Consider the following 72,089-nt stretch of genomic DNA (forward strand, 5'->3'; position numbering starts at 1 on the left):
TGAAGTTGTCAGGTGATTATTTCTGCAGGCAAAGGTCAAGCAGGGGGCCACTTCCAGTCCTTGTGGGACTCCTCATGTTATGTTCTTCCTTTACTATTACGAATGATCCAGTGCTATTCATCAAAACCCACCCTGGAATTTTTTGTGTGTAAAGAACACAACAAAAGAAATGTACAGTCAAAATTTTAGCTGTTGAGATGCACTGCAAGTATTTTTTTTAAATTGTTGAATTTATTTGTTTTTGTCACATAGTGAAACATGTATGACAGCATTTTGTACAGCCCTTCCTGCATAGTGTGCAATCGACCATGACAAGAACATAGTGCCATGTAGTGCTAATACCTGGAGTGATATAAGTGAACTTGAAGTGCGTAAACAATGAAAAACATCATGTATCATTAATGTTTTAAATAAGAGGCAGTTCATGTTGAGAGTAAAACTGTTGCATATGTGATTCTTACAAAGGTGACTAGCAGAGGAAAATAAATTGAGTCAGTGTTTCATATTACATTATGGAAGACTTCCATAAACTGTGACTTTAATTTAACGAGATGAAATATTTCTTACACAAACATCAGGTAATAACAATTCCTGTAGCACAGTTTTCTTATGATAAGTTTTGAATAATGTATATTTTAGTAACAATGAAACAGTTCTTTGTTTATCCACCATAGACATCGCAACAAATGGAAATGTCATTTTAATGATGAAAATAAAGAATACCCTTACACTAAGCACGCGTGACAAAAGAAAAATTTATTTTTTCAGGCATGTCATATAATTACTAGTTTTGTTTAGACAGAAACGCAGAGGGGTAAAAATGTTGCTGGCTGTTGCTCTGCTTATTGTGTTGTGTACAGAGCATACTTAAAATAATCCATTAAAAATTCCGAAGCAAACTAATAAAGCACAAACGACTGAAATTTAAGACTACTGTTTTCTTGATAAACCTAAAATGTCACAGCTATCGAAAATTATAATGTTTGACAGTTTCCTTAAAAATACTTTTAAAAAAATCTTTATCGAGAATCACATTGATTGTTTCAGGTGGATTCTGAATTATGTTAATAGTCTTTTCATTATCCTCCAGAAAGACAGATGTATCATTATGTCAAGACCAAGAGTCCAACAAAAGCAAAGGATTAACTTTCCCACTGGTTAGAAATTGCTTCAAAAGAAATGTTAAAAATAATTATTTTCTATTTTTCCAGATTTTGATGGGTTGATTATAAGATTTTTGCCACTAAACAGTCCTCCCTTTTTCTATTCTTTGCCCTAATATGGCTTGAGGCCCCTGAAGACAGAAGTAAAGCTGCAGAAACAGTAACCCACTCATACTTATCACTGTCATTTTGTATATGAATGTGTCATAGTTTTAATTGATTGGACAGCAGATTCTGTCTTTTTCACCTTGAAATGATGAACTGCAGTTTGATCAGCATTAGACACAGCAGATGTGGAGATAACAACAAGCTTTGTCCTCATGTCACCTACGAATTAATGGCATCTCCTCTACACTTTCACTTGAAGTACACTTCATCGTTCTGGAATTTACTACAGTGTATGATTTGGATCTGTTTAACCAGGTCAAAGAATGCTTGAAATCAGCAATGTTCATCTCAATTGTGATTTGCAGGGGCCAGTCTTGTAGACCTCCAACAGTAATGGTGCACTATCTCACATGAGCAATGCTACATCTTTCATATCTCAAGAAAACCCTTCTAAGAAACTGTTGTTCCCCATTATTTACTCAAGCTTAGTGGTTTATGTTGGTTATTAATAGGAGCAATGGGATTTTTGGCCACCTTGTACAGTAAATCTTTCAGGTACATTTTCTTTCATAGTTTTGTGAGTTTTATTTTGGCACATATTTATTACTTCATGTAAGTCTGCATCTGCATAGTTCATGGTCAGATGCTATGCAGCAAAACTGGGTTTGCACACTGCTTAACATTAAACACAATGAATATTAATTCAGTTTTATCTCCCTTCTTAACACTTATGCTACCACGAAGGCAATTGGTAATTATTATATATATTAAATGACTTGCAAATTTGAATGAATAGTTACTGCAGACAATTGTTTCACAGAAACTGTCAATGAAAACTGAAATCCGCTATACAAATCATGATCACGCCAAGTCATGTTATCTATTTACTGATGTATTGCAACCAAAGATATGTGCCTGCCATGTTGCACATTTCTCCAGCTGCCTGGAGAGCTGCGAATTTGGTAATTTTTGACATTTCTTTTTCAAATACTTGCAGTATGTTTTAGCACCTAAAATTTTAACAGAGTCCTTCTTTTGGTGTATTTTTCCTGTTTAAAAAACTTAATGACATGTTTTTACATGTTGGATTGGACCATTCCCTTATGAGATTTGTTTCATACCTGTGACTCTGTCAGAGAGCACCTCAGCTTCCTGTTATATTAGATAACACTTCATCCATTCAAAAGGGGTGTCATTAATGCCATATCACTTTAGTTTGCCATGTAGAATTTCGTGGTACACACAATAAAGACTTTACCAAGGTCAAAAAAATATACCAACAAGATAATTTTTCCTGTTTAGCTCTGCCATACTTTATTTTTGAGATCTTGTACTGCTTTCTCTATGAATGGCAGATACCTGCTGGTAGTCACAGCAGAGCCTGATGCTATGGCATGGCCGGGCCTGACAGTGAGACATCAATGACTGAGCCTGCAGCAAGCAGTGTGGTGAATGACACAGTAGTCTATCATTGATCACTTTCTCAAACACTTTTTTTAAAGACTGGAAGGAGTAAAATAGGTCTGCAATTAGATATAACATGCTTATCATCTGTTTTATACATGGGTATTTCTACAATATACGTAAGTCTCTGTGGTATATGCCCAAAGTCTTTGACTGATTACAAAAGTAACTCGAGGCTCATCAAATGAGGCCACGCTGAAATTTTAATATTCTACTAAAAACCTTACCATAGACATCAGAATTACTACTTTTTAGTCACCAGATAAATTTTGTAATCTAATAAAGTATTGTGTTTTTAAACCTATGTCTACTGATGATGTTTGCAATGTCTGCACAAGTAAATCTAATGCATCAATATTTGGCCGTGTATTAGTGGGTGCAATGTTTACTGCTAGTGTCAAAGCATAATCACCATACCTGACAGAGCTATTTCCTGGCAGCTTAATTTCTTGTTGATCACTCTGATTTGATTCTTGTTCAATAATGTTTCAAAATGTTTTTGCCTTATTTTTGGAATATTTTATTTCCGATCATAGTGCAATTATGTTTCAGTTTTTTTAACAGACTGAAGGATATTACAATTTTGAGTAGTAATTGAGTTTTGTCCACCAATTTTTTTCTCTGAATTGGTGCACCCCCCCCCCCCCTCTCTCTCTCTCTCTCTCTCTCTCTCTCTCTCTCTCTCTCTCTCTCTCTCTCTCTCCCCCCCCCCTCCCTCCCCCCCCCCCTTCCTTGCATGAAATACATAAATTTCAGGAGTCATACATGTCATCCTTGCTTCTGTTTCATTTTACCCTTGTTCTTTTTTTTCCCTCCTACTACAAGGCTCAAAGTGATGTAGGAATATGTTTACAAGGGTTGAATTTTCCATCTATTCAGTTCACTTATTAATTTGCCTCTAATATCATGATTAAGCCATTGTTTATTGTGCTTAACTGGTCAATGTATTTTATTGTTATCATTGATCATCGTGGTCAGATAAACTATTGACTGCTGGCTGATTCTAAAAACAAACTAATAATGGCTGTTGCACTATATCCTTCAATATTTGTGTAGAATTTTACAGGACAAATAATTCAAACCTGGACATAAACAACTCTAGATCCCTTTGATCAGTTCTGTCTAACAGAAAATCAACATTGAAGTGTCCACAATCATTTTCCAGTTAAGTCTGCCTAACTGTCTCCAACTGTTTTATTAAGCTCAAGATATTTCCTGCTAATGGTTTTTAAAGCACGTATTAATTACTAGCACTGAGAAACCTTGAGAGGTCAGACCTGTAAACTGTCAGTGCCACGAGATTTTGTGTTTTCTGATCCGCTATTTTTGTACCACATTCAAGGACCTTCTGAACATAACTCTCAAACTTGAAGGGCTTGAGATATAATTCCACTTTTAGCATATATAGTCAGCCCCCCTTTCTTCATACAGTAGTATGATATTACCTTTACCCATCTTGTTTAATTCCAGTGATTTCTATGTAATGCTCCGATATGTACGACAAAACAAGTGATATTCCATCTGTCCTTTCATTTTCCTGTATGGATATGAGAAGTATATCCTTAATTGACTGTGTAAGTGCATTTTATTTACACGGTACATGCATAATCGATGCGACGTGGTGTCTGCCAGAGCCCCAGACGAGTCCATGACGCGCGCACTGTTAATCAATTACTTCGCACCTGAGCAATGTCAGCAAGTCACCACTGGTATGTCCGGTTGCCCATTGTCCGTGACTGACATTGCCGATAAGGAGACCACCCAACAATTGGATTTTTGCATTCTTTTATACAGGGTGTTTCAAAAAAAGACTTCACAAATTTCAAAATTCATATACATTTATTGAAAGAAGATACAGAGCTGTTCAACCTGCAGTATTTTGTATTGCTAGTATCTATTTCTACTGTAACTATATTTATTCTACAGTTATGCCTTTTAGGTGAATATACCCTAAAATGACCAAGGGAACACACTGGAAATCACTAGGTCAGGATGGACACCAGTTTGGTCAGACTGACTGCATCTGGCAGTCAGCTCTGCATGTTACCAGAAGCATTCAGGTTCAAAGGATACTTCAGTCACTTCAAACATAAAGGCCAGTATAGGTTAGTGTATCTGCAACCCTGTTAACAGTTATTTTCAGATCAGCTGCAGTAGTAATATCAGCTTTAAGACTTATTTATTTATTTACTGCTGCACTTGTTAAACCTGTCCCATTGCTACCTAAATAGGGATACCTTCTAAGCAATGTGTTTGAAAAAAAAAAAAATACTTGTTTCAAGTAGTTTCAATATTCCAGTCAATTTACTGCTAACATTGCTTATAACAGAAGAAAATAAAGAATGACAAACTATAATCAGAAACTAAAAATCAAATTTGATAATACGAAATGAACAACCATATGAATAGGAAATACAGAATAATTTCTGAATGTGTAATAATATGGTGTGTGTTTGGAGGGGGGAGGGGGGGGTTGATATATATATATATATATATATATATATATATATATATATATATATATATATAAAACAGAAAGAAACTTCCACATGGGAAAACTCCGGAGATGGGAACTCACCCTTCAGTATATCCTCTCTTCTCGATATCCGCCAGGCCTCAACCTCCGCTAATTTCAAGTTGCCGCCGCTCATACCTCACCTGTCTTTCAACAACTTCTTTGTCTCTGTACTTCCGCCTCGACTGACATCTCTGCCCTTAACTCTTTGCCTTTAAATATGTCTGCTTGTGTCTGTGTATGTGCGGATGGATATGTGTGTGTGTGTGCGAGTGTACACCTGTCCTTTTTCTCCCCTAAGGGAAGTCTTTCCGCTCCCGGGATTGGAATGACTCCTTACCCTCTCCCTTAAAACCCACATCCTTTCATTTTTCCCTCTCCTTCCCTCTTTCCTGACGAAGCAACTGCCAGTTGCGAAAGCTCGTAATTCTGTGTGTGTGTTTGTGTGTTTTGTTCATGTGCCTGTCTGCCGGCGCTTTCCCGCTTGGTAAGTCTTGGAATCTTTGTTTTTTATATATATATATATATATATATATATATATATATATATATATATATATATATATTAGTTATGTAAAAATCACTGTACATCAGGAAAAAGGGTTGTTTAGGACAGAATGAGCCCCACAGCTAATTTCTGTGCTAAGGCTAGCAAACCACCACTTTCCAGCCAGTGACATCCCCATATAGTGAATCAGGGATACAAGTACATGTCTTATATGAAGTCAGTCACATATGTTCTATGTCAGCTATGAGCATAGCTCTTCCAGTTGACCATACATTGCAAAGCTTCATGGAATCCACACAAAGGCACAGCCAAAATGTAATTTGTGCTCTCAAATGTCAGTCTTTACACAGCAGTGGAGCTCATTGTCAACCTCTTCACTTGTGAGACTCAATTATTTTATCAATGGGTATATTCAATTGAGAAATTGTCATATTACAAGTGACTGACCAGTATTTGCTCTCAGGAAGCAAAATTACTTGTCATGTCCATCTCAATTTCAAGATCCAAGTAATCTAACCCTATTTTCCAACATTCTTGAACCACACTCACTCACTCACTCACTCACTCACTCACTCACTCACTCTCTCTCTCTTTCTTTAAGAAGGTTGCAGTAGAATCATACTGATCCAAGCGACATTCTCGTCATTTTGAGGAAACAAAGTAAACATGTTTGTGTTTGTTTTAATGAAACTGGTAATTTGTTGATTAAATTTTTAAATAAATGTTGACTAATATGTTAGAATAAATAAAAATATGTTTTATTGTAATATTTTTATTGAAAGATACACAAAGTTTGATTTCTGCACTAAAGAAATCATGAAGAGCTAAGGAGATAACAAAACTTAACCATTTCCAACTCCATATGATAGCATGTCTTCATTGTCCTGGGCCTCATCACCCCGTCCTCTTCTCGGTACACGTGGAACTGATAGATAGAATGAAGGATGAGCTCATGGAGCAAATTTAAGAACTTTTTATGCCTTGCATCTTTTTGTATGGTATTGGCTTTGCTGCCCTAGCCTCTGAAGGTATGTAACTTTTGAGTGTTATCAGATTTGTCTCCAAATCAGTTTCAGTAGGTTTTAGGTCAATCACTTTGTATTTTTCTGTATTTTCATCTTTGTAATGAATAAGGACTGAGCCCCTGAAGAATTTTATTTTTTGTGTTTGTGATATCTTTGCATCCTCTCCAAAAATTGTTTGGTAATCTTTGTAGTGACATGATAGGCTTTCAAACTCCACAAACTTGTCAGCCATGGCTCAAAGTATGAAAGGTTTATGTTTCTGACAGCCATGCACGAGATCAAACCATTCCTGAGGCATGAAGATGTCTGTCTTCTTCTTTTTGATTCTGTTTTGACTTTACACAAACTCCCAACTACATGTCACCATCATAGTAATATTTTGCACTTTTATCACTTTAGCTTTAACACTAAATTGGAACCATAACTTGGAGCCACAATTATTTAAGTGTAGTTTTCCACTTGCATCAGTATGGAAGGATGTCTTGTTCAAAGTAAGGTCAATTCGAGGGAGATTGAGACATTCTTACACAAGACAGTGGTTTGTGCACTTGGATCAATGAAGCATAAAAATTTACATTTTCTTCCACACATCCATGTGAAAAGGTATAGCAAACAAAAAATGTCACTTGAGTCAGTATTTTTCTACTGTCCCAAAATAAGTTCCACAAACTATGGAAAGTATTTTCTAATTTCAAAGCTTTTTTATTGGCAGTAATAAGAATTTACTTCAGAAATATAAGTAATGGCCAGAACTATTTTTGTTGACTTGAGTGCAGGACAGACAGAAGTCAAGATTTTGGATGTAAAACATGGACAGCCACATGCTTAGTGATGGATGCTTCACTGACAAGCCAGGCCAGGTGCATGGCATTATGCACAAGGCTCTGCTGTGGCTGACAGAAGCAACACAGTGGTCAATATATCAAATCACTACTTTGTATAAGCAGAGATGCAGCCTTGACTGCTGTATAGCTTTGCCCAATTGTATCAAGAACTATCCAGTACATGTACCAAGCAGATAAATCATTCTATATTCTTCAGGACAATCCTTTTCTACTGGCTTACAACTACCTGCAACAACCATTCACACTAGAGCACAGTTTGCAGGTTAGTTTGGGACTTGTCCTTCAGCACTTTATGTTTATTTTAGATGATGACAATTTCTTGTTGATGTTATCAGTAAATTCCTAGTGTGTGGGAGGTGCACTTAGTTTTGTTATTAAGTAACATTGCACTCAGTTTTGTTATCAAGTAACATTGCACTCAGTTTTGTTATCAAGTAACATTGCACTCAGTTTTGTTATCAAGTAACATTGATGACCCAAAACAATATGACCAAATGCTTAATAGCTTGTTTGTCCATCTTTGGAACAAAATACATCACTGATTCTGTATATCAGGGATTTTACAGTTTTTTGGTAGGTTTTTGGAAGTATGTGGCATTACATTACTAAGCACAGGTCATGTAATATATAATGCTCCTCAAACCACTGTTGCATGGTTCTTGCTGTGGGACATGGAGAGTTATGCTGCTGAAAGATGACATTGCTGTCAGGGAAGACATCAAGCATGAAGGATGCTGGTGGTTTGCAGCTGTCAGCATGTCTTAGATTACTACCACAGGTCCCTAGCAAGTGCAGGAGAATATCTCCCATAGCATAATACTGCTCACACAAGCCAGTATCCATAGCACACTGCACGTTTTGAGCTACCATTCACCTTGATGACTGCGTTCGAAAGGATGGCCATCGACCTTGCGTACCAAAAATGTGGTTCATGTGAAAGCCGACCCATTTCCATTGATCGATGCAACTGCAGTCGTAATTGATTATGTCATAGGGCCAACATGTGAACATGTAGGGATGGCCTGCTGCGGAATGCCATGTTCAACAATGTATGATGACCGGTGTACACTGAAACACAGACTGCCATCACCCTACTTTGTAGATCAGACAAGGCTCCAAGCCTCATGTTCTATGAAGAGTCATGGACATCCAACCATTTAGCACTTAGAGGTAGTTGTCTTGTACTTCTTTCCATAGATGCTCACGACAGTAGTGCATGAACATTTGACCAGCTTCACTGTTTTCAAGATACTCATTCACAGGTTCTGCATAATAATCTACATTTTGTCAAAGTTGCTTATCTCAATGGATTTCCCCATTTGATGCCCATATCTTTGCTAGGGTCACCCCCTGTCCATGTCTGCTCCACTTACATGCTTTTGTTATGAAGTCACATGTCACCATGGGCAGAGGTCATAATGTTCTGGCTCACCAGTGTAGTTCAGTCAGTACTTCCCATTTCGAATATTTGACTTTTTTTACACTTTTTTCCTCTACATTTCATACAGCACTTTTTTCTATTTTATCATTTTCATTGTCCTTAGAATGTTTTTATAGTTTAGAATGCTCACTTAACACTTCACTTGAAACATTCTATGTAGGTTTTTGAGGGACAGCTAATGATCATTTTCAAACATGTAACAGTTTTTCAGAATTTCATACCTGAGAGTGAAACTTGTGACTTGCCACACTGCCCTTCTTTGTAACATTTGATATCACTGTTAGTCCTATTTGATATTAGTCAAACATATTTTAGCAATATGGTGCAAAATGTTTCACGTTGGCTGCCTAATCCCAGCATCCTACTAATGAACTAAAGTTATATCAGATGCTTTGCATATGAATATATGTGAACAGTAGTAGGAAAGTTCTAATTGAATGTAAATATTTTAAGAGTAAAGGAGACCATTCACCAAAAAGCAGAAGCATCGACTTCTTGACAAGTGCACGCTAAAAATAAACAAAACTTGCTAGCTTTCAGAATACTTTCTCAAGCTACACTATAAATACACACCGAAACACACACTTGTGCTCGCATATTGTGGCTGCTGGACTCCCATTGCCAGGAGTGTAGATAATCTGGTGGATTATGATGAGCTGGAAGCTATGTCAGGCTGAATGGATTGAGGTATAAAGAGATGGGAGACAGGAAGAGAAGTTAGGGCTGGGTAGCTAGTGATTCAGAGGGCAGCAGCCAGTTTGTTGGTTAGGAATGAAGGAGGGAGGGAATGACAGGTGCACAGACTAGTACATAATGTTATGCATGTGATGGAGCCACTGGAGACCAGCCCATGATAGTAATGTGGAGACATGAACTGGGATGCGGTGATAGGACAGAGGAAGAGGCAATTGTTGGATGGAGGATGAGGGGGTAGTGGATTAATGGAGACAGGAGCCAGAAGTTACGTTAGTGAAGAATGTGTTGCAAGGATAACTCCCATCTGTATAGCTCAGAAAAACTAATGGTAAAGGGAAGGATCCAGATGGTCTACACTATGAAACAGCCAATGAAATGAGCATGTTGTTCCTCTGAGTAGTTGACTGTGTTCTTGGCCATAGATTGGCAGTGGCCATTTATTCTGATGTATAGCTGGCACCTTTTCACACTGACATAAAAAGCTGTTCATTGATTTCTATATAACAAGGATGCTTTAAAGGGTGACACTACCTCTTTTGGGATAGGATAAGCTTGTGACAGGACTGGAGCAGGAAATTCCGATCGAGTGGGCCGGGCAGCAGGTCAGGCAAATGTGTCTTCCACAGGGATGCAATTGGTTTGGGAATGACATAGGGACAGACTCAGGTTTTGTGTAGGTTGGGTGGGTGGGTGATGGAATACCACTTTACGAAAGGTGCGAAGGATCTCGTGCACAGCATGATGATAGAAAATCAAAGCTCTGGTGAAGGATATGGTTCAGTCGTTACAGTCCAAGGTGCTTTAAATGACAAGGGAGCACTCATTTGTAGCTTATTTTTGGGGTACCATGCAAGAATATGGTGTGGGAAAACTGTTTGTGGACTATGTTTATGGCGTAGCACCTGTCTATGAAGATCCTCATGAGACCATCAGCATAGTATCCAAGGGAGTTACTGTCACGGCAAATATGCCATCCATGTTGGCCACTCTGGAGGAGAGGGATTTTTTGGGACAGAAGGCATTACAGCTATCGAAATGCAGGTACTTAGTTGGTTTATTCTGGGCAAAGGTGTGGATGGAACCATCAGAGATGAGGAGAACAATGTCCAGGAAGGTGGGTAGTTGGGCTGAGGAGGACCAGGTGAAGCAGATGGGTGAAAAGGTTTTCAGGTTGTGGAGGAATGAGAATAGAGTGTTATGGTTCTGAGTCCAGGTCATGAAGATTTTGTCAATGAACCTGAACTACACAAGATTTTGGTCGTTTTGGGAGGCTAGGACGATAGATGTTGGACTCAGGGCCAAAGCACCATATCTTTATTCCTCAATTGCCCAAAACTTATCCTCTCACACCAAAAACACTAACCACTTCCTTCACTGACTACACCATTCTCACATCTTTACATCCTGGATCTCTGTTCATCAGTGTTGATGCCATCTGTCTGTAGGCCAAAATATCTCATTTCCATGGACTTTCCACTAACACTACCCCTCTCAACATCCTTCAGACTCTAAACCCACTACATCATGCCTAATACACCGCAACACCTATATCCTGACAACTACTACTTTTAGAGGATGTATGTAAACAAACACATGGCACAGCCACAGCCAGCTGCTAGGCACCCTCCCATGCCAACCTTTTTATAGGCCACCTAAAGGAAATCTTCCTAGCCATGCAAAAACCCAAACCCTTTTCTGGTTCAGGATCATTGATGATATTGCCCTGTATTGGAATCTGGGCCAAGACATCCTGTCCTCATTCCTTCACAACCTTAACGCCTTCTCTCACATCCATTTCACCTGGTTCTCAAATCAAATGTCCAACATTCCTCGATGTTGACCTCCACCTCTGTGATTGTTCCATCCACACCTCTGTCCGTATTAAACCCACTAACCACCAACAGTAACTGCATTTTGACAGCTGTCATCTCTTTCATACCGAAAAATCCCCCCCCCCCCCAACCCCACCCCCAGTGGACAGCATACTTGTGGTGACAAGAAATGCCTTGTCTAGTAGCACATCTCATGAAGGCCTTCATACAAAGTCAATTTCCCACAAACACATTTCCCATGCCATACCCCCACACTCCACTGAACCTCCCATCAACCCAAGAGTCAGCAACAAAGGAGTACCCTCCTGGTAACCCAATATACATCCCTGCAGTGGAACAACTGAACCATATCCTTCACCAGAGTTTTGATTATCTCTATCATCATGCCCTATCCAAGACGCCTACCACTACTCCTAAGGTGGTATTATGGCAACATCTCTACCTACACACCACCCTAGTTAATCCCTATTCCCCTCTCACTCCCAACTCCTTGCCACAGGGATCATATTCCTATGGAAGACCCATGTGCAAGACCTGTCCAATTCACTCACCCTGCACTTCCTACTGCAGCTCTGCCACTAGTGTACTATATCTCATCAGAGGCACACCTGCCGATTGAAACAGCCTCGCCATATACCGATTGTTCTGCAATGAATGCACAGCTCTTAATGTCATATGACGACTAACCAGCCATCCACTAGAATGAATGGCCACTGCCAAACTATGGCCAAGAACAAAGTTGACTACTAAGTGGCAAAACAAGCTCAATTTCAGTGGCTGCTTCATAGCCTAGGCCATATGGATCCTTCCCTCCACCACCAGCATTTCTGATTTATGTAGATGGCAGTTGTTCTTACAACACATCCTTCCCTTCCGTAACCCTCGTGGCCCCACCACCATTAATCCACATCCCCTGCATCCTCCACCCAGCAACTGACCCTTCCTCTCTCTTTCCTATCATGTCTCCATGTTGTTATGTACTGGTCCCCACTGGCTCTGTCACTTCTACATCTCATCAGCACTTACCAGTCTGCACATCTGCCACCCCTCCCTCCTGCATTCTGCGATGTAATCTAAAGGGTATTCTGCTGAGTAGTAGCAGCTTCTCTAACCAGCATCCCATATGAGCAAACAAATTGCAACTTCACTTGACGTTTCTTGCTCCTTAAGTAACTGGGCTGTGTCCTTAAGTAACTGGGCTGTGCACAGCTCTGTTTAAAAGACTAGCTCGATTATATTATAGAGTAGAGCTGCACATCTGCTTTCAAGCCCAGCAGGTTTCATAATCTTTAGCTGTGATCCTGCAGTCAGACAATCTATGAATTAGCTACAATTATGTACTAATAATAGATAAATGAATAATTAATAAAAATGATTCTATTCTAATGACTGTAATTGGTGTAGATGACACCATATAATTGTGTTGACTAATGTTTATTCAAGAAAGTTAATGGCAAATATATGGAAAGTTATTCTATGGTAACCAGTTATAATACAGACAAAAAATAACTTTACTAAATGCAGTGAAGTTGCACTGAGAGCCTCATGAGAATGATAGCAAAATCCTCTAGTTAAATAGCCATCAAAGATGTGCGAAAAACTAAGTCCATTTCGTGATCACAGTGCATGAAATATTAGCCAGCCCTTTTAAAGACATACTTCAGTATGACAACAACACACAAAAGCTAATGAGAGGGAACTCGTACTCTGTATATTCTCAACTCTGTAATGCAAAGACTTCACAAAAGTTAAATTATTATAGTGGCTGTTCAGCACCCAGAATCTGTCACCCACACGACCAAATAACCCACAATACCACAGACAGGTCTGCTTTCCAGCAGATTTCAATATAAAATATTCAGAATCACTTCCTTGAGTGCCCCACTCGAAAAGTGTCTCTCCACTTGACACCAGCAGTGTTCTGCCACTGTGCAATTCTCATTGGCCAAAGGCCATTCCCACCAAAATACATCATTCTTATGCTATACATACATGATTTTGACTCAACTTCATCATTTCCATGCTAAACTAACTATATTTAACAATTAAATGCTGTCAAGGTTCTGTCATGTATAGGCCCTTTACAATAAATTTAAATAAAGATTTGTGCCAGTGTGCTTATGTTAAAAGACAACAAAATATCATCAAATATTGTTTAAACAATTACTTATGTCTGCTTCATAGAAGCATCTTTTAGTATTCTTGAAAAGGTGGTGTCACCACTTTTAAATTGCTAATTAATATCTATTGTAATCATATTTAATCCTCGAGCAGGTATGCAAATTTTCAAAACATGAGCTGCCACATGGCATACTTTAAACAAATGTAAAGGATAGCTTGTTACCAAGGTAAACACGTATGAGCAAAATTACAGTATGAGCATAAAGAAAATACATAGTTAATCAATAAATAAAACAGATATAGATATATGGCTTTTAGGGACAATAGCTATAGTGCTGTGCTACCACCTAAGATATTGTTTGTTCAAACTGCATGGAATGTTTAAAGACTTAAGTCTAAAGTTCATTCTGAAAATACGCTAACGAGTCTGAATGTTATGACCTCTGCCCACTGTGAGATGGTATGCTGCCTGGTGCCACTGAAGGAATGTGATGTGGTTAAGAAGTATATGATTGGAGCAGAGATGAATGAGGAATCATTCTAGCAATGATAAGTGGCACAAATCTACTTAAGTGACTTTGATGTAAGCCAGAGTGTTGTGGTCCAGTGCCTGGGAATGAGCACTCCAGAAACCCAATGCAGTTCAGCACGCACTGTTGAACAAGTGTTCTGGAGCAGAGGAGCCCTACTTGTTCCCTTGTTGACCCAACAACATCGTCAGTTATGATTTCAGTGGACACAGGATCATAGAGATTGGATCGCAGCTCAGTGTAATCATGTCACCTGGTTGGTTGAATCCCATTTATTGTTAACTAGGCCATCATCCAGATGAACAGCTGTGCGAAATAGACAGCATGCCATGGACGCAGGCCTGTGAGAGTAGTATTATGTTATGAGGGACACTCATCTGGGCTTCCATGGGACCTACAGTAGTAATTGAAGGCACCATGACAGTTGTGGACTATGTATCCATGATTAGAGACCACCTCTAACCTCTTATGCCTGATGTCTGCCCCAACAAGTGGCATTTTCCAGCAGGATAGCGGTCCCTGTCACAAGGTCAAAATCGTGCTGCAATATTTTGAGGTGCATGATAGTGAATTCACATTGATGTCTTGGCCATCAGGCTCATCTGAATCTGATGAAACCCAACTGGAACCCAACTGGGCACCAGCTCCATGCCCACAAGTGTGACATAGGTGTCTGGTCCCAGAAACCTCTGGAAAACTGTCTCACACTTCTTCAATCCATGGCATGCAGAATCACTGCTGAACTGTGTTCCACAGGAGGACTGACATGCTTTTAAGTAGGTGGTCATAATGTTTTGGCTCATCTGTGTATTTAGTCACTGTAAAATATTAACTTCTGTAGTTTTTAAGATATTGAGAATATTATTGTTTCATTGGGTGAATCTCATTTTATTTACTTATTTTTAAAATTGCAGAAGTATTCAGATTTTCTCTTCTATTTAAATGATTTATCATCAAATTTCTAAGAGTTGTAAGAAACCGTGTTTCAGACTGCCAAAGTTCACCATTTCTGGCGCACAATCTACTCATTGGCTAAGCAAGCAACCACTGTCCAAATTCCCTGCACTGGATTTCATGCTTTCCCGATCAAGCCACTGACACATTTGTACCTAGGCAGGGCCATACCAGTTGCCTCACTGGGTTGCTAATGGGTACCCTCAGCTCTGGGCCCACCACCTAGCAATCAGCCATAGAAGCAATTTAATCTCCTACCAATTCTAGGCAGAACAACCAGCATTCATACATATAATGTTACAATTCCTAGCCAGCAAACTAGCTGCCTCCCTCTGAGCTGGTAGCTCCCCAGATCCTCTTTCTGCCTTGCCCCCACCAATCCACCCACCCACCCCAACAACACCTAGTCCATCTGCTGAACTGCAATCCTCACATTGTGTGTCCAGCCACAGTTCTGTAGGGGAGCAAGAGTGTGTTTTTAGTGTAACTTGAGAAAGGCTGTATTCCAAAAGCTAACAATTTTTCTTTCATGTGTATGTGCCTGTTGACAACTCCAAATACTTTTTCTTTAGAGTGTGTGGTCTCATTTATTCCTAAAGTATTTATATGTGCTCAAACTCATCAATACCAACAGTGACTTATTAACATTAAGCTTTGGATCACTGATTACAGAATTTAGACCTTAAATTGTTTCTTAACATCTCTGTTCCACCATTCTTAAGCTGAAAAAGTAAGTCTACATACTGTGATTCATTGTGTTGCATTCAGGAATGCTTGTGACAGAGCTGCTCCTGGCTCAGTGGCCACAAAGCACCAATCCAAATGATTTATTCTGACAAGTAAAATAATTTACTGATACCAAGTTTGTGCTGCTGCAATGATAATTTAAAGAACATGAATAATGTATTCTTAGAAGTATTGTGTTTCGGTTATTGATCTCTCACCAAATGAGTCAAGAAAGCATTAACTTCTTAAATATTTATCTTTATTTTGTTCATTATATAAAAATTGGATGGACTGATCACTTTTTCTTATGAAAATAAATAAGACGTATGCTAAAATTTAAACTCCACTCAAATTACATACATATATTTAGTTTTTAGGGCATAAAAACAGTATTTTTAATACCCAATTTGACTTAATTTTTCCGACTGCTTATTTAGTTTCACAACAAATAGTTTGCTTCAATACTGACAATGATCACAGTCAACATATCTTAATTTTCTTCTCACTGAAAGACTGTGGTGGAGTTCCTATACTCCCTCTGTATGGTTTCTATGCATCACCTAAAACAAAACATAATGTATAAGAGCAAACATAGGACTAGTAACATTCATTCAGCAATTAAGAAATTTGTTAATGCACAAAGGTGATGGGGAACGCCTCATATCTGCAAAGCAGTGTAGCAGTGTATGACAGTGGTCTGAAGTGTGTACTAAATTGCATTAAAAAAAACTGTTTGCAAAGAGATTACTCTGAGATAACAGGATGTACGTGCAAACTATGTCAGACACATAATTAATTAAAATGTACTTTTATTACTCAGGATGCACCCTTCATTCTACATTATCTTAAATCAGGTTCCTGCTTCCAGTGTTAAACTTTCAGGCAGCTAAGAGTGTATATGCCACCCTCATGCTCAAAATTAAAAAAAAATTACGTACTTTTAATGTCGTGTTACTAGGGCCTCAGCTGAGAAGCCTTCTTCTGTACCACAGCTCCAGGATCGAGGATATTGTACACAACAGTCTTCTTAGCAGCAATAACTGTGTTCTTCATGAGCATAGCTACAGTCATTGGCCCAACACCACCAGGGACAGGAGTTATGTGCCCGGCAACTTCACTGACGGCTGAAGAAAGTACCATAAAAAATTTGTAAATGAAATACAGAATTTTGTTGTTTGCAAAATTACCACACAATTAACACACTTTTATAGCAGCAATGTAGCACAAGGAAGAGGGAGACAGATTTTACAAATTTGGGGGCCTGTCAATTGAAAATAATTTCTTCATGTATGCGTCCAGGGCCTCAACACATGTAAATGATGGAATCCTTTTAACCACTAAAGGCTGTCTGTTTTATTCCTTTAATGCGCCATGCATATTGATTACCTTACTTATAAATTACATTGCTGGCCAGTGATGGGAGTGTTACATTTAAAAATGTTTGTTTCATGTTTGTGGAGGGAGAGATGTTCCCACACATATAGTCATGCACATACCAGTCAGCTTACAAGAACAACTTTCACAACATGTCATGTAGCAAAAAACCTTACTAACAGTTAGCTTACTAGCCCTTGAGCATTCATTTAGCAGTATACCATGCACTTTTTCCACTCATAAGCTAAGACAGGCCACCCAGGGTTTGCAGAATGAGTACATTTATCACTGTGCAGTTTTTGTTACGTTATAGTGGACAACCTGGTGACATATGCAAGATATTTTTTACATTTATGAATATCGAATAATGACATCTTTTATAGAACCACGTACTTTTCTGTGGCATTGAAAAGAGCCAATGGAGAGAACTTCAACTAACTACATGAAATGTGTGGCATTTTATCATATGACTAAGTAACAGTAATTCAAACCATTGTCCTGCTATCAGGAGAGAAGGTCCCACTTGGCTACCCTACTGTTTCAAATTTAAGCAAAGACATACTACAGGTACAGTTTGTATTTTACTATAAACTTATTCTGGATGACAATACTGCATGTTGAATTGCATTTGGACTCATCGCAGCACAAGCTCTATGTTAAACACTATTTCATGTCCTTGGGAGTCAGTCTTCACAATGTTCAAGAAATAACTATGATTTTTTTTCCATAGTTTGTAAACAGTGCTTCACCCATAAAATCTTACACAAAATGAGGCATTATTGCCTAGACACCATCCTGAGAACTATCTCCAATTTTGAAAGCCATTGCCTTGAGCTGTTTGTGAGGTGAAATATGGAAAGCAAGAGTTGTGTTGAAATGAAGTAGTCACAGAACATTCCACCCAAAATTTGAACCACCTCAGTGACATATGGATTATGTGTTACCACTGTTAAGATGTTAGTTGTATTCATCTCATCAGCTGCAATAATGGAAAATCAAAGATTTCACAAAATAAAAAGTAATCAACTTCAGTCATGACCATGATTTTATTTCAATGCGCGATTCATTTCAAGCTTTGGGGCTTATCTTCAGCTGCTTTGACAGCCTACCTTGGTTTTTTCTCCGATTTAGGTTAACTGTAATCGGTTTCCAATAGTGGATATATTGCTTTGAAGCATAGTGCGAATAAACATGTTTACATACATGTATTTACAAATGTACTGTAGAATTGGAAGTGTATACATGTACATAAAGATGTTTATTCATACTGTGCTTCAAAACAACATATCCACTACTGGAAACACTAGAATTAAGCTAAATCTGAGGGGGAAAAATTGATGTAGACTGTCAGAGCACCTAATGATGAGCTCCCTAGGCTCGAAATGAAATGATGATTGTGACTGAAGACAGTTCTTTATTTTACAAAAGTAATACAGTCATGGAAGAAACAATAGCACCTATGGATAAAATTAAATCCAATAGTTAATGTGAATACATAAAAAAAATATTTGATCCAACTTCATGACATGCATAATTTAGCTTTGTTATTTAATTGGAAACATACTGCAGTACTCTTAACCACATCAATCACTATGTATGGCAACCTGTGTCATGGAGGTAAAGCTGCATACTCAGTGCAGCGTAGTAGAGCGCATGGAGTTTCCAAATGTGAACCTGCTTCAAAGAATCATTTCAGGCTTAGACCATCAGCACAGCTTCATGGCACGAAATTCTGTCACCATGGGAAGCCACCCACTGAACTGGCTTTCACTGAAATGATATCATTCAAACAGTTGCACTATTTTGAGACAATAAACATTGTGGGCCTGCCTTTTAGTGGTTATTCACAAGCAACACCACCAGCTGATTATTGCTACCTTCAAATTATGGCTCATAGAGACATCAAGAAGAATACGACAAGAACTGTAAATGGGATTTCTGGAGGTTACTGGATGGGCTGTATTGACCCATAGTTTGCCATCATCTCTGAACGATCAATCTGCTTACTAAGCACAAATTACACACAGAAACCCCCCCTCCACTATGACATTTGAAGAACAAAGATAAGGGAACACCTGGCACAGAACCCAAATCAACGGCGTCAGGTTATCTCCACTAATGGTACAAGATTTGTCTGATACTTTAAGACCATCACAGAAGGATGCGAGGGGTGGAGGGTGACCAGCAAGCCACGCATTTCTTAGGCATTGCAGTCCATTATTTTCAGGATGAAAGTATATCAGTCATGTTTAGGACTGGTTTCAAGTGTAGAAATGCTTACCATACATCCATGATTAGCCCAGACAGTCCTAGTTCTTTTAGTGCCATCTGGGATCGCTAAAAACTTTTGTAGTTTGAGAGTTTTATTACAGGCAAGGATTTTTTAAATTTTAAACGTACCTTTTCAACATCACTTTTTTAAACATTTCCTTATGCCTGTGCCTCTCTCAGCTGACCTTTAAGCAAGCACTAATTTCGATGGGGAGCTACAGTTACCTGTTTAGCCACAATGTTTCACCTTAGTTACTTGACAACACCACAGGGGCTGTATGTTTATGTTTTTCTCAGGTGTGAAGTAACTTGTCTACACGTTTTTAACCATTTTATCTCTCTTTTTTTGCCTCATTGTTTAGGAGTGGGCAAAATAAAGTGTGTGTTTAGCTTTAACCTGCAACAGGAGTACAAATTTTTGAAACTGTGTAATGAGAGTAATAACACATGTTACCGCACACTATGTACTGTGGTACTTTGTGTTGGACATAAAGGATCAGTGATAATGAAGACTACATGATAACAGTTAAGCAAAGAAGTGCTATGAATGCCACTGCTTCATCAAACATACGAGTTTTCTTTAAAGCAGGAAATAACAATTTTGATAAAGTTAGTCAGTTTTAGTAGATACATTTAGTAACTGAAATTGCCTGGTCTTATGTAGAAGATAGTGCACAAGGTATTAATGAAATTATAAAAGCTTCCATAAATACCAATGACATACACTACATGATCAAAACTATCCGCACACCCCAAAAACATACGTTTTCATATTAGCTGCTTTGTGCTGCCACATACTCCATATCAGTGACCTCAGTAGACATTAGACATTGTGAGAGAGCAGAATGGGGTGCTCCGTGGAACTCATGGACTTCAAATGTGGTCAGGTGACGGTGTCACTTGTGTCATATGCCTGTACACGAGATTTCCACACTCCTAAACATCCTACATCCAATGCTTCCGATGCGATAGTGAAGTGGAAATGTGAAGGGGCACATACAACACTAAAGCATAGAGGCTGACCTTGTCTGTTGACTGACAGACTGTCGACAGTTGAAGGTCGTAATGAGTGACAGGCAGACATCTACCCACACCATCACACAGGAATTCTAAACTGCATCAGGATGCACTGCAAGTACTATGACAGATAGGCGAGAGATGAGAAAACTTTGATTTCATGGTTGAGTGGCTGCTCATAAGCCACACGTGCTGGTAAATACCAAACAACATCTTGCTTTGTGTAAGGAGCGTAAACGTTAGATGATTGAACAGTGGGAAAATGTGTGGAGTGATGAGCACACAATGTGGCGTTCTGATGGCAGGGTGTGGGTATAGCAAATGCCTGCTGAACATCACCTGCCAGCTAACAGTAAAATTTGGTGGTGGTGTTATAGTGTGGTCATGTTTTTCATGGAGGGGGGTTGCACCCCTTGTTGTTTTGCATGACACTGTCACAGCACAGGCATATACTGGTGTTTTAAGCAACTTCTTGTTTCCAATCTTAAAGAGCAATTCAGGGATGGCGATTGAGTCTTTCAACACGATCGAGCACCTGTTCATAATGCACAGCCTGTGGCAGACTGTTTACATGACAATAACATCCCTGTAATGGACTGGCCTGCACAGAGTCCTGGCCTGAATCCTATAGAATACCTTTGGGATGTTTTGGAACACCAACTTTTTGTCCCAAGCCTCGCTGACCAACCTCAATATCTCTCTCTCTCTCTCTCTCTCTCTCTCTCTCTCTCTTTGCAGCACTCCATGAAGAATTGGTTGTCATTCCCCAAGAAACCTTCCAGTATTTGATTAAACATGTGCCTACGAAAGTGGAAGCTGTCATCGAGGCTAAGGGTGGACCAACACCATATTTAATTCCAGCATTACTGATGGAGGGCGCCACGAACTTTTAAGTCATTTTCAGCCAGGTGTACGGATACTTTTGATCACTTTGTGTATTTCATGAATGTGCATTTTCCAACCAGGTAATTCAAAACATAAGGATATGTTGTGGTTCGAGCTCTGAGAAAGTACCACATACTACTTAGGAAAAATGAAAAACAATTTTTAAGGTGTTTCAAATAACACGTTCCATGTTACAGTATTTCTGAAATGGTTGAGTTAGCAATATCTTTGAGACATCTGCTCCAGTTGAAAGATCTTTCTCAATTATGAGTGCATATGGTCTGCAGAAAGGGGTAAACCTATAGTAGCTATTGTTAAAAATCTGCAAAATGTTAAAACTAATTCAGAGCTTCCTTGTTGAGAATTTTATTATGCATTACAACAAACAAACCATTTGTGAAAGAAGTGGTGCCTAGTGAAAAATCCATCTGAAAATATAAATTAAGTTTAATGTTTCAGTAAATTGTTCAGTAACTTTATGAATATGTTGTGGAATGGACCCATAAAACTATGGTAAGCCTAAGTGTAGAGGAGAAACCCTTCTTGGCAATATCAGAACAGGAACCTCCAACCCACTGTCGACATTTTGACAAGGGTTCACCTTTCGAGACAATTATGCACCAGTGAAACAGTGCCCCCTTTGTGATCATCATCTATCATGTGGCAGAAACCAACTGAATGAAATGGCCTGCTGTATATGTTGACATGACTGCTGCTGCTTGCTTCAGATCAGTTGGAATTTGCACTGTCTTGGCACACGAATTTTCCTCGCAGTTTATAACCTCTGATGGATCAACACCTACGAGCAAAAGAGCTCTCAGCGGCAACATTCTCAGCGGCAACATCTCTATCACTTTGTGGACAGCATGCCAATGCATCTAATCATGCATCAATGCACAGGGTGGAGCAAAGCTGTATTTAAACTCAGCACCAGTGCACGATTTCTCATATATGTATAAATGGACACTTCAAAACATACTTTTTTGTTATTGTTTTATTTTTATTTCACTCAAGTTTTTTGTTCCACTTGTTCCCTCAGAAACCTATACTATCAGGTGGTGCGAAACATTTTTTGATCAGTTTAGTGCATGTAAGAGGACTGGTGAATAATGACCTACTCTCTTGCATCTGATATATTTTATCCTGGGTAATCTGGCTTAGGGCTTTCCTGCCTGCTTTTAACAGAATGTCTCTTCTCCTCTGTTGCTGTTTCTCGACTGCATTTTCCATTCTCACTGTGTCAGCTTTCTCTTTACTCTTCCTCTATTGTGAGTAATAATGTATCCTCTCATGTAACGTAACACATATCATAAGCCGCTTAAGAATTTTCTTTATTGTAGTCTTCAGTACAATATTGTTAGCTGCAACAGGCAGAAGACTTCCTTTGTTGGTGCTGCACATTTTAGAGACTGATTGAGAAACTCGCACTGTGCCATTCTTCTTCTGCACACCAGTGTAGAAGTGTGGACAGAAATGCCTAAGTGAAAAATCCATGCAATATTCACATTTATTTGCATATAAATGCTAACTTCAGAATTGTCCTTTGTGTGCGACACTGCGTATAAGATTCTTGTGCTGATTTGAAGTTCTTGACTAGCATACTTTAGTGTTCACATTGCTTCAGCATAATCTTTCATCAGTTGTATCAATACCCACCTGTATTGTGATATATTATGAAATGATGGAATAAACTCTTACTGTTATTGTCAATTGTGGGTTTAAACTTTTTTGGAACAGTAGGCCTATCCTCGTCCAAAACAATCTTTCACTAATTTCGTTACATAATTACACGAGAAACAGGTTATTTTTGAGAATTTTCAAATGCTTACAAAACTATATTTTCTTAAGTTACCAGTTTGAGTGTTTTGGGTACTTAACTTATTTCATAGGGTATCAGTGTTTGTGGTTCACAGTTACTGCCAAAGAATACATCACCCCTCGAATTTCATCACATATCAATGCAAATAAACACGGGGTTTTTGAAAATTTTCAGAAGTTACCATTATCCTTTGTGTAGTCTATGAGTAATTTGTAGTAAATCGGTATTTGTGATTTAGTTACTGTGACAGGTATTCTAAGTAACATATTGTGTTACATCTAGTTTTCCCTTGAAGATGAATAGCCCTATATATTATCTACCTCTATCACAAATTAACTTATTTCCCGTTTGTTAACAAATATAATAAATCTCAGAATGTTTTAGGAAACTAGTAATTTTTACATTGGTTTGTGTGTTGCCTTAATAGAAATTTCATTGTGTGTATTTGCTTCAATTCTTATAGGGATTTAGCAAGTCTTAAGCTCAACAGATTAAAAGATTATTAGTAGGCTTAATTTAAAGTTATTGGTTCATTTGCCTTCTAATATAATGCACTAGCCAGAATGCAGCCCAACTGTGAATGCTGTTCTTGAACATGGAATGAATTGGCTGATGTTTGTAAGCAGCTAGAAATCGCATTGACTACTGTCAAATGATTGGCAGTTGGTGCTCCTGAGAATCAAGTACCTGTGATACCAGTACCAGAGGTACCTCAAGTTCTATCCTCTCCTGTGGATCCTGTCTCCTCTCAGAAAGTACAGGACCTGTCATTACTCTTCCACTTCACTGTGAGTGACGTGTCAACGGTAGATCTAGTTAACCTTTACAGGGTGGGCGAGGGCCCAGGTGTTGTACCAATCCCCCTAACTGACAAGTTTGAAGTGCTGTCTCACTGAAACTGAACCAGCAGGACTCACTTCACCCGAGGATAAAATCTCTTTGATTCAGTGTCAACAAGAAGCAAACACAAAAGTGTAGGAGTCTATTACTCGTTGGCAGTTCAGACATACAGCAAATGATGTTATGTGTTAGAGAAATGGCAGCAAGGGACAGGAAAGGATACTAGGTGCACTCAGTGTGTATGCCCAAGAGCCTCATTCATCATCTTATTGCAGAGGCTATTTCAACAGCCATTGAGGGAACATGGTGCTACTAACTGATGCCTGTTGTCTGGGTTCACAGGTCATTCTAGCAATAGGCAGAGAAGGTTGAGAAGACTGACCCTGTGTGTGGAGTTTCAACAAAGTTCAAAATTTACAGCATTGTTCTCCGAACTGATCCTAGCCCTTTGGTTCTGAGTCCAGTGGAAGGACTGAACCAGAAACTTTGAAGGTTCTGTGACAGACCATGATGTACATGCTGTAATTTCCTGGACTTGTCCCCCAGGGCTGAGAACTGAGACAACCATATGTGCCCCTGAATGGGTCAGGTTTGCACTAAACGTTAGAGGCTGCTCCTCGGGTAGCTGACTGTGTGCAGGGTACACACAAGGGTAATTAGGCAACTGTCCATACAATACAAATTACGAGAGCTGTAGGAAACCAAGAAGTATTGGTGTAAGATCGAAAGAAATGCCTCCCACAGTGACACTACTTAAATCCTAATGGTTAACTGCCGAAGCATTCACAACAAAGTGCCAGAGTTTGAAGCACACTTGAAAAGCAGTGAAGCTCACTTAACATTGTGTACAAAAAGCTGGTTGAAACCAGAAATCAAAAGCAATAAGATTTTTGGGGAATATCTGAGTGTATATTGAAAGGATGGAAAATGGAAAATAGAAGTGGTGTATTCGTAGCAGTAGACAAGACACTGAAATCCACTGAGATGGAAATTGAAGCTGCATGCGAGACTGTTTGGGCAAGACTCAGCACCAGAGGTGGATATAAAATGATAACTGGATCCTTCTACTGCTCACTAGACTAATCTCCTTATGTAACCAGAAGCTTTAAAGAACACCTCAGTTCATTTGTACACAAGTTCCAAATCATACTGTAATCATCGCTGGAGACTTTAATTATCCAATAATCAATTAGGAAAATTACACTTGTTAGTAATGGGCATGGTAAGACATTATGTGAAACATTACTAAATACCTTCTCTGAAAACTACCTAGAACAAATATTTAGGAACCCCACTCATGTTGAAAATATAGATGGATCTAAAGAATTGTACGATTTTAAAAAAATCCTAACTATTACATTATTTGAGAGATGTGTAAGAACAACATACTGTTGGAAAGTGCAAACTCTCGAGTTTTTCATGGTTCCCACTAGGTAGCAGGAATTTTCACCCACTTCAGTTCTAGCAGAAATGGTTTTGGGGCGACAGAAAGGGTTTTGTGTTCTTTGTTTTGCGCCGTGTGTGTCAGTAATGACTGTTCAGAAAGACTTTCTTACTATGTACGGTGTAGATCCTCTTGCAGCACAGAGCATGATAAAACGCCATAAACAAGTTGTTTGTGTAAAGGCAAATCGCTGGGTCATCCCCAAGTGTGACACAGACACCAAACTTATCAGTCAGTTTCACAAGGAGTCCCCAGAAATCTGTTTACTGTGCAGCTCAAAATGCTCCTGATGTCCATCTGCAGTGTGTTGTGTCGATATTTAAATGTGAAACCATACAAAATTCAGCCGCTGCAAGCTCTTCATGAATGTGACATGACAATGTGTGGAGTTCTGTAATTTTGTTCTTGGAAAGGTGGAGGATGACAGTTTTTTTCCAAGCTTAGTGTTTAGTGTCAAGGCAACAGTCCATTTAAATGGAAAGGTGATCCATCATAATGTAAGAATATGGGGTACATAATAACCACATGAAGTTGTACAACATGAGAGGGACTCTCAAAATTTAATTTGTTTTGTGCAGTTTCATGGGAAAATTTGTATGGTCCATTTTTCCTTTGGTGAGAACACTGTTACATATCTCTATATACTTGAGAAGTTTCTTTTCCCACATTTGGAGTGTGATTCAAATGACTTCCTTTACCAACAGGAAGGACCACTGCAACACTGGCATCTGGAAGGGATGGAATTTTTAAAACAAAGGATTACTGAACGCTGCATCAGTCACACTGGACCAAATTATTCAGCCTTACACTACTGGCCTCCATTATTAAGAACAATGGATGAATTGAGATATTGCATAACAGCAGCTGTGGAAGCTGTAGCTCAAGACATGCTCGCTGCAGTGTGGGAACAATCTGAATACCGCACTGACACATCGTGCACCTCAAGAGGGCATTTTGAACACCTATAAAAAGGTATGAAGGAGGGGAAAAAAGTTTCCCATTCATTAAAAAAAATTCATTGAATATGTTCATTACTTTTAGAAATATAGACGTGCCAAATCAGATTTTTTTTCATACACTGTATGTTGGATCAAATGGCAGTGAATAGACTTGACTTCTTTGAGGATGTCCATCTTGAAACTGGTATCAGTGATCAAGATGCGATTGTGGCAACAATGATGGCCGAAGTACAAAGGACGACTAAAACAAGCAGGAAGATATGTATGTTCAGTAAACTAGACAAAAAATCTAGTTGTGTCAAATCTCAATGAAGAACCTGAAACTTTCAGCACAGGGCAGAAGCATGTAGAGGAACTCTGGCTTAAGTTTAAAAGAATAGCTGAACATGCACTGGATAGATACATACCTAACAGGGCAATCCATTTTGGGAAGGAACCTCCATGGTATACAGTCACTGTAGAGAAACTTATAAAGAAACAGGTCACTGCATAATAGGTGTAAAATGAAGTGTCTTGCTGTAGACAGAGATACTGAATGAAACATTTGGTCAAAAGAGCAATGTTTAATGCCTTCAATGACCATTGTAGCAGAATACAGTCACGTTATCTTTCAAAAATCGTAACAAATTCTGGTCATATTTAAATGTTGTTAGTAGCACCAAAGTCAATGGCCAGTCTCTACAGAATGTGACAGGAACTGAAAGGACAAGCTGGAATTCTTAATCCCATATTCAAGTGTTCCTTTACAAAAGAAAATCCAGGAGAATTACCCTAATTTAATTCCCATACACTGAAAAAGATGAATGAAATAAATATTATTTTCAGTGGTATTGAGAAACAGCTGAAGCCGTTAAAATTGAACTAGCTCCAGGCCCTGATGGAATCCCTGTCAGATTTTATGCTGAATTTGTACCTATCTTAGATCCCTCCAACAAAAAACTATGCTCAGTTCTTGGAAAAGGCACAGGTCACACCTGTCCACAAGAAGGGTAGTAGAAGTGATCCATGAAACTCCCATCCAATATCCCCAACATTGATTTGTTGTAGAATCTTAGGACATATTTCGAGCTTAAACATAATGAGGTATCTTTAACAGAATGAACACCTCAACGGCAGCCAGCATTGATTCATTTTTTGGAATCATGTGAAACTCAACCCGTACTTTTCTCACAAGACATACTGAAAGCTTTGGTTGAGGGCAGTCACGTAGATGCAGTATTTCTTGATGGCCAAAAAACATTTGACACTGTACCACATCTATGTTTATTGTGAAAAGTACCATCATATGGGGTATCAAGTTGAATTTGTGACTGGATTGAGAACTTTTTGATAGCAACAATGCAACATGTTATCTTGGATGGAGGGTCATTGTCACATGTAGAAGTGTGTTGGGACACTTGCTGTTCATGTTTTATTTTAATACATTAGGAATAATATTAATGGTTACCACATACTTTTTGCAGATGATGCAGTTATCTATGATGGAGAACTATCTGAAAGATGCTGCATACATATTCAGTCAGATCTTGATAATATTTCAAAGTGGTGGAATGATTGACAACCACCTTTAAATGTTCAGAAATGTGAAACTGTGCACTTCACAATCAAAAAATTTTAGCATTTTATGACTATACTATCAATGAGTCACTGCTGGAATTGGCCAACTCTCACAAATATCTCTGGTTGTAACACTCTGTACAGATATGAAATGGAATAAACACACAGGCTCAGTTATGGGTAAAGCAGATGTTAGACTTTAGATGTTTGGTAGAATAATGGGGAAGTGCAATGAATCTACAAAAGAGACTTACAAATCACTCATGTGACTAATTCTAGAATACTGCTTAAGTGCGTGGGGCCCATACCAAACAGGACTAAGAGAGGATTTGAATGTATCCAGAGAAGGGCAGCACAAATGGTCAAAGGTTTGAGTCATGGCAGAGAGTGACAGAGATACTAAAGGAACTGAACTGGAAGACTCTAAGATCCTGAGAAAGTCTATTAAAGTTTCAAGGACAGGCTTTACATGATTAAGAATATACTACAACACCCTGCATATCACTCACACAGGGACTGTGAGGACAAGATTAGGATAATTACTGTAACGGGACATGATGCAGGTGGTCCACAATTATGTTCACGTAGTTCTCTGCCGAAATGATGCCTTCGATTAACACACACACACACACACACACACACACACACACACACACACACACACACACACACACGAGCCAAAACATTACCACCAATTTAATAATGTGTTGTTCCACTTTTCAAACACAGTACAACAGAGATTCTGCTTGGGATGGATTGCCCAAGTCTTGACAGGACTGCAGAAGTACGTGGCACCAGACGTGTATGCACAGGTCAAGCAATTCCCATACACCATGAGAGGGTGGTTTGCAGGCACACAGCTGCCACCCGGTATGTTTTCCAATGGGTACACATCCGGCATATTTGCTGGCTAAGACACCGATGTTAGTTCATTTAAAGCTCCTCAAACCACAATAGCATGACTCTGACCTTGCAAAATGGACAGTTATCTTGCTAGAAGATGTCGTAACTGTAGGAGGAATTGATTCAGGTGGTCCACAATAATGTTCATGTTCTGCCAACATGATGCCTTTGATGACCACCACAAATAACATGGAAGACTAACTCAGGGTATCCCCACAGCATAATCTGCTCTCACCAGCCTGCATCTGTGGCTCAGTGCATGTTTTGTATAACCATTCTCCTAGATGACTGTGTGTAAAGACCCAACAATCTACCTGGTGTAACAAGATACACAATTCATTCAACAGGTGAAATGGTTATACTGATCCACAGTGAAATCTCAGTAACGCTGTGACGACTGCAATCATAACTGATAATGTTGTTGGGTCAACACAGGAACACATAGGGATCATGTGACATGGAACTCCATGTTCAACAATGGCCTTTGAATGGAGTGCTCCGAAACACTTTCCTGCACCAGCCTTGTACTCTGTTATCTGATCTGCCACAGATCACTGCCTATTCTGGATTACGTAGTGGGGGTTCCTCCAACCTCTACATTTTATCATGATGTCATTCAATATCATAAGCCCTACGTGTTACTTCATCCTTCAACCATTTTCCATAGCTGCTCACAACAGAAGTATGCCAACAGGTGACCAGCTTCGCCATTTCAGCGATTCTTGTTTCCAGTTGCAGCACTACAACAATGTGACCTTTGTTGGTTGGTCGGTTGGTTTTTGGGGAAGGAGACCAGACAGCGTGGTCATCGGTCTCATCGGATTATGGAAGGAAGTCAGCCATGCCCTTTTCAGAGGAACCATCCCAGCATTTGCCTGGAGTGATTTAGGGAAATCACAGGAAACCTAAATCAGGATGGCCGGACACGAGATTGAACTGTCGTCCTCCCGAATGCGAGTCCAGTGTCTAAGCACTGCGCCACCTCGCTCGGTGTGACCTTTGTCAAAAATCACTTATATCGGTGGATTTCCATATTTGCAACACATATTTTCACTATAATGATTGCCCATTAGCATCTCTTTTGCTTACATTCTTTCCTTACTGCATCATGCACCTGCAACACCACCAGGAGGCATTCAACCTCACAGTGGGCAGTGATCATAATGTTTTTGCACATCAGTGTATACGACTCTCCTCCTTTAAGGTAACTGATACCTGTGATGGTAGTAAGGGTTTGTAGCCTCATTATTAAAATTTGAATAACTACTAAATCATGGTTGGGCAGGACACACAACAAATTTAAAATAAGGGATTCTGTATATTAACAAACCAAAATCCAATGCACTGATTTCTAGTCCTTGCAATATATTAGCAATCCATCAAACACAAGCAAAGACCCAGTTCTACCATTTTTTTTTTTTTTGTGAAGTAACACTGCTTACCTTCATAGTCAACATCACCAACTAGTTTTGATTTTCCAGTTTTAACATCCTTTATTCTTGTAATTCCAACATCAATGACACAACAACCTTTCTTCACCATATCTGCCCGTATTAAATTTGGAACACCTGAAATGCAGTTAATACATATTTGAAAAACTCTGCAGTCAATAAGTCATTCACCTTGTATTAAATGATTTTTACATTCTAGTAAAACAAAATAGAAGTTCTGATGTGAGCAGCAATCCATGGTGGGTGGTGGGCATAAGGAAGAGGCACGAGTTAGGAAGGGGGAAGGATAGCAGGGTAGGGGTGGGGAAAGGTGGCGTGCTACCTGCGAGAGCATGCAGGGATGTGGTGGGGACAGGATAGGGCTGCTGGGTGTACAGTCAGGATGCTGTTTTGAGGTTGAGGGAGAAAGGGGAAGGGGGAGGGAGGGAGGAGAGGCAGCAAGGAGCAGAAAAGGGAGAGGGGAGAACTAGAGAAGAGAAGAACCTTTAGATGGCATTGGTGGAATTGAAGGTGAGGGCTGTGCTGGATTGGGAGCAGGGAAGGAGCTGGAGAACAGTCATTAGCAGAGGGAGGGGCTGGGGGAGATTATAAGAATGAAGGATATACTGTAGGGATATGTTGTGCATTTCAGAAAATGCTGGTGTTGATAGGAAGGATCCACTTGACAAATTCTGTAAAGCAGTCATTGAACTGAACCACATCAAGTTGGGCGGCACGTTCAGGGTTTGGCTGGTCCAGCTGTCTTGACACAGTTTGGCAGCAGTAGCCATTCACATGAACAATTATACCCACTGTCCCCTATCTTCACACATATCCACTCACTGACCTGCTTCCCACTATTACCATCTTTTCATTATTTCTTTTTAAGCTCTGTATTCATGTGGATTTAGTTTTTTTTTCTTTTCTTTTTGCTTTCACTGTCGGCCTTAGTCCCTCAGCTCTCACCATTTTCCCCATTACCTTATCCTCCGTCTTTTTTGTGAATTTTTCCACATATTTTTACATGTTTCCTTATATCCCACTGAAGCTTCTTGCTCCTTCCACCTACACCAATACAAAAAAGTTTCCCTATCCCTAGCCAGAACCTAGTCCCACAAACTGTTCCTGCATTATTGCCTAGCTCATGGCATCTACCCGACAACCAAATTACCAATATCCAGGTGTAGCCTCTCCTTCCACAGTGACCTCTATCTCTTCAAATTCTGTCAGGCCATTGCCCTCACCAACCTAATCCTACAAAAATATGTAAATCAGGCCCAAACCTCATTTCAACACCTTCTCTCCACCCATAAAATTCTCCTGTTCTGCAATCCCAAATTCGTAAATCCCATCTCCCAGATTGAAACTCTTGCCCTACTGGAACTAAACTAGCATGCACAATGCCATCTCAAAAAACTTCTCCAACCTGTTCACCACCTCTTCCCCCCTGGACTACCGCTAGCAACCAGCTCGATGACAGCATCCATCGAATCTCTCCCTCATCCCCTCCTTGCTGGCAAACCAAGCCTCACACTACATTTACCACACCCCTCAATTTTCCTTTCACCACCGTACGGAATTCACAACGAAAACAAATCCAAAACACTGTCATGAACCTGTCCTCCAAAGTCCCCGAGTCCCAAAGAAGCACTGATCCTTTCAAAAGGACCTACCTTCTGCCCCACTCCCAAATTCAATCACTATGGGCTTGTTGAAGACCACCTCTCCCCCTCCCAGTCTGTAGAGTGGAAATACTTTCTGCCACTAACCCTATCACTAAGCCTCAACCTAAAAAAATTGAATCCTGCCTGACTCAGTTCACTCCTCTATCCCAACTCTGATCCACCCCCATTGCTCCCAAATCACTCTTTGTTAACTTTCCAGAATTTCCTAACTTTACAGGTCACCTCACCGTCATTCCCCAAATCCTTCATCATGGAAACCAACCTCACTCTCCATCACCAAAAACTGATCTCAGACTTATAATCCTACTTCCAGAAAACAGTACTGTGGTTATGAACCACAAGGATTACCTGGCAAAGGGTCTCAAACTAGCCATTTGACACATCCACCTATAAAACCTACCACAGTGACCCAATTCCCAAAATCCATCAGGATCTCCAGTCCTTAGGCCCATCCCACAACCTCTCCTTACCCCACCACTTGCAGTACTCCTATGTGCTTCCTGAAGTCCATGAACTCAACCACCCTGGGAGCCCCATTGTGTCTGGTTACTGCATCCCCACAGAAAGGATCTATGATCTCATGGACCAACACTTTCAACCTACTACTTGTAACCTACTGCCCCATGCAAAAGACACCAATCATTTCCTCCGCCAATTCTTCTCGGTTTCTGACCCTTTACCACCCAGCACTCTGCTCATCAGTGTTGATGCCATCTTTGCACTCTACATTAACATCCTCCATAGCCACATTGCTGCTGAACACTACTTTTCCCAACACCAAATTGATTCTAAACCTAAAACTTCCTTCCTAGTTGCCATGATCAACTACAGCCTCCCCCACAATTACTTCTCCTTTGAAGGCATCACATAAAACAAATTTGTGGTACTGCAATGGGCATCCACATGACAACATCCTACGCCAACCTATTTGTGGGTCATGCAGAGGATCATTCGTAACCACCCACAACCTCAAAATATTCACCTGGTTCAGATTCACTGATGACATTTTTGTGATTGGACTGAAGGTGAGGACAACCTATTCCCATTCCTCAAGAACCTAAACACTTTCTGTCCAATATGCTTCACCTAGCCTTCCTCAACCCAACAAGCCACCTTCCTTAATGTTGATCTTGACCTCAAGGATGGCTTCATAGTACCTCTGTTCACATCTACCCTACCAAGCATGAACAATACCTCCACTTCGACAGCTGCCACCCATTCCACACCAAGAAGTCCCTTCCACACAGCCTAGCCATCTGTGGCTGTCAAATCTGCAGTAAAGTTCAGTCTCCTTCCAAATATAGTAAGAGTCTCACTGAGGCCTTCACAGACTGACATCACCCTCCCAATTTTGTACAGAAACAGATCTCCCATGCCTTGTCCCTTCAGTCACCTACCACCTCTCATAAGCCTGCTGTCTGGCCACAAAGGAGCACTGCAGTGGAGCAATTTAATCACATTCTCTGCCAGGGTTTTGATCGCATTTCATCATGACCTGAAATTAAGAATATTCTACACCATCTACCACCCCCCCCCCCCCTTTCCAGTGATACTCTGCCACCCATCGAACCTACACAACGTCCTTGTTTTGTGTCAGTACGTACTGGTACCTCTGACAAAAAGAAATCTGAACTGCAGATTTTGAAATGTGGTATGACAGAACTTCATATTTTACTAGGGCATATGCTACATTTACATTTCCAAAATGTGCAAAAGGTGTTAAATTAATGTTTTCAGAAGTCAGTTTTTAACACCCCCTCCTGGAAGGCAACAGTATTGGAACCTCCCCCCCCCCCCCTTCTAAATCAAACACTGTCCTTGTCCATCCCTACCCCCAACCCCTCACCTCGTGGCTCTTATCCCTGCAATAGACCTACATGCAAGACCTGTCCCATACACCAATTACTGAATAAAAAGTCTGTGAGTAGCAGGCTGCTATGGCCAGCAAAGGAGGATGATTGTGGTACACTCTTGTTTTTGAATAAATAGTTTTTTTGTTTGTCCTACCAGAAAATTAGTAGTAGTAGTAGTAGTAGTAGTAGTAGTACGGAATCAATTATTGCTTGTGCAACCAACTTAACTCAAGCTCCCCCAACTAGCTTTTTCAAGACATATTACTCATTACAGTTAATACTTTTCTCAAAATAACTCACTAATAACAGTTCATAAAAATATGAAACAGCTGGAACAAGCAGAGGAAAAGTGCAGATTACCTCACTTCACATTATTATGTTTCTGTGTAAATTATTCTATACTAAGTGCCCACAGCAATAAAAACAAAATAAAGATAGGAAAGATTCATAAAAATTAAAAAAAAAAAAACGATTACTGTAGTGTAAGATAATCATTTTTTTAACATACATTTTCACATTATCAATTTTAATCAATCCACTTGGATGGAATAAAATGTGGCATTTTGCTGAAAAGATGAGACTGCTTTACTGAGAAAATTCTGTTCATCAGACTAATATCATTTAAATTAATTTGTCTGTTGAGATAAGTACTGCTAATATATGACACACTGCTGAGCAAAGCTGACAGTCAGGAACATGCACCATTTTCTGTCTGCCTTATTGTTTTGCAGGGGTGGGGGGGGGGGGGGGGGGCAGGAGGTCCATTGCAGCTTTATACAAATAGGAAGGGTGAGGAAATACATTTACGACAATGAAGAATAGAAATGTTATAATTTTTATTTGAAGAATGTCTACCATTCTTTACTGCAAGGTTTGGACTATGTATTAAGGCCTTTAATAGGTGTGTTCCTTTTGAATAAAAAGTTTTGGCTTATGTGAAACTTGCTTACCTGCAGCTGAAACTATTATATCAGCATGTTTTGTCAGTGTAGCAAGCTGTGAAGGTGGTGTATATCTATGACAGATTGTTGTTGTAGCATCCATTGCTGAAGTTTCTCCTGCAACAGAATTTACTTTATGCGCATAGAGATGGTAGCATCTATATGTATATACACAAAGTTTTATGTTTCCAGTGACTAGAGCAGCTACTAAATAACTTCCGAAAAATTATATAAAAAATGCAATCAAATAAAAACCGTATGTATTCAACAGTTCTAACCATCATATTACACTTCTAATCCCACTCTGTAACACAAAGATGCAGCGGCTTCATTCAAATTAAGATGACTGAAAGGAAAGGGCCTTTTTTTTGTATTTTATCACAATTAACAATCACATTTAGAAGTCAAACACAAAGGATTTCAAAATTAAAAGAGCACCTTTCATATTTTTATTACAGAAAAAAATGATTATATCTTCTCTGGTTATCAGCTGAGTTAAGGCAGTGTCCTGTGGCAATATTTCAACAAAGTTTCTACTCGTGATCTTCAGGCAAAACATTGGACTCATGTCCATTGCTTGTCTTTATAGCCACTGGACTGTAAGTTCCTCTGCCTCATCTGCAATGGCTGTGCCAATTATGAATCTTCGGAAGGGGTGTCACAGATGGTGGGGGGAGGGGAAAGAGCTGCAGATGGTAGTGAAGAAGCATTCTCAGAGAACTGGAGGGTCAAATCATCACATCCTAGCTATCTATTCCATCTGCCGCCATGGTCAACTTCACATCAGAGTGCTTTTGGCATGTTTTTTTGCAACTGGCACATCTCACGTGGAGCACAGTTGGAAACTACTATCCTGGTTGATAAGATCATCATGAACCTAATCTTCACTGCCCCTTGATGATTGAGAGACGGAACCTGTCCCCTGGTTGCACATGTTTCATGTTCTGCACAGCACCCTGGTCTGTTCTAAGTTAAACACACTACCTTTCTTGAGGCTGTGCTCTGCTCTCCATAATCCTGGCAATCTCTGCCACATAAGGAAAGAACACCAGACACTTTGTGTCTTTGTCCAGGTCATCATCTTTCTTCTTCTCACTTGGCTGGAGAGTGCGTCTTATCTGTGTCTTTGAGCAGCCTTTCCTTTGAGAGATTTCCCCCACAAGTGCTGCAATTCAAGAGTGTAGACTCCTTGTCACTTATGTCTCACATTCTATGCACCAAGATAGTGAGCATAGATTTCAGTTGTGCTGGACGGCAGCAGCTACTGGTGTTTTGGTACAGCTGCCACCATCCAGCACAAGGGATATACGTGCTCACAACCTTGGTGCACAGAGTACAAGGGAACAAGGAGCGTCTACCCAACAAGTTACATCATCCTCGGGACACCTTTCACAGTAACAGCAACTCAGAGATATGATCTACAGCCAAGCAATGAAATAACCTGGAAGAAGAGTAACCAACTGGCATTCCTTCCACATGTTGGATCAGCCAGGTCCAGGACTGCCAGGATTCTGGAGAAAAATAATGTCAAAACCATTCCCACCTAAAATCAAAACTACACTCAGCTCAATGAAAGACAAATTAGGACTACCATCGTAAGGAGTCAATAGCATCAATTGTTATCGTGACAAACAATACATCGACCAGATGCAATGGTGTATTTCACAGTGCTATTCAGAATGTGGGAAGTGTTAACCTCGGCCAAACAAACAAATCTGTAGTCACAGAGCTCAGCATCAATGAAGGTAATATGTTTAACTTTGAACATACCAGGGTGCTGTGCCAGGCGAATGGGTTCTGTGATGATTACCAAAGAGGCAGTTCAGACACAGGTCCATGATGATCTTGTTTCCATGTATCCACATGGAAATGATCAGTGGTCATCAAGGCATGTATATTCATAAATGTGTGGCATCTCTTGCTTCAGATATGTCCAAAAGATCAGAAAACACACACACACACACACACACACACACACACACACACACACACACACACACACACACACAATTTGATTTCTCTAGATAGAGTACATTCCAACACTTTATTTGAGTATTTGGAAACTGAATAACAGCTTTGAAATAGTTATGCTATATTTTTTTTCCTTTTCTTTTGTTAATGATACTGTTATTTATTGTCTTACCAATACTAGAATGCAAGGAGTGAATACTGTTTAAGTGTAACGTAAGTTTGATTTCTGCAACAACACGTAGCATCACTGTTATAAGCAGATTTGCGAATGGCACAAAAAGTGTTCAAAGCTGCATCTGCAAGTGCAGGATCACTTTACATTTTTAATTACCAGATGAAAATTTGAAACTAATATGTTATGTGTTGCTCAATGCTGACACACATCCTTTACTTAGACAATATGGGAATGGTTTCTCAAGACTACACTGTACCATATTTCAAAATTATGAAAAGCCTTATAAATGATACTAGATATGATGCAATTATTTCAGATACATACAATAATCCTTTTGCATTTCCATTAATTTTAATAATCAAAAAATGAATGTCTCTTCATCTCTAGATTATTCTTCAGAACATCTAAATGTCATCAGTAGTCTTTGTATGTACATATGTTTGACATTTTTCTTCATGTATTATTCAGTCAAAATTCATTTATTTCATGTATCTTTAGCTTACTGATTTTACCAATTTAAGTCACAATCTCTTCCCAAATACTGTTATTTTTTGTCTTGCCAATCGTGGTTTTTAGAAACTTTATCCAAGCAACTTAGTCGTCTCATACTCCTTTCATTGTGCTTTCAGTAGTAAAAAACTTCATGTTAGGCACCCTTCACCAAGTAGTTCAATTTCTGGTCTCCCATAACACCATCAAAACTGTCATAAATCACAAAACCACATGTGTCCTTAGCATACAGGTCTATTCAAAAATCATTACAAGATTTTTGATTCTTCTCCAGGAGCTGATGAAATAAAGATTAAAACAGTCTTAGATCTACCCAATCTCCTTTCTGCAAGTGCCCTTACTTTATGGTCTCTCTCTCTCTCTCTCTCTCTCTCTCTCTCTCTCTCTCTCTCTCTCTGTGTGTGTGTGTGTGTGTGTGTGTGTGTGTGTGTGTGTGTGTGTGTGTGTGTGTGTGTGTGTGTGTGTTATTTTGGATCTTACAGGCACTAATTTTTTTCCATCAAGGAAAAAACTTATCTTTCTCCTTGACATACCATAAAAGCTTCCAACCACTGCCCCAACAATGGAGATAATACAAGAATGCTGCTGTGAACTCTGAAATTTTGGAGCAATTAACACTTAACACAAAAACTAAAGAAAGAACAGGTCCATTACCTGTTAGTGTATGCAAATTCAACATTTTTGTTGTTCTTGAAATTGTGTTGCACTATATTAGAGACTAGTATTGTACAATTTTATGATACCCATAACGGCTCTTAAAATCTGAGAATGAACATACCTTGACCATCAGCATGAAGCAGCATAGCTATGGGCATGCCAACATTCTTTGATCTGCCACAAACTACAGCATTCTTCCCAAATGTCTCTACACCTATGAAACATAATAAAAATTAATAGCCAAGCTATTTCACTGAAACTTACTTCTTAACTATTATGAGAACAAAAGTAAATGAACACTAAGAATTATTTCTTTACTTTTTCTACTTTTGCCTCCATTGAATTAAACAGTAACAAATAATAAAGACAACAATGTGTGACAAAAATGGACTGCCACTTACTATAAACAAGACATGTTACGTTGCAGACAGGCACTGTTCAAAGCCACTTACATAAAAAGCTTTAGGCCACAGCCTTCATCAGCAAAATAGATAAACTCAATTCATATATACAAGCAAGCACACCTTGTGCACACATGACCAACAATTCCAGCATTCGATCCAAGATGCTGGAGCTGGTGGTCATATATATGTGTGAAGTGTGCTTGTTGTGTATATGAATCGTGTAGTTTGTAAGTTTCTTTTGCTGATGAAGGCTGTTGCTGAAAGCATTACATATGTGTCTTAATTGTGCCTGTCTGCAACTTATAAACAGAAAATCTCTTGTAAAATGAAGTGATCTGCATAAATTGCTATCACAAACCTAGAAAATGATCACTTCATATAACCCAACACCAAAAACATTTATACGAACAGAACAGTTAAATCCTACCACTTGTTACAAGCAATAGTACAAACCTGATCTCTTAATCAATTCTTGCACACCCAGAGGAGTGCATGGAATTAAGGTTTTCATATCCAAACAGAATCTACCAACATTGACAATATTAAATCCATCAACATCCTTGTGTGGAGCAACAGCATTACATATTGCCCTTTCAGTTATATGCTCTGGCAGAGGCAACTGAAAGGAAAATACAAACTTAAGATGAACAATGTCTGCATTGCAACACAAGCAGATGTACATTTTTCAAGATGAAAATTCTAATGTGCAAGAGAGACACAAAGGTGTATATACATCATATTTTCATTGTATGTTTCCAAGAACCTCTCTTAAAGGAAAGCTGGGGGGTGGGGGGATGATGCGAGATAAAGAAAGAAAAGATGGAAGGAAAATTAGGGTTGAGCATTCCATTGATAACAAACTTGTGGTGGGAAATAAAACTGGCCATGTTCTTTTCAAAGTAACAAAGTAATGATCCCAGCATTTGCCTCAAGTGATTTATGGAGAGTACAGATAACTTGCCATTGCGATACATCACTCAGTGCCATTTCTATTTGGGAACAGTGAGAGAAGGCAGGATAGAAGTAGAAAGTGAACTGTGTCCATTGCCTGATAGATTTTTCTTGCACAGCACCAACAATCATTGCAAAGCTACAAAATCATATGAAAAGTGAATATTGGACAACAACTGCGTACAAGATGAGATAATGTATGAAGCTAGTACAAGCCATACTAGTAATTTATTCCAAAAGCAAACTGCAGCTGTTACAGCATGTACTTGTTTGCACCATAATCACATCCAATACTAATGCTAATGCACAATTTCCTATGTCTATATGACCATATAACCATCTATCTACCCCAGGAAATTGTTATATAACTTTTATTCATAATTTAAATGGCTTAATCACTGACTTGATGTATTCTGTTGCTAACTGGCATTTGCAATGCCCAAAAGAAGGAAATAATTTTCACCTTGTAATGTAAGTGTAACTCAAGAATCTGAAGAACAGTGAAACACAATAATCCATCCATCAATGAAAATAAACTATTAATGGTATTTCAGTGTTTTACCTACAATACTAAATACTATCGAACATAGATTTATGTATCAGGAAGTCGTTTCTGAAAGTATTTGTTTGGAGTGTAGCCATGTATGGAAGTGAAACATGGACGATAAATAGTTTGGACAAGAAGAGAATAGAAGCTTTCGAAATGTGGTGCTACAGAAGAATGCTGAAGATCAAATGGGTGGATCACATAACTAATGAGGAAGTATTGAATAGGATTGGGGAGAAGAGAAGTTTGTGGCACAACTTGACCAGAAGAAGGGATCAGTTGGTAGGACATGTTCTGAGGCATCAAGGGATCACCAATTTGGTATTGGAGGGCAGTGTGGAGGGTAAAAATCGTAGAGGGAGACCAAGAGATGAGTACAGTAATCAGATTCAGAAGGATGTAGGCTGCAGTAGGTACTGATAGATGAAGAAGCTTGCACAGGATAGAGTAGCATGGAGAGCTGCATCAAACCAGTCTCAGGACTGAAGACCACAACAACAACAACAACAACTAAATTTTTGTTAATTATTTGTTTGTACTATACAAGAGAATGTATGAAGCATTCACTATAAGCAATATCTGCAGTGCATAGTGAAGACAAGAGAAAGCATTAGGGCAAGGTTTTGGGCCCCCCCCCCCCCTCAATTAAACAGCTCACTGCTTTAAGTGCCTTCTTGCAAGTGCTATTTCCACTATTACCTGAACAAGTATGCCATCCACTGCCACATCTTCATTTAACTGCTGTATATGGTCCAGTAATTCCTGTTCTGTTACAGTGTCTGCTAAAGCTATTGTACTTGTAGTTATACCTGGAAATTAATTTATTTAATCAGTTATTAGCTCTAAATATTTAATCTATCATGCAGATATAATATATACACCACAGCAGTTGTCTCTGCTTAAAAATCAACTTATTTACTATATAACACAACAAATAATTTTAAATCAATTAGGCTACTCTGTTCAGTAAACAAGCATTTCCACTGCAGACATGAATTTGTGGTGGAATTTTATGAATTGGAGTGATCCCACAGTTTTTTTAATTACATTACTTAAATGTCAATGTAAAATTTGAAAATAATAAAATTATTCACATCTTGCTTGATTTTATTATTAGATTGCAAAATTGTTGAATTACTTCTGTTACATTTTATACTAATGGCCTAAAATGAAAAATGCTGTGCTCCATGTACATTTGACCTTCAGTATCTTCTAAGTTGGAGCAAGCAGCACCGAAAAAAGTCAATAACTAAGACAGAGTAGCAGTATCAGAATGTCTGGATTTTGATGAACAAAGTTTGCTGTGGTAGTAGATACAATATCTTCACTAACTCCTGAAAACTTTGATAAGTTAAGAAAACAGATTCCCTCCTAACTGAAATTCTTGTAAATTAGACATTAGCATATATTGTGATTTGACAGACTAGTTCACCTTGGTGCAGAGAGAGGTGGTAGCATATGGCACACAAATGTTGTGGTGATTGTACACACTGAGGAAACAGTGAAAGGAAAATATAGGATTTCTTAACAACTACCATGAAAGGAGTTATTGTGACAAAGTGGGATCAGACATTCTCTCACTTACCAACTTCTTTTGCAGCTTTCATTTTACTTGATACATAAGATTTGCTGGCAGGATCTTGTCCAACAAGAATAGCGGCAAGATGTGGATGCCTGTTGCCCTCTGCTACCCATTTCTCCACCTCAACTTTCAGTTCTGTTCTAATATCTCTCGCAATTTTCACACCATCTATAATTTTTGCTTTCAACCTGCAACAAATTTAATCCGATTATTGTTATATCAGTTGGGTGAACACTTATTTAAAACAAAATACTCTATGATTCTTAAGCTATCCCATAAGAAAATCTCATTCAACAAAGTACTATTAAAGTCAATGTCCATGTGGAAACCTAAAACAAGCAATCATTTCTAATTCAACACAGATATAATGGTTGGTGTCACATTAAGCGAAAACAAGTTACCTCGATAATTGAACTAGCTTCCAGAATGATATGTGTCACTTTGTACTTACAGTCCTCCAGGCCATATCCATGTTTTGTCATTTACTTTTTTGGATTAAGATGTGGGGAAAGTAACACATGCAGTTTTTTGATTCATTTTGAACTGGAGTAGAAACTACTGTTTCTGGGGTAGCTCTAAGTTAGATGGCATAGCGTTTAACACACTAGATTATCAAGCCATATGGAGGATTTTGTCTATTTTTTTATTTCCCTTCAACTAATAGGACACTATCTCTGAGATGAAAACAGAGTTTGAGCATACTTTGATACTGTATGTCATAGCGGCACAATAGAGCGCGCCTGAGGAAGACTGTCAAACGGTCCCCTTCTCTCCATAGACCAAGTATATGTGTTAGGGCTGTCGTATATCACAGGGAGCTTGGCATGTCAGTATCCCTACATAGCTTCAGAAGAGATACTTACTTGAAGGTATTTCTCGTGAGAACAGAGGAGCATCAGCTGAGGAGAGGGTATTAGTAGGAACTGCAGGCATGTAAAATTGAGTGACAATATGTGGCAAGAACTAAAGTGTACAGTAGTATTGCTACTCACCATAAAGATGACACATTGAGTTGCAGACAGGGATGATGAAAAGACTTACACAATGAGCTTACAACTAAAGCCTGTTTTAGTGTGTGTGCGCTTTTCTTTTATTATCTGAAGACTAACCAAATGCTTCAGGTTTAACAGTCTTTTCATTGTGCCTGTCTGCACCTCAACATGTTATCTTTAGTGTGAGCAGCAATTTATCTTTTTCATGGCAGTGTTAGTATTGCAATCTGGAATTTCCATGTACAGATGTCTAGTAGCTGTGCTAAGGGGTAATTAAAGCTTTAAGGCAATTAATGCTGTGGCGATAAGTGAGGAAATGCTCACATACTTATGACGACACCTGTTTAACATGGAGATCAAGCTGGGTTGCACATGTTGCTCTCATCAGTCCAGAGACTGGTTTGATGCAGCTCTCCATGCTATTCTATCCTGTGCAAGCCTCTTTAAGGCAGCTTAATGTCTACAAATTAAGAGACATTGATAGAGACTGGATGTTTCTTTAAGAGTAAATGTCAAAGCTGGTTCTGCACAAATAACTCAGGAATTTAATTAACATTTTAGTTGAGTGTAAAGAACCATGTGACAGTAAGAGGATAAATGGGTAGCTCTGGTAAAATGAATTCCATTCATAGTGTTCCACTGATTCAATCAATAAGGAGAACCTTCGGGGAAAGTGGAACAAGTGAAGGTGAGCATTAAAAAGAGTACCAAGTCATAAAAACAATATCTACGCTGTATTAACAAACTGTCCCTATACTGGTTTGTGCTATAAACTATTATGCCAGCTAAATTCAAATAAATGAGAAACAAAACTTACTTTAAAAAGAACTACTGCCTTAACAGTCATCAGTTATAGGAATAGCTGATATTTATCGGTTATTGGCTGCTCAAAGTTTACTTTATTACAATTGTATTTTTCAAAGAAAGTATTTACCTACATCAGTAAATAATGAGTCCTATTTACAGTACAATATCTTAGACAAGCATGCAACAAGGGATGCCATTATTAATGCTGCGACAGTCTGCCATGGAGAATTTTGAGATCCACCCTCTCAAAGGACCTGGTTAGGTCAGAAAACATACCAACAAGGTGATTTTCCTTCTTTGGCTTTGCCAGGACTCTGGGGCATTTTATTGCTTTCTCCTAGGAGAATCCTCAACAAAAGTGAATGAAACAGTCAACAAGTTTCCAGTCAAATGAACTGGCATTTTATCACAGGCCACTTCTTCGAACACTTCCGGAAAGATTGGAAGGCGTGAAATGTGCAACTGAAACTGGTTTGCCTATCTACTACTGTTTTGTGACCATGAATTTCAGCCTTGCGATTTGTATTTTAGAAACTAAATTCTGCTGGGTATGTGTGAAGTGCTTGAACAAGTAAATCTAAAGTATGTGGATCTGGCAGTTTATTGAAGGGTACCATGTTTGTTACCACAATGAGAAAGTGACTATTGATCCAAAAAATGGCAATTTCTGCCAGAGTTCTTTCCTGCAGAGCTCAGTTTCATTTGGATTGCTATTTTTCTTTGTTTCTCATTTAATAATGTTCCACATTATTTTGTCTTATGCTTCCAGATTTTTTTCAGTGTTTTGCTTTTATAATGACAGAGTGGAGGATTCTACAATACTGGTGGTAATGGAATTTCAACTCCTAATTACAGGCTGTTCTCCATATCCAGTACCATATAATTCCCTAATCCGCACACAAAATTCTTTAATACCAGTAGTTATCCATTCCTTACTCTTGCTTCTGTTTGGAAATCAAGACAAAGTGATCTAGGAATGTGTGTAAGAAAGAGTTAACTTTTCCATCTATACTGCCTGCTTTATGAATCTGCCCCAGCATTTTCCCTGCAATTCCTCTAGACACTTATCAAGTCATCATATAGAAAAGGGCTATACACTGGAAAGTTTCATTTTCTTGCATGCCTCTGTTTACTACCCGTTTGAGGACCTCATCCTTACATACGAAAATGTTAGCTCTAACAAGCATAGAGAGGAAGTTTAGTGTGACCACACTGGAACTGCTGTAATTTAAGAGAAGTGCTGAAACTGACAAGTTTGAATTTCTACATTGTCCAGAGTTGAAATGCAGTATATGAAAATGCTGGTGTTCAAGATAAATGATCAGGAAACTAAATACATCCTATACAAAAATTAAAAGTTTTCAAGTTGCCAGTAGCTTATATTGGACTTTGAACGTAAATGTCTCAAGAGACCATGTGCACTATGATTAGCATGGAGTTCTCATCCACTCCTACTTCTGTAAGAAGAAATATGAAGAAAACTTTGAAGTTCTCGATTTAGCCACATGTGAATTGTAAAATGCTTAACTTGTTTGCCAATTACATAGACCTAGTTCCCACACCAAATAAATTATTTTTCCACCACCATAAAAAATGGGGGCAAACTTTCACAATCGAAATTAGTATAGCTAGAATTTTATCTCAGTATTGGATTTTCTGGCCTAACTTCCATTTACTATTACAGCACAAACATGTTAATCCATCCTGGAGTTTCCATTATCTGATGACTGTGTAAAAGGCTTTGTTTTTTAAATTCTACATTACATTTGGCGAAAAGTTAAGTAAGTGATGAAAATGTGTGCAATAAATGTAAAAAAGTATACTAATAATAATATTAATCCTCTATCTTTTTTCCCCTTCACTGTACTCTTTCATACAACATTACAAACACATTTTAACAATTACTTATGTGAATGCAGCATTGGGAGAAACTGCAGCTGCCCCATCTCCCTTAAACGTCAATGAGTATACTGTGCAGCAATATAATAGTAAATTATATATATTTTTTTTAGAAAAAGATAAACACACTAAATTAAATAGTAAAACCAAATTAATGCTGACTGTGGCCCTATTTTTTCCAACAATTTCTTTGTCGTCTCTATATTAGACCCAGGAAACAAAATATATACCAAATTATGCCATTGACATTATGTATTTATCAGACTATAGAACTAATCATTTCTCTTACTACTTTGGGTTACGTGTCTGATGGACAAAACGTGGGGGTAAAGAAAAAAGTTAGAAGGAAATGAATTAACAAGACAGAATGAACCTGGTGGCAAAATAAACAACAGTGCTATACAGGCGGAAGCTCCACAACAAAAAGCGAAACACACCACGGGAAAGCTTTCTGAAGTCTGTACGACACATCATTGTAAACAATACAACAGCTGTGGATCAGAGGGTACCTGTATCTTCTTCCTTTAGCTCACAAGATCGCATCTTCAGCTTTTGGATCTTCTACGATACCACTCCACAAAACCGCACATTACGGTAGCCTACTTAAATATCTAGCACCTGCTGCTAATGTTATATTTTGCGCACGAAAGTATGCTAAAAAGTTCATGTATAGTTACCTCTTCTGAGAAATGTGAAATGACCTGGTACCTAATATACTATTGAATATGTCTAAATGGCTAGCATTTGCCAGTACGCGCTTCGCGGCATTCATTCTGACACTGTACTCAACAGCTGTGTCGCTGGAGATATATACAGCCAGCCGTCCTTGACAAGCAGACGTAAACGCAACGCGGAATAGCAGCAAAAAACGGACAAGTGGAGAACTCGGAGATACAAACTCCTCGATATCGCTCACCAGTGTTGCAACTCGTTATAAGTCATTGATCGACAAATTTCGCGGCTGAATTAACGGAGGCCATGATAACCAAATTTCTGGTATCTGCAATTACATCAATGTGCTTACATAGCAGCGTAAATGGGCGACTATAGTTACACCAATCCCTTATTTAATTGCTATAAGCTTGGAAAACGTAAATCATCATTACATTCCGTGTTAGAATTCAGTAGGTATTTACTAATATTTTTAAATTGGTAAATTATTTTTTATGACATCTTCATTCGATTTGACAGCAATACTAGACGTACAACCACGGGTTTTCCCAATCCAGGGCCCTGTAAACGATGATTCAGATGGTGTATATTCTTGAAAAGATCTTATACATGGTGTCTGACGTAAAACTGGTATACCTCACGCCCGAAATTCAAATAACAATGAACTAACTATAACAGAATGCATACAATTATCGTTAAAAAGATACAGTTATCTGTTCATATGACATTCTGGAAGTGGTGGTAATAGGCATCCAGTCATCGCTGACTTTGTGTGATGATGTTACCAGCAAATTCTGTAATTCTGCAGGTGTGATGTTGTTAATTTCTCTAGTAATTTTTCATTTAAGATCGACTATTGTGTGAGGACTATGAGCATACACTTTATTTCTAGTGTGTTCTATAAACAAAAATCACACAATGTGGATCTTCGAGGCTAGAGACCTCTACTAACAAGTCTGTCTTCAGCAAACATGTTGTGATGTGGACCATAATTTGGTTGGATGTGTGAGTGGTTGCTCCAGCTTGTTGGAGTACCGTATACATCTTATCTGCATTTGTTAATTATGCATACAACACAGGTTCAAAGATCTCTAGATGTTGTCATTGTTTGAGGTATAATTGAAAAATATGGAGCCAATAATGTGCATGCCGTACAATGCACACCAAACACCTATTTTCTCTTAGTGGAAAGATTGTTCATGTGGTATAAGTGGGTTGCCCTGCGGCCAGTATCCGCAGTTTTGTGACTTTGCATAACCTGACGAATGAAACTGGACATCACTGACGTGAAGTAAGGCAAGGGGTCCAAGCAAGAGTTAGCAAATGATGTTAATAGCCAATTACAATAATGAACTCCTTTTTTCCCTGATCCTCAAATTTCAAATCTTGCTCCTCAATCACACGATAGGCTTTTCATTTCATATCTTTTAGTACACAATGTATGAGATACACCAACCTGTTATGATAATCTCCTTACGGATTTGCTGGGGCTTCTCGTAATGTCCATGTGAATTCTACCTACAGTTTCATGGGTCCTTCCGGTGGTCGCCTATTCCTCTGCCCATTCTGAACGGATCCTACAGCTCTCCAATTCTTATACAGATACTAAGTAGTGCTAGTCGTGGGGAGCTTTATACCAGGAAATGTCGCTTGAAACATTTATTTATATTCCTTGATGGAACCTGTCTTTATGTAACACTTCACAATAGCAATTCGCTCTTCTAATGCAAATTGCTCCATTTTTGTACTAAGTCAACAATACAAGCTTCTCACAACGACTGATGCACGAATACACAGCTGCACTCAACTTTCAGATACATTACAGCACAGCCAACTTTCTAGACAGTGTTGCCATTTCACAAGCATTTCGACTAGAAATAATTAACCAGTGCGTGAGGCATACCAGTTTTATGTGGGACATCCTGTGTTTGTAATGTTTCTATACTATGTAATATTCAGTGTTTGTATAAATACCAGCATTCTGGGATATTCAATGTTTGTATGAACAGTTGCACTCTGCCCAGGAGGTCACGGCTGCTTTGACTATACATTGGTGTCACTAATAAATGTTCTTTCAGTGCTAAATGTTGTACTTTATTGACGACCTTGCTTTTGGATATGGGCTTGATTGTGCTACCACAATATGTATTCGGTACTTGTAAACATCTGCATCACAATTGCTCCGATTAGGCAACGTCCTACAAAAATACAAGTACATTGTTTTCTAGGTTTGTATTTTCAGGATACCATTAGATCCAAAAACAGCAGTAAGTCAACTGCACATCAGGAATCCATCACTGTTTTTCAGAGATATTGGTCAAGACCTGATGAAATGATGGAAAGGATTCAAGTGAGTCGCCAAATACAACAGGTGGGATGACATGATGTGTTTGGCAAATATGTACTGATACAGCACACTTCCCCATCACTCTGGCCAACAACATAAATGGCTGACAACAATGATGTTTAAAGCATACAAAACAAAACATGCAATTGACCAACAATTTAAATATTTCGTAGAAATACATTCACTGATAATAGTGAATTAAATACTTCAAGAAAATAAAATTCTGCCATTAGTCGGTACTAAATGTCACAGCTGTCATACAGTTCAAATTGTTACCATAAAACTGGTAATTATTAGACTAACATCCACATAATTGGTGTATGTGTCCTCACACAAACACAACCTGGTTAACACAGAGGTTAAATAGTCACAACAACCTCCATAGCATACTTAGTTAAATAACATTAGAATTAACATGTACCTGGTTACTAGTAATGGTTACTACGAATTAGAAGACAAATTAGTGGCGACTTACGAAACTACAGACAAGCCGACTCTTAAGTACAACACTCATTTGATGTTTATTTACCTTAATCATGATAGCATCATTTACCAGTCAGACATTAGCTGTTAGTCTAAGAACATCATTTGCAACTATTGAGCAATAACCCTCTTATTATTATACAACCCTAGCCATAGTGTGTCTATGTTTTCAGTATACACTTCGAAATGGCCCTTTTATAACAACACAGGCTATACTGTGGTCAGCAGTGGCCTTGCTAGTAGTCAGCGCACTTATGATGATTTATCGCTGGTATAATCAGAACAACTCCAGCTGCAGGATTTTGTAGTTAACAGCTCAAGATACTCACCGAGCAAAGTGGATGAAGAGTGATAACGAGCATCCATTGTTCCTTACAACTAGTCTTCAACATCTGACAGTAATTAACGTGCAATGCCAAAACAAGCAATTCCAATACTCAAGCCAAACACTGTTAGATATGAACAACTTAAATTAGATAATCACTTATAAGTGCAGTCAAAATCTACAGAAGGAACACCACCAGATGATATACCGGGCTGTTTCCGGCCCAAAGTATCACCAGCGATGTCATCAACAATGTCACCAGTGGGTCATTATCCTATTAAAAGCTACTGTTCATTCAGAGGTGTATGGTCAGTGCATTCTCTAAATTTGGATGCTTGTTTATTTAAACAAACGCTAGTGGGGGAGGGGGAAGGGCTCTCTGCTAGAGTTCATATTCCAACAGTTTTAATGCATCCCTCCTTATACAAAAAGTGCATGGAAGGCAGGGATTCTACCAGTTGTAAAAAAAACTTGAACGCTTTATGCAGTTGTCTCTGCATAAAATGAAATGTAAATGCACCCAGTTTTATAGAAAGGACATGTACAATGCAGACATCATGGCACATTGTAAACAATCGTATGTACCAGGTGATCAAAAAGTCAGTATAAATTTGAAAATTTAATAAACCACGGAATAATGTAGATAGAGAGGTAAAAATTGACACACATGCTTGGAATGACATGGGGTTTTATTAGAACAAAAAAAAGTATTGTTAGATGCGTGAAAGATCTCTTGCACGCATCGTTTGGTGATGATTGTGTGCTCAGCCACCACTTTCATCATGCTTGGCCTCTCAGGTCCCCAGACCTCAGTCCATGCGATTATTGGCTTTGGGGTTACCTGAAGTCGCAAGTGTATTGTGATCAACCGACATCTCTAGGGACGCTGAAAGACAACATCGGATGCCAATGCCTCACTATAACTCTGGACATGCTTTACAGTGCTGTTCACAACATTATTTCTAGACTACAGCCATTGCTGAGGAATGATGGTGGACATATTGAGCATTTCCTGTAAAGAACATCATCTTCGCTTTGTCTTACTTTGTTGTGCTAATTATTGCTATTCTGATCAGATGAAGCGCCATCTGTCGGAAATTTTTTTAACTTTTTTTGGTTCTAATAAAACCCCATGTCATTCCAAGCATGCCTGTCAATTTGTACCTCTCTATATACACTATTCCGTGATTTATTCAGTTTTTAAATTTATACTGACTTTTTGATCACTCGGTATATATATATATATATATATATATATATATATATATATATATATATATATATATATGAGACAGGGTACAATGAAAGAAAACGAATGACTTGAGTTTAATAAACAGATTCATTTGTTCAGGAAAGTGGATGGCTGACAATGTTTTGAATCTTACAACACCTGTGTTTGATCCACATAATAATATGTTTGTTCTGAACACATAAAACAAAACAAAATGGTGAAAATCATTAACTGCAGGTACTATGCTTTCTTACAAAAAATATTGGAGTACTTCACTGAATTTTCAGCATAGATAAGCGATATGCCTTAAATTTTTACATAATGTATAGAAAAATAAAGTGCAAGAACTGTATACAGTATTCACAAAAGCAACTTAACAATTTACAGGAATATATACACAAAAACATGTCTCATAGGTGACGTTTTCAAAAAGCTTTCACAGTTTACAAACGGTTGATGAACTTTTTTTATTCCTCAATCAGCTTGGAATACTCACAACACAGTTGAAAGACTCAAACATTTTAACCACATTTGACAGAACTGGAATTCTCATGGCACAGTTGATGTGCTTGTACATTCCTTAGCTACTCTTTGATATGAAATATTTATTTACAGCTCTCCCCTCTGACACATAACACTAATCTAAAGGCGATCCCTTTTGGCGTGGCCAGCAGCAGCAAAACTTATTCTACTGTACAGATAATACACACACGGAGCGCAGAAAGCAGTTTAACTTCCTCACACGATGTTTCTTTGCACATATGGTGAGCAGAAAACAATATCTCACATAAATGATGTGCAAGGTACTTGACATGCTCTCACACAAATCGTATGCAAGAAAAGTACACACACACACACACACACACACACACACACACACACACACACACACACACAGATTTATATATTCACCTACTTACACTATGACAAGCGAGTCACATTATTCCATATCTGCACACACATTTTTTCACAAAATATTCAATGCACGCAGACTGTCAATCAAGTGAATAATGCATGTATAGCAGTGTTTCTAGCCCGTCAGCTCAAATGACTTGCTTTTCATCATGCTGGGACAAACCACTTCTCAGTTGTGAGACAGTGTACCCTCATGCCTTCATGACTGAGTAGTGAACTGGCATACCATATGCAGTGTGGTGACAGAGCACCACCTACACCACCATGTATGCACTTCAAGTAGTCTTCAACTACGAGGGCCACAGATGCCACAGGCTACACATCCTTAGTCCGTCTTAGAGCTGCGCAAGTATTTGTGTGATATGCATACGTTTCTTGAGCAGAGACCTACAAAGTCCACAATCAGTGACCAGTTTGCCTTATCTTTCATGGGACTGATAACCCATTACTTTCAGAGATTATGCCATAAGGATTAGTAGCTGTATAAGCAGACTTGCTGAATGCATTGAGGTGGCACCTAATAATTTAATTGGATCACAACCCTTCCCCCAATAGGCGAAGCTGTCGGTATCCACATAAAGTAACTTCAGATTTACGAACTGGTACTTTTGGAGTTTTGATAGGTCAAATATACATGTATGAATATAAACAGATTTCGTGAACTCTGCTGAAATCGTATTCCATCTCCTGCGTAATAGAATCTTTGTTGGAGATTGCGGCCCATTTAAAATTTGGCCTGACAATACAATCTGTTGCGCCATAACGCCCCTTCCAAGGGGTAACTAAGTGAATTTTGCGATGTTCTTTGACATTTTGCACAGTTTTGTTAAAAATTGTGTTATCTGCAAATCTGTAAAAATCTTTCTGAAATATACAGGTCACGTGAGCCCTATTTTGGTGTTTAAATCAATGTATCCCTTCGACCTGGGATGCTACTTGAAGGAAATAGTGCGGATGACTCTATCCAGAATCAAGCCAAACTTGACACATTGCTGGAAATTACGATAATATAATACATACCTTGTTTTCCCCTCCAGCACTGTCATTAGGTTGGGGTGGGAACAGTTTTCTTGAACTCGGTGCTCTGGGCACTGTGGTAAATCACTATGCTCGTCATGCAATCTTATAGGGTATGTTAAATCTACCACTGAAACGTACCCTGGTTCAGAATGTGCCCACACAATTGATTTTTTTAAATCCAATCTGGGGCACTATGTATCAGACAGTCATCGGAACCCTTCGAGAAGTAGATTTGGTTTCATTGCTTGTCTATATAAGTTGTTTATATCCAATACACGATGTAGCTTAAATCACCAGATGCATTCAGCTGTTCATGCATTCACTGATTGATTTCTTTGTTATACCTATAGATACACTGACAAAGTCTGCCACAAATCCCTTGTTTGAAAAACAACAGCATGTCAAATGTCAAAATTGCTCAAGAGTTCGATGTTAACATGTCCTTTTCGAAACAGTGTCCACAGAAGCCCTAGTGCAATGTAGTAGTAAGCAGGATCCAGCTCGTATATGTCCATGCATACACTCCAGAAGCCCCACAGTATAGTCGCATGGTCTAAGGCGGCTTGCCACTGTTCGCACAGCTCCCCCTGTCAGACGTTCGAGTCCTCCCTCGGGCATGGGTGTGTGTGTTGTTCTTAGCGTAAGTTATTTAAGTTAGATTAAGTAGTGTGTAAGCCTAGGGACCGCTGATCTCAGCAGTTTGATCCCGTAGGAACTTACCACCACATACACTCCAGAATCGTTCGAAAATAGCTTTAAGCAAGACCACGTCGATGTCCACATGAAGTTTCACGTATTCCTTTAAATTAGAGATGTCACACTTCTGCCATATACTCACTGCTTGCCCATACTCTGCATCTGGTACGGCAGTGCCTGAAAGTTTGCTTTCTCCCATAAATACAGATATTCGTATGGTAAAAACGCCTTCTTCTGTATGAGCTGAAACTTAGCATCATAAGGAAATGCTGCTCAAGTGAAATGTACATTCTTCTGATGCATGTTTTTAGTAACATGAATCTCAGTGAGGTGAAGAACCTCAGTGTAATTTTCTTGGTGAATTTCTTCGAACTGTATCTCTCAGTGTTGTCAGACAGAACATTAATCTGACCTCCGCTCATTCCATAATCAGCCAAGGGCTCGACCAGGAAGTGAGCATCATACCCACATTCCTTTATAAAAAAAGTTAACGTGTTAAATATTTAACGTTAAACATGTATGCGAGAATAGGTTTGAAAATATAAGTTTTGTTGGAAGTCGCTAAGTGCTCTCATTATCAAATACTGGATGAGATTACTATGGGTAATTTGTGCACCGTTTTATGCAAAAGTCAGTTTTGCAAGCATCACAATTTTATGATGGCATATCGCTTGAACTTTATGTCGCACAATAATATAATTCTACAGGTATATTCAGTGGTATATGTGGGTAATGTCAGCAAAATATGTTGCGAATAGAGTTAGTAGTAAAGAAGTAATGAATTAAAACGTCATTCCTGAGGCTAAAGTTTTTCACGAATCTCATTGTTAACGACGTTATATCTTCTAAGCTATGATATATTGTACTAAGCGGTAAACTTTTTTCCTTTAATCTTTTTGTGAGGACTGCTACCGAGCAAAAGTTTCGAATAAATTTAAAATCGTGTGTAAAATTTGTTGGAAGTCGCTAAGCGCTCCCAGTCTCAAATCCAGGATGAATGTAGTGTTGGTAATTTGCGCGCTGCGAGTTGCTCTGCCTCAAGACACATTCTCATTTCCTAACTTTAATACTTGACTTGCTGTATTAAACCTTTAACCGCAGGTTATAGCTCTTTAGATTATGACAACACTTTTAATTTTTAAATTAGGTCAGCATCAAGTGAAACAACAAAAATCAAATTTTTATTCCCGGTGGAAACCGTTAGATAGGCATCCTGCAACTGGAATTGGTCACCATGAACCATGAACAGGATTGGACGTTCGGTAATTTTGGAGAAAATGTCCACGTTATGAGTCTGATGCGACGTTGACTGATTCTCAGCTGCACTGTACCACATGATTAAAAAGACTCCAGCGTGAAACTGTGTCTTCGTGGTGCTATTTAGACTTAACTTTGTACGTATGTAGACTGCTTGACAATTGTAAGGATCAGAGGCATTGTTGGACATGAATAATCACAGGAAATGATAGAGAACGTGAAACACAGACATTAGTAATAGAAGTGAATTGGTATATTTATAATGAAAAACGATACAGATTTCACCGCATGGGAAATCAGGATAACAGATATAAATGATGTTCGATACTTAAAGGTCGATATCGCACCAGGAACGAAGTGGTCGGATTAAAAAGGGTGTAAGACAGGGATGTAACCTTTCGCCTTTGCTGTCCAATCTGCACATCGAAGAAGTAATGATGGCAATAAAGGAAAGATTCAGGAGTGGAATTAAAATTCAAGGTGAATGGATGTCACTGTTACGATTCACTGATGACATTGCTACCCTGAGTGAAAGTGAAGAAGAATTACATGATCTGCTGAATAAAGTGAACAGTCTAATGAATACAGAATATGGAGTTAAAGTATATCGAAGAAACACAAAAGTAATGAGAAGTAGCAGAAATGAGAACAGCGAGAAACTTAACACCAGGATTGATGGTGACGAAGAAGATGAAGTTAAGGAATTATTGTATTTAGGTAGTAAAATAACCCATGACAGAGGGAGCAGGGAGGACATCAAAAGCAGACTAGCACAGGCAAAAAGGGCATTCCTGGCCCAAATAAATCCACTAGTATTATACATAGGCCTTGATTTAAGGAAGAAATGTCTGAGAATGTACATTTGGAGCACAGCATTGTATAGTAGTGAAACATAGACTGTGGGGAAACCAGAACAGAAGATAATCGAAGCATCTGAGATGTCGTGCTACAGACGAATGTTGGAAATTAGGTGGACTAATAAAGTAAGGAATGAGGATGTTCTGTGCAGAATCGGAGAAGAAAGAAATATGTGGTAAACACTGACAAGGAGAAGGGACAGGATGATAGGACGTCTGTTAAGAGATGAGGGAGCGGATTCCATGGTACTAGAGGGAGCTGTAAAGGGCAAAAACTGTAGAGGAAGGTAGAGACTGGAGTCTGTCCAGCAAATAATTGAGGACGTAGGTTGCAAGTGCTACTCTGAGATGAAGAGATTGGCGCAGAAAGAAATTCGTGACGGACTGCATCAAACCAGTCAGAAGACTGATGACTCAAAACAAAAACAAAAAAGAAAGAAAGAAATCGGATTCTCAGTAAGGCATATGTCCTCCTCGGGGGTACTAATCCACGTTTTGAACCTAATATTCATGCTGGCCATCAAACTGTTGAGGAGTCCTTGGGGGATTTGTCCCAGCCCTGTCTCAAGGCAGTTTTCAGTTCTTGCACGGTTCTGGAGCGGGGGGTGCAAGGGCATCCCCGACATTCACTGTAGGGTTTAGATCCGAGGAGCATACAGGCCATTGCATACATTCCATGTCTTCACTTTCCACTTGTCAAACACCTCAGCGGTCCGGTGTGGGCGGGAAGTGTCGTCCATGAACAGAATGTCGGGATATACCGCACCTCTAAACAGACAGACATCTCCCTGAAATACCGCTGTGTTGTAACGGTACTACGCACAAAGACACGAAGTGGTGTTCAGCGATTGTGCATAATTCCTGCCCACACCATAACGCCTAGGCCATACCGAGGACGTTTATGAGCGCTGTGCGGTGCTTAACGTGTGGCCAGAATCACTTGTCATAGGGAAGTGAGATTCGTCGGAGGACGTCACTCTGAACCACTGCTGCTCACCGCAACCACCATGATCCATACATCAACGAACTCTGTCTCGACGGTGGAGTGGTTGAAGTGGGACGTCACTCTGGACCACTGTTATTCACCCCAACCAGCATGATCTCTACACTAACGAATTCTTTGTCGACGGTGGTGTGGTTGAAGTGAGGTGCAGTTAACAGGCTTTCGAGCATCAAAAGAGCCCGATTTAATCGTTGGTAAATGGTATACGTATCCCGGTTGCGGTTGAGAGATCTGCAGCGATCTGGCTAGGACTGAGATGCCTGTTCCCTTTCGCCACTACACCTTCGTATCGATCCTATTGCGGGTGGTCCATCTACGTTCACCGGCATGGTTTCGCATAGCATTTCCACCGTCAGCGGCCTTTTGAATCGCGCGATGACACTTCTAGACACACCAAGATGTGTGGCGGGAGTAGAGACACTTTGACCGGCTTCGAACCGTCCAACTGCTCGGCCACGTTCGTAAGCACTCAAATGACGGCTTCCAGACATGATACAGTCCCATACAGAATGTCACACTAATCGGCTCCACAACAAACTCTGTCAAACACCGTACTGCATGAACTGTGAAATGCGTACAGAGGATTCGCGCGCACGCTTCGCTGCAGATAACACGTCCCGCCTTCTACATTTTCTTTTACTATCATCGGTCGGATGTTATGTAGAAATTGGTCCATAGCAGTTGGCAGTTGTTCCTTAGCAACTGTTAGTTGTTCCTTAATAGTTGTCAAACAGTGTAGATGCAGGTTGTACTATGAATGTACTATACTGGTAAAGATAATACTTCCTGGCAGATTAAAACTATGTGCCGGACCGTGAATCGAATTCGGGACCTTTGCCTTTCGCGGGCAAGTGCTCTGCCGACTGAGCTACCCAAGCACGACTCGTGACCCGTCCTCACAGCTTCAATTCTGGCAGTACGTCGCACTCGCCAGCGAAAGGTAAAGGTCCCGAGTTCGAGTCTCGGTCCGGCACACAGTTTTAATCTGCCAGGAAGTTTCATATCAGCGCACATTCCGTTGCAGAGTGAAAATCTCATTGTGGATATTGGTAAAGTTATTGTCGATGCTGTATGATACGAAAGTGTGACTAGTTGATTCGGAGGAGGTGACCAAACAGCGAGGTCATCGGTACCATCGGCTTAGGGAAGGATGGAGAAGGAAGTCGGCCGTGCCCTTTCAAAGCAGCCGTCCATGCATTTGCCTGAACTGATTTAGGGAAATCACGGAAAACCTAAATCAGGATGGCCTGACGCGGGTTTGTACCGTCGTCCTCCCGAATGCGAGTCCAGTGTGCTAATCACTGCACCACTTCGCTAGTTTACGAAAGTATCTTTATCGCTGAACAGTGAGAATGGAATGAATGGGAGACCATCTCATACCTATCGGTAAAAGTGTCAAAGTCATACTTTTATAAGTAGTACATTGATATACACTATGTGATCAAAAGTATCCGGACACCTGGCTGAAAATGACTTACAAGTTCGTGGCGCCCTCCATCGGTAATGCTGGAATTCAATATGGTGTTGGCCCACCCTTAGCCTTCACGACAGCTTCCATTCTCGCAGGCATACGTTCAATCAGGTGCCGGAAGGTTTCTTGGGGAATGACAGCCTATTCTTCACGGAGTGCTGCACTGAGGAGAGGTATCGACGATGGGTTGTGAGGCCTGGCACGAAGTCGGCGTCCCAAAACATCCCAGAGGTGTTCTATAGGATTCAGGTCAGGACTCTGTGCAGGCCAGTCCATTACAGGGATGTTATTGTCGTGGAACCACTCCGCCACAGGGCGCGCAATCTGCACAGGTGCTCGATTGTGCTGAAAGATGCAGTTGCCATCCTCGAATTGCTCTTCAGCAGTGGGAAGCAAGAAGTTGCTTAAAACATCAATGTTGGCCTGTGCTGTGATAGTGCCACGCTAAACAACAAGGGGTGCAACCCCCCTCCATGAAAAACACGACTACACCATAACATCAACGTCTCTAAATTTTACTGCTGGCACTATATACGCTGGCAGATGACGTTCACCGGACATTCGTCATACCCACACATGCCATCGGATCGTTGCATTGTGTACCGTGATTCGTCACTCCACAGAACGTTTTTCCACAGTTCAATCGTCCAATGTTTACGCTCCTTACACCAAGCGAGGGGTCGTTTGGCATTGAACGGCGTGATGTGTGGCTTATGAGCAGACGCTCGACCATGACATCCAAGTTTTCTCACCTCCCGCCTAACTGTCATAGTACTTGCAGTGGATCCTGATACAGTTTGGAACTCCTGTGTGGCGGTCTGGATAGACGTCTGCTTATTACACATTACGATGCTCTTCAACTGTCGGCGGTCTCTGTCAGTCAATAGACGAGGTCAACCTGTACCCTTTTTTGCTGTATGTGTCCTTTCACGTTTCCACTTCACTATCACATTGGAATCAGTGGACCTAGGGATGTTTAGGAGTGTGGAAATCTCACGTACAGACGTATGACACAAGTGACGCCCAACCACCTGACCAAATTTGAAGTCTGCGAGTTCCGCGAAGTGCCTCATTCTGCTGTCTCACGATGTCTAATGACTACTGAGGTAGCTGATATGGAGTACCTGGCAGTAGGTGGCAGCACAATGCACCTAATATGAAAAATGTATGTTTGCGGGGGTGTCAGGATACTTTTGATCACATAGTGTATGTTACAGTTTTTCGTGCTTTGTCATATTGTTTGTTCAGTTACAGGTCCAAGGTAACTGCGCATACTGGCAGCTACAACAGTCGCATTATCTTTTAATTCCATTCACGGAAAAATAGGCCCGTTTCCGTGCGAATTGTGTAAAACAAAACTATGCGTACGGGTTCCTCTTGAAATCTCCACCATTTCCCCTAGAACGTGTTGTGTTCCGAGTATACATACCTTGCTCCATACGACGCAACATCCAAGATTCCTATTCTCGAGCTGGCCTCTTATTTGCGAGAATTAAAGAGCAAAACAGAAGCTCGTTGGCGTGTCGAAGTGTTAACCAGTTCTGTCCAGTTCTCGAGATATGCGGCGTTCGCTCAGTCACGGCGGTCGCGGCTACACGGGTTATCAAGAGCTGCTTTCCCTGTCTGGGAGCAGGCTCACTAACCGGTTGCAGCCGGTTCGCAGGCATGGTAGTGACCTTCCGTGGCGCGAAACCGTTGGCGGCCTTGAGGGCAAGCACCGGTTTGTACATGCCTACCAACTGCAATGCCACCGGATGCAATGGCTATGGCAGTGGTTCCCGCCCTCTACCAGACTCTCTGAGTAAGATCTGATGTCAGCCAATACTCTCACCAAACTTTAGCACTTGGGTTTGAAAAAAAAAAGTCAATCTTATTTTTAGACAAAATTTAAATGACGCGGTATTTAGTTAGCCTTCAATAAATACAACTCAATTTTTAATTATTTTTGTTTCATTCCCAGGTAACACAAGTAAGGAATTCCCATTTTCTCTTCTTTTTAAACAGATCATTTCATGACGAACTGTTAAGAAGTCCAAGCCGGTTACAGTACCATTATTTTGTCTGGCCTGATGTTGAAAAATAAGTAACATAATTTCGTTTGCAAGAGCGTCCCTGTATTATCCTAGGATAATGTGCCTAATTCGCATAAATTACAGTGGTGTGTTTTTGTAGTGTTTTTTACTGAACCGCGAAACAATGCGACGGTTGACACTATGTGTTTACTTCCAACGACTGCGATGTGTTTTGCCCATTAGGCAGCTCCATCACAGCAGGTTCAACATTCTGTAGTCCATCTGGTTTTCCGCCACCATTTTGTAGTGGCGTATGACGCATTTATCTCGATGGCAACTATCTGGGATCTTATTCTTCCTTTTCTCCTCTTCCCAGTCATTATTCCTTCTAATGCATCCCCTATTATACAGTCACTATTCATCTAATGTCCTAACCTTTTTTCCTTCCTCTTAATTGTTTCATTCTCTAATCTAACAATCTTCCTTGCATTTGGTCTGGTGTAACTCGGTGTACTTCGTGAGCCATGCTACACAGCATTTGGGTCCACGTCTACGTTATTTTGGATACAGTCTAAAATCTTCTTTTAGCCCTACAAACTGTGACGATTGGAATCATTGTTCTTAAGATTTCCTGATAAGAATGGACACTCGCCACCAACCTTTCGCCAAGATGTTGTGTTAGAGTCTAAAGATAATAAACAAATATAATGTAACGGTTTTGTTTGTTTCTTAAGCTTCATATCATTTAACACATCAAACGAAACTGTGAACTTCCAGACTTGGACAAAACGGTAACTATAAATATTGCATACAGCTGCATGTAACTGCTTATTTTTCGCGCTCTTTAATAAAGCGATAATTCTAATCCTCTGAAGAAGGGCACTAAGAACCTGAAACCACTAAATAAATAAAATTTCTTTTGTGCAACTGGTTGCTGATTTTTTTCGACAAATATGCTAACAGACACTGGAGTTGGATCAGTACTAAAAGCAATGGTTTTGTTTTTATCTCCGAAACACATTTCCTGCAGTCACAAATGATTTTTGTTCATGTAATACAACCCGCACATGACGCATTTAGGAAAATAAATCCTATTGTAATAAGATCGCAACTTCTCAAATATGAGCTGTTGCGTAGTTTCGACAATTTCACTGTAATGCGAAGGGGTACATAATTTGCTGTTAGAGGCGTTTCTTGTCTTATGTTGCTTTCGTCATCAACCCTAACGTTGAATCGAATCATCTCACTATTCCTATTGCTTGCCAACTACGTATAATCTTCATCTTAATGAAACTGCTGCATCCCACATCATCGACGATCTGCCACAAAACAACAATGAATAATATGACGAGTATACGTAATTTTGTGTAGTATATGTGATATACCTTTAAAAATAATAAAACTGTTAGAATTAGCTTATAAAAGTGAATATACATCAGAAACACCAAACTCTAGATGTTTGTATGAACGTCAGCCAATGTATCACCTCAGTGATCTATTTAATGATCGGGCAGTTCTGTTCATCTGAGCACTTTAAAGACTAAACAAAGTATATATTTGTGTTAGTTGACACATTATATTATATAAGAATAACGAAAATTGTCAATACCTCTCTACCTCCCCCCCCCCCCCCACACCCCACAAAAAAAAAAAAAATATTGGGAGGTTGTGTGTTAAGGTGAAAAAAGTTGCAACAATCCATCCCAAGTTGGTAGGAGTGTACGTCAACAATGCACCATCATGTAACACAGTGATTAATGTGGCGCGGACACTCCATTGTAATCAAGCAAGCCTGAATGACGAAGAACGGGGTGGCAGACCATCTCTCCGTTGAGTTATAATAAGTGACAGGAGGAGAGGAGGCCCTGGTGCTCTAAGACCGGTATGCCACAGTCGAGACAACAGTGAAAAAAGTGAAAATCAGCCAGGCGTCAGTTATCAACACCTTGCACATTCACTCAGAATGATTCACATCAGTATACTCAAGAACTGGCATATGCGATGAACTGTGGTCATTCCACCAACATGCGACATTTGCCTACACTGGGTAAGGGTAAAAAAATCGGGTGTATGGGTACTGTATGCTCTTCGACAAAGTCATGACGATCAGCTAGTGGCCTTACGTGCACTTTGCATGCTCGTCATCTATTGGTTCTTGAACAACACCGACCATTCCTATCCTGTATCGTTAATGATGACGAGAAATGGTGTCCGCTCCCGCTAGCTGAGTGGTCAGCGCGACAGAATGTCAATCATAAGGGCCTAGGTTCGATTCCCGGCTGGGTCGGAGATTTTCTCCGTTCAGGGACTGGGTGTTGTCTTGTCCTAAACTTCATCATTTCATCCCCATCGACGCGCAAGTCGCCGAAGTGGCGTCAAATCAAAAGACTTGCACCATGCGAACGGTCTACCCGACGGGAGGCCCAAGTCACGCGACATTATTGTTACGTGAAATGGTGTCATTATGTTGATAAGAGGGGAAAAAAAGGAATGGCTGAGCCCATACAAAGATGCAGGCATTCACGAAAGATAACATTATGCATCTGGTGGGACAGCGACGGTGTGGTGTACTGCGCCGGCCGTTGTGGCCGTGCGGTTCTAGGCGCTTCAGTTTGGATCTGCGTGACCGCTACGGTCGCATGTTCGAATCCTGCCTCGGGCATGGTTGTGTGTGATGTTTTTAGGTTAGTTAGGTTTAATTAGTTCTAAGGTCTAGGCGACTGATGATCCCAGAAGTTAAGTCGCATAGTGCTCAGAGCCATTTGAACCATTTTTGGTGTACTACAAATTGCTTCTCCGAGGTGCAACCATCATTGCTGACATTTATTGACTACAACTGAGACGCCTTGTAGACGCAACCCAAGAACAACAACCAGGAAGATTGCACGAAGTGATGCTACTCCACGATAACGCCCGCCCTCATTCCATTAGACTCACAAAAACACTATACAGGAGTTGGATTGGGAAGTCATTCCGCACTCACCTTATTCACCTTTCCCGCTCTTTATCGAACAGTCTTCGAGGAACTTCCTTCTCGAATGAAAATACGCTCCGAATATGGCTCGAAGAGTTCTTCGCCTCGAAACCATGTGATTTCTACATCACAGAATCGAAAAGTTGCCCCAGCGTTGGCAGACTGTTATAAATAGTGAAGGAGAATATATACTGAGGGCTAAAGTCTCTGATACGTGCATTGTTGTAGTTGTTAAACTCATGGGAAAACGCTATGAACTTATGGGCCAGTCCGATATTCCTAGACAGAAGGTTTCCTGACAGTCTAACTGCAGACTTCTACAACCAAGATCTCCGCTATGTCATTCATCTTTGGAAGAAATGTGTCGCACTGGGGGGTGACTATGTAGAGAAGATCTGACACCAAATCTCACGGCTGTGGCTTGATTTTTTTCAAGGTGATAATTAAACATGCGTCACTAAACCTGTATTCTAATACCAAGATACTAAAACTTCACCCACCTCCCAAAGTCTCTCTTATCCTTGCAAAAAATGTTTATAAATATTGGAGCGAAGGAGATACATACTGCTCGGTCAATGAAAGGGAATTCTTTGACGGCCGTGGCGTAATTATACCCCGCTGCGAAACTGCGTGATTGCTTATCGTCTGCCCTACGGGGACGACGGAAGCAGCCGTTTCTTCCGCTGCTTCACGATTAGACTCGAAGCAACACTGCGACAGCAGATCGTCACTTGTTTGAAGAAACACTTCGCTAAAAACACTACTACAGTTTTTAGTCATACTTCAGGAAAAATGAAAACATATTCAGCCTTCAGCGTACAATAAATCAGTAGAAAGTGTTGCTCAGACATGTAATGTAACAGTACAACAACGTACTCTGCACGTTATTAATTACATTAGTGCCTTAAGGATTTCTTGTATATAACCTATATTTGGCAGATTAAAACAACTTTTAGCATTCACAATGATCCTTTTTGAAAGTTATGTGTCTAATAACACAATGACAGAAAAAAAATCAGCAGCATAAAATAATTGAGGTGGAGCACTAAAACTTCGGGAATACTTTTTTCTAGGTAACATGTTTAAGTGATTAACATTTCAAGATCACATATTAATGCAAGCGCGAGATAAGGCATTGCAAATGTGAAATGCTGGCACATTAATAACCGGTGTAGCCGCTAGCTTGTTGAAAGCCGCTAACTTGTTGGAAGCAAACATGCAAACGCGCATGCATTGTGTTGTGGAGGTGCCGGATACCAGTTTAATGGTCGGAGTTGCATGGCTGTTGCACATGGACGGTCAATATAGGGGCAGTTTATGCTATCTGTGGATGACGCTGAAAGTTGTCGTCCGACGTGTTCCATATGTCCTCGACTGCAGCAGACCTAGTCATCGACCATGACAAAGCAACATCACGACAATCTGCAGAGCTTACTGGATTACAGCAGCCGCGTGTGAGCCAGCATTATTCAGCTGGAAAACACTCCCTGGAATGCTTTTCGTGAACGGGAGCACGACAGGTTAAATCACCAGATTGGCGTATAATTTTGCAGTAAGGGTGCGTGGGACAATCATAAGACTGCTGCTGCTGCCATACGAAATCGCAGATCCAGACCATAACTCCTGCCGTAGGTCCAGCGTGTCGAGCACACAGAAAGGTTGTTTGCAGACCCTCAACTGGCTCCTTCTGAACAATACACGGCCATCACTGGCACCGAGGCAGAGCCGCATTTCATCAGAAAATACAACAGATCTCCACCCTGCCCTCCACTGAGTTATTGCTTGACACCACTGAAGTCGCACATGGCGGTGGATTGGGGTCAATGGAATGAACGGTACAGGGCCTCTGGCTCGGAGCTGTCCTTGAAATAACCGATTTATAACAGTTCGTTGTGTCCCTGTTGTGCCAACTACTGCTCTAATTGCTGTTGCAGATGCACTGCCGAGCGCCGGAGCCATATGCTGATCACAATGGTGTTCACTCTCGGTAATGCCACGTGCTGTCTGGAGATGGTCATCTTGCGACTTTATATTCTCTTGATCACAGCTGTTAGCAGTCATGTACAGTGGCTACATTCCTGCTAAGTGTTTGCACAATATCGCAGAAGGAACACCCAGCTTCTCGCCATCCTATTACACCACCTCGTTCGAAGTCAGTGAGGTGTTGATAATAGCGTCTTTGTCGTCTTGAAGGGATTATTGAGTAATATATATGAAGGTAGTATCTTGTCCCGAAATAATAGATACCACTGATGACCGTGCAGCTTCTCTAGAATGAAATGATAATTACATCGACTCCCTAGCTGCAAACAGGCTTTGATATACATAATTGGGGACATGTTGTACGCAGGAGATCCCGGGTTCGTGTCCCGGTTGGGGCACACATTTTCAGCATGTCCCCAATGACGTATATCAACGCATGTTTGCAGCTAGGGTGTCGATTTAATTATCATTTCATTCTAGAGAAGCTGCATCGTCATCAATGGTATCTGTTTTTCCGGGAGCAGATACTACCTTCATATATATATATATATATATATATATATATATATATATATATATATATATATATATATAGCCGGCCATTGACCTTCTCGTGCGAAAGCACACGCTATGCCCCAACTCGTACGGGTCTTGGTAGATTAATCTGCCACGAGTAATGAGTGTGATGGGCAAACATCTATTAGGCGCACTATGAATGTAGTGTGTGGACATGTTGGGAATGTTGGTGTCACGGGGAGAATGCAAGGGTTAATTCCCTGCAAGCGCACTGTCCTCTGTGCCCTCGGTGGCTCAGATGGACCGCCGGCACAGTAGCTCAGCGTGTTCGGTCAGAGAGCTGGTCGGCCTCTGTAATAAAAAAAAAAAAAAAAAAAAAAAAAAAAAAAAAAAAAAAAAAAAAAACTGAGTGGAGGATCAACAAACGATCCTGAACGGATGTCATGTGACGTCCGCAACGACCAAACACAACGATCAACAACGGAAAAAAAGATGGATAGAGCGTCTGCCATGTAAGCAGGAGATTCCGGGTTCGAGTCCCGGTAGGGGCACACATTTTCAACATGTCGCCAATGATGTATATCAACGCCTGTTTGCAACCAGGGTGTCGACTTATCATTTCATTACTGAGTAACATGAACTCACCGCTTCCAGCGTGTATTTAAACCAAACCTGATTTGCATCCTCATAGTGGCGCTACTGTCGCCGCTCTTATGCGACTGGTACAGTTTTTTGTCTCTAAATCCCGATAAAGTGAAAGGATAATCTAGTAGGCTAGTAGGTTCTAACGCAGCAACATTCGGAAGTGGCAAGTGACAGCGTTTAAAATACTTCTAAGGAGGGAGTGGCAGACTAACCCTTTGTGAGGTACCAGAAGTCATAACAGAACTGGAGGCCCCTGTTGCTCGAAGCCTGGCGCATCACAATCGAGGTGACAGTGAAAAAAAAGTGAAAATCAGTCATGCATCAGTTTACAACACCTTACAGGACTCTTTGAATGCGGCTAGCCCTCTAGGTTAGGTATAGTTGTTGGCTTGGACAGATAGAGTGCTGCTCTGTGGAATATTTTAGCCTGTCTCATGACAGGGCTGTTGTCAGACATTGTATTGGATGTAAATGTGACAGTCGAGAGCATTCTATCGCAAGCAGATCGTGAGGGCGTGATGGATGGCACACACCATCACCGAGGTCGTACAGGTTTGCGTGCGCACAAAAGAACTCGTCCGGTAACTGAACAGATGACATGTTAAGGGAAGGGATAATGCTAGTGATAGACGACCGTTGCACAGTGGTGGAGGTACTGCTGAACAGCTGCATCTATGATTACCAAACGTCCTGATTTTTCCAGACATGTCTACATCTACAGAGACACTCCGCGAGCCACCGTAAGGTGTGTGGCGGAGGGTACCCTGCACCATTGCTAGTCGTTTCCTTTCCTGTCCCACTCGCAAATAGAGCGAGGGAAAAACAACCATCTTTATGGTTCCGTATGAGCCCTAATTTCTCGTATCTTATCTTCGTGGTGCTTACGCGCAATATATGTTGGCGGCAGTAGAGTCGTTCGGCAGTCAGCTTCAGATGCCGGCTCTCTAAATTTTCTTAATAGTGTTCCTCGAAAAGAACATAGCCTTCCCTCCAGGGTTTCAGCTCCCGAAGCATCTCCATAACACTTAATACGTTGTTCGAACCTACCGGTAACAAGTCTAGCACCCAGCCTCTGAACTGCTTCGATGTCTTCCTTCAATCTGACCTGGTGCGGATCCCAAAGACTGGGCCAGTACTCAAGAATAGATCGCAAAGCGTCCTATATGCTTTATTCTTTACAGGTGACCAACCTTTCCTAAAATTCTCCCAATAAACTGAAGTGACATTTTGCCTTCCCCACCACAGTTCTCACATGCTCGTTCCATTTCATGGCGCTCTGCAACGTTACGCCCAGATATTTAAACAATTTGATTATGCCAAGCACGACACTAGTAATACTGTAACCGAACATTATAGGTCTAATTCGTCTTGTACCTTTCAGCAGTCACTCAACCTCAGCACCTTTCCGTGCAGCACAGCTCCATCAGCAAGCAGCCGCAGATTGTTGCCCAGTCAAATCAGATACCTATATAGAGAACAACAGCGCTCCTATCACACTTCCCTGGGACGCTCCTGACGATATCCTTGTGTCTGATGAACATTCGCCGTCGAGGACAACATTTTGGGTTCTATTGCTTAAGACGTCTTCGATCTAGTCAAGCATCTAGGAACCTATTCCTTCCGGTAAGTCTGCAATGGGACATCGTGTCAAATGCTTTCCGGAAATCTAGAAATGTGGAATCTGCCTGTTACCCTTCATCCACAGTTCGCCGTATACCAAGTAAGAAAAGGGCAAACTGAGTTTCGCACGAGCGATGCTTTCTAAAATTAAGCAGATTCGTGCTCTCAAGAAAATTTACTGTATTCGAACAGAGAATATTTTCAAAGATTCTGCAGCAAACCGATGATAGGGATATTGATGTGTAATTTTGCGGGTCCGTTCTTTTACCCTTGTTATATACTGGAGTCATCAGCACTTTTTGCAGTCGCTTGGGATTTTGTGCTTGGCGAGAGATTCAAGATGGATGCAAGCCACGTAACGGGCTAATGGCTTAGAGTACACTTTGTAAAATCGAATTGGGATTCCATCCGGACGTGGTGATTTATTTTGCTTTCAATGGAAGATTCTTTTAATACCCTGTCGGCTTTTTTTGTTTCTTAGACGATGTCCTGTTTTTTTAGTAACGAAGTATCATTACATCACCTGAGGATATTTCTGTGTTGCGTAACTGGACTGAATTAATCGCCGCACACGCTCGACTGCATATTTTTCACAAGGTCCACTACCAATGGTGGAACTGTTTGGAGAAAAGTTGCAATCGTAGTCGATATACATGATATTCCTATTTGAGCTATTACATTGTCTCGATATTTTTACTCTCTGAAATAGAAAATTGTTAGTTAATCATCTGAAGTTGGAGTTTTCACGTGTTATTAAGTTTAGTAGTGCAGGTTCATTTTGAATTTTCGTGATACAGTTCCATCCTACTGATTAGTAAATAGTAGTAAAAGGAGAAAAAGGCAATGAAATTCTCAGACAAAATACGCTTTCAAAGGGAACTAAACTGAAAAAGAGTGCAGATTACTTCAAAGTAATTGCATTGTATTTGAAATAATCAAATACCAATACAGTATATTTTCAAAGTATTATTTTCTGCTCTTGTTGATATTAGAAAATGTTTAGTAACCAGCTGTGTAAAATATAACCAATTTATTGATTCGAAAATAATCAGGCACGTTGTAAAAAGTCAAACTTTTTCAGAAACACTGTCCTGCTTTTGATCATTTTGAGCTGGTAATCCTAGCTGCAGCCTACCCACTAACTCATATTCCACATACCTTGCAAACAACGTCTAGCTAGTCTGCAAACTATCCAGTTCAAAGGTTATATCAGTGTGAGAAACAATTCGATAAATATAGATGTTCGAAGCCAATAGTTTCTCCCTAGATCACTGAAAAGAAAATATTTGCAGAAACAAAAAAGCAACAAAAGATAAACAAGTCCTAACATGCCCTGCCAGTCGGAAATGTCATCAAACAAAGAAGGTGTAAAAACTGTAAATAGCAGGGAATCTCACATACAAGGACCCTGACAATCTAAAATAAAGAATATGTGCAACGTGGAGATTATGTGCGTGCACTCTGACAAGCTGTTCATCAATGTCGCATAAATACAAAATTTCTTCTCCGTTTTCCGAGTCTTTTCTAAAGTAATGAAGAATTGGGGAGTATTTGTAGCTCTTTGCCTCTAATCCTTTTTATTGTGTGTCTGGAATAGCAGGGTGTTCCTGCAGTCCTCTCAAGTATACTTTTTAAAGAGATTTTTTCCAAATAATTTTGTTCGATCTCTACCTCAAGTTGGGGAAAAAGTCACCACCAGAGTTAATTGCCAGGGCAGCAACTTGTTGATGACAGTGGTCGCCAGCGACGACCACATTGTGTAACAGCAGATAGAAGATATGCAGTGCTGAAAATCAGTAGCCAATTCAGTGCTAGATAACAATATCTGCTGACCATCCTTACCATCCAGAGGGACATATTTGCTTCACGATACCGATGCTACCAGATGGACCACATAGACCGCCACTTGAAAAAAAACGCCGCCATCAGAAGCTCGAAAATTGGAGGAAGACTGCCCGGACCGAAAAGTTGCGACATACTTTGGTACAACCCGCGTAACTCTCCTGCTGTGTTGTGATGCAGCGGATGGCCAGGCGTACACGGCTCGGCATAGCGATCTCAGGCGAAGCTACTGCCTCTGCCTCTTGATTGAAAATCTGCAAACTACCACGAATTTTAATGGAGATTTAATTCAGTTCCGGCCACAGAAAGCAAACAAACATCGTTCGTACTTGGAAGGGATCCCAATTACTTACGCGGCGGAGGAAACCGCACAGAGAATGCAACTTGAATTAAAAAAGATGAATGTTAAATGATTTCATATTTCTTCTAGAATTTACAAACATTTGGCCGAAAGCACCCTTCACTGACCAGATAAACTGCTGACGTACAGACATAATAATCAATGAAGGCAGAAATCGACGTTTACAATTATCAACTGAACGTAAACCATACCTGACTTCAAAGTGTAAGAGAGAGTTGAATTTATGTGAAAATATTAAGATATTAACATATATTGTTATTTTTGTTGTGGTCTTCAATCCTGAGACTGGTTTAATGCAGCTCTCCATGCTGCTCTATCCTGTGCAAGCTTGTTCATCTCCCAGTACCTACTACAACCTACATCCTTCTGAATCTGCTTAGTGTACTCATCTCTTGGTCTCCCTCTACGATTTTTACCCTCCACGCTGCCCTCCAATACTAAATTGGTGATCCCGTGATGCCTCAGAATATTCCCTACCAACCGATCCCTTCTTGTAGTCAAGTTGCTCCACAAACTCCTCTTCTCCCATATTCTATTCATTACCTCCTCATTAGTTATGTCATCTAGCCATCTACTCTTCAGCATACTTCTGTAGGACCACATTTAGAAAGCTTCTATTCTCTTCTTGTCCAAACTATTTATCGTCCATGTTTCACTTCCTTACATGGATACACTCCATACAAATACTTTCAGAAAAGACTTCCTGACACTTAAATCTATACTCGATGTAAACAAATTTCTCTTCTTTAGAAACGCTTTCCTTGCCATTGACAATCTACAGTTTATATACTCTCTACTTCGACCATCATCAGTTATTTTGCTCCCCAAATAAGAAAACTCCTTTACTAATTTAAGTGCCTCGTTTTTGAGTCTAATACCCTCATCATCACTTGCTTTAATTCGACTAAATTCCATTATCCTCGTTTTGCTTTTGTTTATGTTCATCTTATATCCTCCTTTCAAGACACTGTCAATTCCCTTCAGCTGCTCTTCGAAGTCCTTTCCTGTCTCTGACATAATTACAGTGTCATCGGCGAACCACAAAGTTTTTATTTCTTCTCCATGGATTTTAATTCCTACTCCGAATTGTTCTTTTGTTTCCTTTACTGCTTGCTCAATATACAGATTGAACAACATCGGGGAGAGGCTACAACCCTGTCTCGCTCCTTTCCCTTTCATGTCCCTCGACTCTTATAACTGCCATCTGGTTTCTGTACAAATTGTAAATAGCCTTTCGCTCCCTTTATTTTACCCCCGCCACCTTCAGAACTTGAGAGAGAGTACTCCAGTCAACATTGTCGAAAGCTTTCTCTAAGTCTACAAATGCTAGAAACGTAGGTTTGCCTTTCCTTAATCTAGCTTCTATGATAAGTCGTAGGGTCAGTATTGCCTCACTTGTTCCAGTATTTCTACGGAATCCAAGCTTACCTTCCCCGAGTTCGGCTTCTACCAGTCTCTCCATTCGTCACTAAAGAATTCGCATTAGTATTTTGCAACTGTGACTTATTAAACTGATAGTTCGGTAATTTTCACATCTGTCAACACCTGCTTTCTTTGGGATTGGAATTATTATATTCTTCTTGACGTCTGAGGGTATTTCGCCTGTCTCATACATCTTGCTCACCAGACGGTAGAGTTTTGTCAGGACTGGCTCTCCTAAGACTGCCAGTAGTTCTAAAGGAATGTTGTCTACTCCGGGGGCTTGTTTCGACTCAGGTCTTTCAGTGCTCTGTCAAACTCTTCAGCAGTATCGTATCTCCCATTTCATCATCTACATCCTCTTCCATTTCCATAATATTATCCTCAAGAACCCTCTATATACTCCTTCCACCTTTCTGCTTTTCCCTCTTTGCTTATAACTGGGTTGCCATGTGAGCTCTTGATATTCATACAAGTAGTTCTCTTCTCTCCAAAGGTCTCTTTAATTTTCCTGTAGGCAGTATCTATCTTACCCCTAGTGAGATAAGCTTCTATATCCTTACATTTGTCCTCTAGCCATCCCTGCTTAGCCATTTTGCACTTCCTGTCGGTCTCATTTTTGAGACGTTTGTACTCCTTTTTGCCTGCTTCATTTACTGCATTTTTAAATTTCTCCTTTCATCAATTAAATTCAATATTTCTTCTGTTACCCAAGGATTTATACTAGCCCTCGTCTTTTTACCTACTTGATCCTCTGCTGCCTTCACTACTTCATCCTTAAAAGCTACCCATTCTTCCTCTATTTCTTTCCCCCATTCCTGTCAATTCTTTTCCTTATGCTCTCCCTGAATCTCTGTAGAACCTCTGGTTCTTTCAGTTTATCCACGTCCCATCTCCTTAAATTCCCACATTTTTGAAGTTTCTTCAGTTTTAATCTACAGTTCATAACCAATAGATTGTGGTCAGAGTCCACATCTGCCTCTGGAAACGTCTTACAATTTAAAACCTGGTTCCAGAATCTGTGTCGTACCATTATATA

The 72,089-nt window shown here is 39.9% G+C and overlaps 1 protein-coding gene across 1 annotated transcript; it reads right to left on the bottom strand.

The window, feature by feature from the left end:
• Window positions 1-16,165: 16,165 nt before the first annotated feature.
• Window positions 16,166-46,458, bottom strand: LOC126323251 (bifunctional methylenetetrahydrofolate dehydrogenase/cyclohydrolase, mitochondrial). Its single transcript, XM_049994635.1, has 9 exons — window positions 46,079-46,458; window positions 41,707-41,891; window positions 40,821-40,930; window positions 39,077-39,242; window positions 38,341-38,433; window positions 34,916-35,023; window positions 30,440-30,565; window positions 16,867-17,052; window positions 16,166-16,488 (listed from the first exon to the last, which is right to left on the bottom strand). Exons 1-8 carry the CDS (start codon window positions 46,171-46,173, stop codon window positions 16,883-16,885), a joined length of 1,053 nt encoding a protein of 350 aa, XP_049850592.1. The 5' UTR covers window positions 46,174-46,458; the 3' UTR covers window positions 16,166-16,488; window positions 16,867-16,882.
• Between the last annotated feature and the right edge of the window lie 25,631 nt (window positions 46,459-72,089).

The sequence above is a fragment of the Schistocerca gregaria genome, chromosome 2 (assembly GCF_023897955.1).
Source record: "Schistocerca gregaria isolate iqSchGreg1 chromosome 2, iqSchGreg1.2, whole genome shotgun sequence".
In the NCBI taxonomy this organism is placed as follows: Eukaryota; Metazoa; Arthropoda; class Insecta; order Orthoptera; family Acrididae; genus Schistocerca; species Schistocerca gregaria.

What these genes read in the sequence shown, in the direction of transcription:
- LOC126323251 (XM_049994635.1), bottom strand. Translation starts at nt 46,173, where the DNA reads ATGAATGCCGCGAAGCGCGTACTGGCAAATGCTAGCCATTTAGACATA. An exon ending in TGGATGGCATACTTGTTCAG is followed by an intron (nt 39,243 to 40,820) that starts GTAATAGTGGAA and finishes TTTTCCTTTCAG; the next exon opens with TTGCCTCTGCCAGAGCATAT. An exon ending in TATAATAGTTTCAGCTGCAG is followed by an intron (nt 30,566 to 34,915) that starts GTAAGCAAGTTT and finishes ACTGCATTTCAG; the next exon opens with GTGTTCCAAATTTAATACGG.